Source organism: Scomber japonicus, chromosome 6 (genome assembly GCF_027409825.1).
Source record: "Scomber japonicus isolate fScoJap1 chromosome 6, fScoJap1.pri, whole genome shotgun sequence".
NCBI classification, from domain to species: Eukaryota; Metazoa; Chordata; class Actinopteri; order Scombriformes; family Scombridae; genus Scomber; species Scomber japonicus.
This window is the reverse complement of record NC_070583.1, coordinates 22,743,355-22,799,818: the sequence shown is the minus strand read 5'-3', so window position 1 is coordinate 22,799,818 and position 56,464 is coordinate 22,743,355. Positions and strand designations below refer to the sequence as shown.

The 56,464-nt window shown below is 40.9% G+C and overlaps 6 protein-coding genes across 6 annotated transcripts; 1 reads left to right on the top strand and 5 right to left on the bottom strand.

Moving 5' to 3' along the window:
- Nucleotides 1-4,397: 4,397 nt before the first annotated feature.
- On the bottom strand, nucleotides 4,398-5,312 carry LOC128360687 (odorant receptor 131-2-like). Its single transcript, XM_053321175.1, has one exon. The coding sequence runs from the start codon at nucleotides 5,310-5,312 to the stop codon at nucleotides 4,398-4,400; it is 915 nt and encodes a 304-aa protein (XP_053177150.1).
- An 8,374-nt stretch (nucleotides 5,313-13,686) lies between these two features.
- Nucleotides 13,687-14,631, bottom strand: LOC128359882 (odorant receptor 131-2-like). Its single transcript, XM_053320200.1, has one exon. The coding sequence runs from the start codon at nucleotides 14,629-14,631 to the stop codon at nucleotides 13,687-13,689; it is 945 nt and encodes a 314-aa protein (XP_053176175.1).
- A 6,531-nt stretch (nucleotides 14,632-21,162) lies between these two features.
- Nucleotides 21,163-22,104, bottom strand: LOC128359881 (odorant receptor 131-2-like). The gene has a single exon (XM_053320199.1). The coding sequence runs from the start codon at nucleotides 22,102-22,104 to the stop codon at nucleotides 21,163-21,165; it is 942 nt and encodes a 313-aa protein (XP_053176174.1).
- Nucleotides 22,105-26,606: 4,502 nt separating this feature from the next.
- On the bottom strand, nucleotides 26,607-27,545 carry LOC128359880 (odorant receptor 131-2-like). The gene has a single exon (XM_053320198.1). It carries the CDS (start codon nucleotides 27,543-27,545, stop codon nucleotides 26,607-26,609), a length of 939 nt encoding a protein of 312 aa, XP_053176173.1.
- Nucleotides 27,546-33,046: 5,501 nt separating this feature from the next.
- On the bottom strand, nucleotides 33,047-34,020 carry LOC128359878 (odorant receptor 131-2-like). The gene has a single exon (XM_053320197.1). It carries the CDS (start codon nucleotides 33,974-33,976, stop codon nucleotides 33,047-33,049), a length of 930 nt encoding a protein of 309 aa, XP_053176172.1. The 5' UTR covers nucleotides 33,977-34,020.
- A 6,250-nt stretch (nucleotides 34,021-40,270) lies between these two features.
- Nucleotides 40,271-43,986, top strand: LOC128360690 (diablo IAP-binding mitochondrial protein-like). Its single transcript, XM_053321178.1, has 6 exons — nucleotides 40,271-40,359; nucleotides 41,013-41,145; nucleotides 41,238-41,360; nucleotides 42,302-42,412; nucleotides 42,572-42,668; nucleotides 43,053-43,986. Exons 1-6 carry the CDS (start codon nucleotides 40,316-40,318, stop codon nucleotides 43,256-43,258), a joined length of 714 nt encoding a protein of 237 aa, XP_053177153.1. The 5' UTR covers nucleotides 40,271-40,315; the 3' UTR covers nucleotides 43,259-43,986.
- The last annotated feature ends 12,478 nt before the right edge of the window (nucleotides 43,987-56,464 follow it).

The window sequence follows — 56,464 nt, the reverse complement described above, 5'->3', positions numbered from 1 at the left end:
GACTCTCATCCATTACCACAGGTCGATGATACACTCGACGCACTGGCGGGCGCCACCTGGTTCAGCACCCTGGACTTTTCAGGTGGCTACTGGCAGGTGGAGGTAGCACCGGAGGACCGTGAGAAGACCGCCTTCACCACCGGCCAGGGTCTATATCAGTGCGTGCTTTCCTGGGGCTCTGCTCCTATTATAGGAGGTTTGTGAGGAATTTTGCACAACGAGCCGCCCCCCTCAGCCACCTGACAGGTAAAGAAGTTCCATTTCAGTGGACCACAGATTGCCAGGAGGCGTTTGAGTTCCTGCGAGACGCTCTCTGTGCTGAGCCCATAATGAGACACCCTGACTTCACCCATCAGTTCACTCTCTACACTGACGCTTCGCAAGTGGCCATTGGGGCAGTGTTGGCGCAAGATGCTGATGATCAAGAGAAGGTGGTGGCTTATGCAAGCCGCTCCCTCACAGCAGCTGAACGTCGATGGTCAACATACGACAGGGAGTTGTGGGCAGTAGTGTGGGCGGTTCGCCACTTCAGACACTATTTGGGTCTTCGCCCATTCACAATCATCACAGACCACCAACCCCTGTTGGGCCTGCGGCGGCTCCCCATTGACAATGACAGGACAGGGCGTCGCAGTCGCTGGGCCCTGGAATTGGACCCGTATGACTGGGTTATCATGCATAACAGTGGGGCACAACACACCAACGCGGATGCCCTGTCGCGCAGACCCGACCCCGGGGTGGAACTAACTGTCGGTGTTGACCCTGATGTTAAACACTCTCTGATGCATGCATGTACCCAAACAACGGCGGACGAGGACCCCGGCACTGTGTGCACCATAGAAGCCCCTGTGTCCACCATAGCTCCTACTGAGAGTCCCGCCTCTGCCCCCAGCGTCTGTCCCCCCCCTGACCCCCAGGTTGCCGCGGACCAGGCTGTATTCTACACCCTGTCACACAACGGCTCTCGTATCAGGGAGCTTCAAAAGGGTGATTCGGATTTTGCACAGGTCTGGGGCTGGCTGGTGGTTGGGCAGAGACCCCCTAGATGGAGGTTGAGGGATGCTGGTCGTGGTTTGAGGAGACTGTGGCACGAGTTTCCCCGGCTAACCTTCGTTGATGGACTGCTGTGCAGGGTTGTGTGGTTGTCTGATGAGGGGCAGACTACACAGATCGTGGTACCTACTGTCTTGGTTCCTGAGATACTGGGACACCTGCATGGTACACCACTGACTGCTCACCTTGCCTATGAACGTGTGTTGAGCCGTGCCAGGAGTGTATGTTACTGGCCCACGATGTACAGTGACATTAAAAAGTGGTGCGAACAGTGTTATGCATGTCAGAGGAGGAAGTCCCCCGTTCCCAAGCAGCATGCCCCGATGAGAACTTCACAGACTGTCAGGCCTTTCCAGCGTGTTGCAGCCGACATACTTGAGTTGCCAGTCACCTCCAAGGGCAACCGGTATGTTTTGGTTGTGGAGGACTATTTCACTAAGTTTGTTAACCTCTATGCCATCCCCAATCAAACAGCCACTACAGTTGCCGAATGCCTCTTTGAGTGTTATGTTTTGGAGCATGGGGTGATGGAGACGCTGCACACAGACATGGGGAGGCAGTTCGAGTCGGATGTGGTGAGACACTTATGCAAGATGTTGGGGGTGAAGAAAACACATACCACGCCATACAACCCAAAATCAGACGGTATGGTAGAGAGGTTTAACAGGACGCTTGTCGACCAGCTGGCTAAGGTGCTCCTGTCATGCGAGGGAGAATGGGATTCTTTCTTACAACAGGTTGCTTTTGCCTATAACACCAGTGTGCACTCCAGTACTGGGTTTACGCCCTACTTCCTTACACACGGCAGGGAGGCCCATACACCAGTGGATGTGATGCTGGGGCCACTGATGCAAAGCAATTCAATGGGGAGGTCCACAGAGGACTTTGCTAGCTCCCTCCTCAGGCGCTTGGACGTTGCTTTTAGCCGGACTGTGGATAACTACACTGTGGCAAGCCAGAGACAGAAGACCTTCTATGACACCAAGTTGAGGCATGAACCTTACGAGGTTGGGGACCTGGTGTGGCTAAACGACCCCACACAGAGCCGTCGTAAATTGGCTCACCACTGGAAGAGGCCTTACTTGGTGCAACGGCGAATGGACAGGGATGACGAGGTGGGCGTCACTTACGAGATTTGTAGCCCATTTGAGGAGGAGCCCCCTCTTCAGACCGTCCACTATGACAGATTACGGCGCTACAGTTTGCCGGTGGCTTTTCCCTTGGAGGGCCCGTCTAGAATCACCCCCCCCCTCCACCCTCAGTGGTGCTGGATGATGCAGCAGCACCTAGTAGCCCTGTTGGCGGGTTCTCTTATGCTGAGGGCTTGGACTGTGTTCATGGACTGGGTTCTGGTCCTGCTGATGTTCCCCTACAGGCGCCTGCCCCCCATGGACAGTCCCGGGTGGGTAGGTTGTCGCGGCCCCCGGTCCGCTTTGGAGATTATGTGATGGGGCGACTGTTTTATGTTCATGCTTGGGTATCCATGTTTGGCTGGGGGATAACATGTATGTGGGGCATTAGCTGCTATGCTGTTTTATTGCTGCAGCGGGTTATAACTGTTACTGTTTAATGACATGCACTTTTTTTCTTTTTTTTATATTTCCCCCTGAGTATTATATTGGCGTGAGTGCCTTAATCCTCGTTTAATATTGTGTTTTTTTGTTATGTTGTTTTTTTAATACTTAGAAATGTGGACATTTCTTACTGTAAGGGGGGACGCATGTAAGAGTTGAATGCAGCTTATGTTTTAAAAGGTATGCATAGAGAGTTGGATGCTTAGCTGACGTCATCTGGTGGCGACTTTGTTGTGGTCACGTGTGTTGTCTCTGATAATTGATTAAACGGAGTGTGTCGTTCCTCTCCAAAAGAGTACAAGTTTCTGCGTCTTTGTCAAGACAAGAGTGCTTTAGAGCCCCTACACCTCGGACGCTACAGTAGGACTAAATGTGTGTTTGCATTTGTGTGTTCCCGGGAGCTGAGCAGGCGTCCATCACGGTGAGGACAAACATTCAGGTGGCCCAGAGGCACGGAAAATGTCAGCGGATGCAGTTAAGAAGTTGGCCGAGAATGAAGTAGAAGAGATCCAAAGAATGGCAGAATATGCTGCCTCCCTAGAGGGTAGTGAGGAGCTTGAGATACATGAGGCCTATCTACGGGAGGACTAAGACAAATAGACAGAGATATTGGCAAACCAGATAAAATAACCACATTTTTAAGTGCTGTTGATTTCATAGTGAAACGGATTCTCCTCCAAAAGTTCTGAGCTTCTACGTTTATTCACCTATTATGTCTCTTCTTTTTTGAGCCTGTAGGATATTTTACAAGAAAATCACATTTTGAGAAGGGAATCACAAAAATTGCTAATAATCTATAATTCTTTACTAGATCAATTATTATTTAAGACTATTTATTTGATTAGATGAAAGCAGCATTAATTGTATTATTAATTAATTGTAAAGCATAATTTGTGGCAAACTGGATCCAAAAATCAAATAATAAAACTATTTGAGTTCAGATATGGCTGACAGCAAGGATGGAGAATATTGTGAAGGATGACTAACTTGACCATATCAGTTTTTGTCCACATCTCTGTAGCCAAGTGCCATTCATCTTTGTAATAAGGAGTTTATTCATTGCAATCTTAATATCCCATCTGTACTGTGGACATATCGTTGTTGCTGATAGTCTGATCATGCAAAAAGTACCCAATATGTGTACCAATACAGAAACATGACTTGCTGGAAATCTGAGTATACTAAAAATCACAATGTTTTTTATTTTTAGATTTCAGCTCAATAATAAAATTGTATTATTACAAATAAAGTCAAAAACTTAATGGAGTACACAGTTTTGTGTGCCTTGTAACAGGTCAGTGACATCTATGGTTGTTTATAACTTAGTTCATGCAGTCTTTTTAATACAAAAATATTGGCCAGGATTGAAGTACTATGGCAAATGCAAATGGTGATGTTGCACAGCTCAGATTTATATGTGGATGAAATGTTAGACATGATCAATATAAAGCTATCAGATAGCAATGTACAGTAACAGCAAATAAGATGTAACGCATGGTTGTGTAGAAGACATCCTTCACAATGAACAAGTTGATGCAAAGGAAGATTGACACCAGAAGCTGCACTAAAATAACTTGGAAACTGATCTGACGCTGCAAGTATACACCACCAACTGATGAGTTATTAGTCATACTAAAATGTTTTAGGCATTACCAAAACTCAACTGATGTATTTTCTAAGATAAATATCACAGTCTCATTACTTGAAGAGAAAGTTTAAGTCCAGCAAAATATCATGACTTTAATTTGATGAGCAAACTAAATCAGATGATTATTTCTTATACAATCCACAGAGAGCGTAGTTTTTCAGTGCATGAAAAAACATTTCATCTCTGAGACCATAAATGAGAGGACTCAGACATCTCGGAGCAAGAAATAAAGTTATGTAATTAAAGTATCTGACATTTACAAACAACATGAAATCAATCTGAAGTACAGCAGATTCTATGAAAGGGCACCACAGCTGGATGAGACACAAGAGCAGTTGAAAAGCATGAAGAATCACTGTCCTGAGCCCTTTCCATGTTGATTTTTTATTCTCTCCTGATGCAGCTTTGGCCACTTTCATTATTTTAATATAAGAGTAAATAATGGTGATGCACATGATCAAGAAGTAGAACTGATTTATTGCTGACCTAACATGATCGTGCCATCTACGGAATATGAACATCTCCACAGAGCATATTCTGTCCTGGGTGTAGAACCTGTGGGAAGCAGATGCAAAGAAGATGGAGAGAATAACAATACAGCGTATAGCGCTGAGGCCATGAATGATGAGGATGCAGTGTAGAGCTCTGTGTGCAGAGCACAGCTCTGCATGCTGCAGGGGCATGCAAATGGCCACAAAGCGCTCCAGGGTCATTGCTGTCAGAGTAATCGGTGTGACAAAAATATAAAGAAGCAAAACAATAGACATAATGACACATATACCAACCTGCATTGTAAAACGGAAATAGCTCAAGATGAGCAAAACATTAGACATGATTAATATCAGGCTATCAGATAGCAGTGTAACAGCAAATAAGATGTAGCGCATGGTTAGGTAGAAGACATCCTTTGAAAAAAAGGTCACAATGAGCAACAAGTTGATGCAAAGGAAGATTGACACCAGAAGCTGCACTAACATAACCTGGAAATTGATTTGACGCCGCAAGTATGCTCCACCAATTGATGAGTTATTAGTCATACTAAAATGTTTTAGGCACTACCAACAGTGAACTGATGTGTCTTCAAATATCAATATCACAGTCACATTACATTACTGTACATAAATCCAAACTTTAAGTCCAGTGTTGTTTGAAGTCTTTAGATGCTGGTTCAAGTACAGACAAAAGAGAAAAATTAAACCTTCCCTGCAGTAACATGGCACTGTTCCCATACTTTGAACATGGGCCACATTCAAGGCGTCATGGCTTTAGGTGAACTCTGGTTAGGCAGTGCAGGAAGACTTTACTTTATAGGAACCAGAACATACCCCAAAAACACTTTACTCACCACAGTGTCGTCACTGCTCCTTACTACTACTGTCAATAATTGGCTAGAAACTAACAGTCTCAAGAGTGACCTCAGTAATTGGGCTTGGTATCATCCAAGAGTTTTGACTTTCATGCAAGAAATCAAAGTTTTTGTCCCTCACCAGATCTATGGGAAATGTGTTTTTTTTAAATTACGACTGATTAAGAATTTTTAATTTTTACTGTTAAATTAAATGCCTAAGTACAATGTAAAACACCTAGCTATACATTTTAAATGTGCACATCGCAGCAGGCATCTCAGTATCATTAATATTGAATTGTGCATTGAATATTTAGATCACAATATAGTGAGTAATGAATGCCTGCAAACAAAACCACGATGAAGGGTCCTCCAAAGAAGAAACACGTTTGCACACTGGAAGAAAAGCTGCAATATTCTACACTGATAATAGCTTAATAGACCCTTTGTTGTTGGAGGGACTTTTTCCTAATTTGGTGTCGGCCATGTGTCACTCTTAGATTTTGCAAAATGAAATTGCATTGTGAAGTTCATCTGATGTTAACATAAAGCTTCAGTAGCAGTCTGAGTTACCAAAATCTAGTAGGTTTGTGCTGGTAGTCATTCTTAAGTTTACTGTCTGTGTTGTTTCCTGGCACCAAACACAAGTATCATCTCCCAAAGCTTAAAGCTTAAACAATGTGTTAGTACCTTGAAGGACAATTCCACCTACAGCTGCTAAATACCAGCTCCAAAAAAATCCTGTCTACAATTGAGTCCCATTCAAAAAGCATCAACTCTTCTCTCGATACTAGCCAATACTAAATGTGACGTCAACAGACTGCCGGCCACTGATTGGTCAGAAGAATTGTCGCTGGAAAAGTCATGAGCCGTCCCACACAAGAATCAAACCCGGCATTTTTAAATACCGGCAACAGTGTTACAGCCATATGGCTCAATTTTCTTGCTTTGTGTGTGTGACAGAAAGCCACATACAGCAGCAAGTACACCATGTCCTCCATTGTTTATGTGTTTGTGTCGCGTATAAAAACAAAGTCACAGCAGTTTTGCAGAGCCGTGCTATGATGACCCCGCCCACGTTGAGTAGGTATTATAGTAATGGAAAAGGTCCTTCCTGGAACTGAGTCGAGTCGAGCCGAGTAGTGCTGGAACTGTGTAGTGGAAAAGCACCATAAGTGTGCTGAAGACTTCTAGTATGCTTTCATGTCTACTGTGTGGGCATTGTCGTTTGCTCATCTGCTGCTCTCCATGGCTGCAGGGCTCCAGTGCACTGCTCAGTGTTTGGTCTGAGGTAGTGGGGCGTGTTTCCATAATATGAAACGCAACTCCCTGCATCTCTTATTTTGAAGGTCCTGGCTCCAAACAAGAAAAGATTTTGCCAACCATAAGCAGCAACTGTGGTCTAGCTTGGTAACTTTGGGACTTCTTGTGTAGTTTAATCTTTACAGGTTGCTGTCATTCTGCAGCCGAGTGAAACCATTGGTCGAGAGTCATTTTAAATCCGTAGTAGTAATAAAAAGGTTGTGTGAGTATAGCTTCACCTCATTTACTCTATTGTGGGCCTGTGAGGTCCATGACGGATGGAAAAACCACCACCATAACGCCTGATGAAGCTCCGCCGCCCGGGCCCGCCTCAGCCTTTGGTCCCGGCCCGCCGCCACGAGGACAAGGATGATGAGCTCTCCCTCTCTGACGCCTCGGCTGTTTCCGGCACTGCTTCAATCAAGCTGGATTTCCCGAAAGTCATGATGGCGGCAGCAGAGTGTGCCCCGACCTGTGTTCATCTCCCCAGCGCTCCCCGACATTTGACAATGTGTGAGAGTGTCTTGGCAGGAGCCGCTGAAAACCAAAGCGACGGTCGTGGTTATGACGTTTTTCCTGCGTGTGCAGGGCCAAACGGAGGCTGTGTTCCCCGGTGTGCCCCCGCTGGAAGAGGCTCTTCCTGCGCTCATTATCCCGCAATCAGCTGGTTGGTCAGGGCACAGGAAGCTACCACCGCTGCCACAGGATACAGATACGCTGGAATATTTTGATAAAATATATTCCAGCTGGGCGTGCAACTTGCAGCAGCAGCAAACAATTTGGGCGTGCTGGGCGTCGCGCCAGCAGCTTCAGTGCCGCGTGACGCCCCCCTTTCCACTGACGCTGTGGATTATCTCGGCCGTACCGTCGGTCAGATCAACAACCTCATCCAGGGCATCGCTACTGCTGCTGGGCGTGTGATGTCGCTGTTGGTCGCCAGCTCTCGCCACGTCTGGCTTGGCCTCACCGCCCTCCCCAGAAGGGACCGAGAGGATCTCCTGGCCGCACCAGTTTCATCAGACTGCCTCTTTGGCTCTCTCACCACGGTGAAGCAGCGGCTAAAGAGGCTGGAGGAGGGAAAGGTGCAGCTGAGCCGCCATCTGCCGCTCGCTGTCGCCGCCAAGCAGAGAGAAAGGACGCTGCCGCGTCGCAACGTGACTGCGAGGAGGAGAGAGCGTCGCCAGTGGAGAGGCTTCTCCACAGCGACCCCCCCAGCTGACCAGCAGCCGGCTCCGCCGGCCCCACCCCAACAGCGGCACCAGCGTACAGAGGCCCCGGCCGAAGCTGTCCTGTTCCTGGGGCACACAGCAACCGAAGTGACAGCTAACGGGAGGAATTGCGCAAGCAGGTTGCTCTGCCACCCTCCCTCATGGTTCATGTTATGGTTCTGTATGTTCTGCTTGTGCAACTAAGCGTATTTGTGCTGAAAATGTTGAAACTGTTTTTATTAAAACACGTTACACCATTGAAAGAGCTAAATCCTCCCCTCCCGTAGGGCCTGAGGCCCCCCGGTCACGGTCACACAAGCACACACACAACACACACCCTCAGCCGCCTCCGTTGTGAGTAACGCGGCGCACCGGAACATTGTCTCTTTTAACCGGGAAAGATCCGCTGTTGTCCCTCCATATGAGCGCTACAACCGGCGGCGATGCATAAGAAAATATCGCTCCCCACCGGTTGTAGCGACCACACAGTTACCCTCGCGCAGGGCTAACCGGCACAGTGCTACTGTAACGGCCGGCCCAGTGCTACTGTAACGGCCGGCCCAGCGCAGCTCGTTCACCGGCCGACGGTCTACATTGCTCACAGCAGCACGACGAGGCTACACTTGCTAACAATGACACGGTTAGCTTGCTTACCACGCACTCAGACCATGACGTTACTCAGCTGCAGCACCGTTTGTTTAATCCGCGCCGCTACATCGAAGCGGCCGGGTTAACACGAGCCAGCCCTCCGCCAAACGGCAGCAGAACGGTCAAAGTCTCTGTCCAAGCATTCAAGGCCTCTGATGGCTTCGCGAGGCGGGCATTAGCAGCTAGCTGCTCGCTAACGGCGTCGCGGGCCCCTCGCTATCGCCGAGTGGAGCTCGCTGCCCCAGGGCAGAACGCTTCTCAGTCTGAAAGTAAAAGCATTTCTCCTTGGCACTCATATCGTGAAGCTGAGCTAAATAACCCTGCTTGTTCCCCTGTTATTATTTCCACGGAAGAAAATAACAGCAGCAGGGACAGTGTTTTTCCTGTGACTGTAAAATGTCGGACAGTGAGGGGGCGTTCAGGTGTTTCCTCACTGCCTCGGACATCAGAGTTGCGTTCACGGACGACCATGGCAGCTCGTAAACCGGGCCTGGTGCGTTCAGGAACGACTCAGCCCTTTCACAGAGGGCCCCCACAGCTGCCTGCGCGTCCCCTCACGTGGTTTTACGAGGTGTGGCAGAGCAGCTGTGTATTGACAAACTGGCTGGACAGGACCCTCAAACTAGGATATTCTCTCCAGTTCTGCGGGCTCCCACCAGCATTCAGAGGCATACAGGCGATAAATCTATCCTCTCAACAAGAGATAGATTTTCTCGAGAGGGAAATTCAGGACCTGATATCAAAACAGGCGGTGTCAATTGTCCCTCCCCACGACAGGGAACGAGGTTTTTACTCCCCATACTTTTTGGTCCCCAAAAAGACGGGGGATTACAGACCCATCCTGGACCTCCGTGCCCTGAACATGCGTATCGGTCGCAAAACGTTCCGCATGCTGACCACGAGGAAGCTGCTGGAGCTCGTCCAGCCAGGCGACTGGTTCACAACCATCAACCTGAAGGACGCTTATTTTCATGTCGAGGTGGCGCCAAAACACAGGAAGTTCCTGCGTTTCACCTTCCAGGGAACAGCCTACGAATACAACAGGCTCCCGTTCGGCTATTCCCTGGCCCCCCGCACGTTCAGCAAATGTGTGGACGCAGGGCTACAACCGTTGCGTGGCCGAGGCATGAGGGTCTTCTTTTATTTGGACGACCTCATTGTGATGGCCAGGTCCAAACAATGGGCAATTTTTCACACAGCTCAGTTGATACTGCACCTGACCATGTTGGGGTTTGCTATCAACTGGAAGAAGAGTACCCCCCCAACCAAGCCAGCAGGCCGAGTACTTGGGGATGGTGCTCGACTCCGTCAGTCTGGGGGCCGTTCTGTCGGAGTCCAGACGGACAGCCCTGCAGCAGGAGGTTCTTAAGCTGCGACGGGGCTCACGTGTTACAGCCTTGACAGTAATGCAGGCACTGGGGCACATGGTGGCAGCTCACCTGGTGGTTCCACTGGGACTACTGCACATGCACCGCCTGCAGAGATGGTTCGCCAGCCTACACTTAGACCTCTAGAGGCAAAAGTTTCGGCTGCTGACAGTCCCCTCAACATCTGTTAACCGGGACGCCGCTGGGACGGGTGACCTCGTACACAGCGGTGTTCACGGATGCCTCCCTGAAGGGGTGGGGAGGCACCTGCCTGGGGAATGCGATAGGTGGTGTGTGGCCTCCGGGGGAGGAACGCCACATCAACCTACTTGAGCTACAGGCAGTGTTCCTGGTTCTCCAACACTTCGGCCCCCTACTAAAGGGGAGACAGGTGCTGGTGAGGACCGACAACCGCACCACGGTCGCTTACATCAACAGACAGGGCTGTGAACACTCCGCAGCCCTGCTAGTGATGGCAGAGAACCTGTGGTCATGAGCTTCAGAGCACCTACAATCTCTGAGAGCCCTCCACATTCCAGGGCTCGAAAACAGGGGGGCCGACCTCATGTCAAGGGACGGTCCCCTGACGACGAGTGGAGGCTGCAACCAGAAGTGGTGCAGCAGATCTGGTCACGATTCAGGAGGGCAACGGTAGACCTGTTTGCCAACAGGTCGAACACCCACTGCCCTCTCTGGTTCTCCCTGAGGCAGCAGGACCGTCCACCCTTGGGGGTGGACGCGTTTGCACATGCGCCATGGCCAAGAAGGCTGCTTTATGCCTCCCCCCCCCCCCCTCCACCTCATCCCCCAGCTACTGGAGAGAGTGAGAGTGGAGCGGCTGAGGGTCATTCTGGTGGCCCCTGACCGGCGGTGCTGACCCTGATGGCGGTGACTCCACCATGGCCCATCCCCCAGTTCCGGGGGGGCGCTGTCGCAGGAGGCAGGTGCAATACAGGCACTGACCCTGGGCCAGCTGCTTCAGGCCTAGCTCCTGAGAGGGACAGGCTGATGCGGGCTGGGCTGGATCCACCATTTCCTGTTACAGTTCAAAACAGTTAGGTTTCTAGCGGTGGTGCAAGGAGAGGGGAGTGGACCCACTGACATATCCAGTGGGGGACACGCTTTCCTTTCTTCAGCTTTTGGTTGATAGAGGGCTGTCTCACGTGACTATCAAAGTTTACGCTGCAGCCATCTCATCATGCTACGAAGGGTTGGGCGGAGGTCCAGTCTTCGCCCATCTCTGGTGAAACGATTCCTGCAGGGGGTCAGAAGACAGCGGCCTGTGGCACGCACTTCTGTACCACAATGGGAATTGCCATTGGTGCTCGAGGCCCCCTATGAGCCCTTAGAACACTCCTCCCTAAAGGCGTTGTCGTTCAAGACAGCATTGCTTCTTGCTCTGATGTCAGCCAAAAGAGTGAGTGAATTGTGCGCCTTGTCGGTCCACCCGAGTTGTTTACTCCTACGTGAGGACCATCCTTAAACCGAACCCTTCTTTTGTTCCCAAGAACATAAGAAGTTCATTTCGGTCAAGAACTATTCAACTAGAGGCTTTTCACCCTCCTCCTCATGGGGATTCGAGGCAGACGAAACTGCATCTCCTGTGCAATGTACACGCGTTGACATGCTAATCAGTTCGGGCGCACTCCACACGAAGTGTGGCGACGTCTGCGGCCCTGTTCAGCTGTGCAAGTGTTGAGGACATATGTACGGCAGCATCGTGGTCTTCACCCTGCCCGTTCATAAGGTTCTATCTCTTGGACGTGTCATGCACCGGCATTGGGTCGTGCTCAACTAAGATGCGGGCAATGAGGTGCGGGGTTAGACCACAACCTCACCCAGTCAGATGCTGCTAACTGGGAGGAGGTTGGATCCGTTATCACTCTGCATGGCGGCTTAGATCAATAAAGTGATGGCTGGGTCTGGTACCTAACCTGTAGCTAGCCTGGTCAGTGGGCGGAGCCTCTCCCGCGGCAGGGAGTACATAAATCGGGCTTTGCCTACTGTACCCATAGAGTCCAGTAGAGGGCGAAGCCTGTGTGAGATATAACGAAGGTTACGATATTGTAACCCTAGTTATATTAGCCTTACACTGAAGTTTGGTGGAATGAGGGCAGCTGGCGATGCACCTGCTTATATACCCGCCGAAGGGGGCGGGTCAAGTAGGCACGCCCTAGGGGCCAGCTACGTACATGCAAATTTCAGTGGGCCATCGCACGTACACGATGGCTGGAGTATGGTACCCATAGAGTCCAGTACAGGGCTCCGCCTGTGCTAATATAACTAGGGTTACAATATTGTAACCTTCGTTTCATCACAAGTCTCCGGTGCTGGGTTCTGCCTATTAACCCTCTTCCCATATCTGTGGAAAGTGATTTATGATTTATGCTTCGGCTTTGCACCAAGAGAGTTCAAGGGATATGGCGAAGGGAGGACTACTGGTTGATTTAGCCGTAACCACCAGCCTCCTGCTTCTTGGTGTTGCTAATTAGCTGTCTGTTAGCCTGCTCCTGTCCACTGATTTGGGTCAATAGTAGAGTGGTTTCATTCCCATATTGACCATTTACCTCCACGTTGACTTCAAGTCGCTGAATTTTCGTCTCTAGTACTGCTATCTTCTGGAGAAGTTTGTGGTAATCATCTGTGGAAAAGGGAGGCATCTTGCTGCTAATTAGCTTAGCTTAGCTTCTCAATCCCAGTCACTACAGTGCAAGCTTGTGCTGCTGATAGGCCAAACTCACGAAGTAAAAGAGTTTAAATAATAGTGGTAGCCTTCAGATACTTTCATAAATTAAGCTCCCAATGATATAGAAGTATCCAGGACCAGCTTTCCATTCCTATACCGTAACACTTAAAAAAAGTAACACAAAAAGTACCCAATATGTTTACCAATACAGAAACATGACTTGCTGGAAATCTGAGTATACTAAAAATCACAGTGTTTTTTATCTTTAGATTTCAGCTCAATAATAAAATTGTATTATTACAAATGAAGTCAAAAACTTAACAGAATACACAGTTTTGTGTGCCTTGTAACAGGTCAGTAACATTTAGGGTTGTTGATAACTTAGTTCATGCAGTCTTTTTAATACAAAAATATTGGCCAGGATTGAAGAACTATGGCAAATGCAAATGGTGATGTTGCACAGCTCAGATTTATATGTGGATGAAATGTTAGACATGAGATGTCAGACATGATTAATATCAAGCTATCAGATAGCAGTGTAACAGCAAATAAGATGTAATGCATGGTTGTGTAGAAGACATCCTTCACAATGAACAAGTTGATGCAAAGGAAAATTGACACCAGAAGCTGCACTAAAATAACTTGGAAACTGATCTGACGCTGCAAGTATACACCACCAACTGATGAGTTATTAGTCATACTAAAATGTTTTAGGCATTACAAAAACTCAACTGATGTATTTTCTAAGATAAATATCACAGTCTCATTACATGAAGAGAAAGTTTAAGTCCAGTGTTCATCTAAATAAAGAAGCAAATGCAAAACATGTTATTTTAGTAGCAAAATATCATGACTTTAATTTGATGAGCAAACTAAATCAGATGATTGTTTCTTATACAATCCACAGAGAACGTAGTATTTCAGTGCATGAAAAAACATTTCATCCCTGAGGCCATAAATGAGAGGACTCAGACATCTCGGAGCAAGAATAAAAGTAATGTAATTAAAGTATCTGACATTGACAAACAACATGAAATCAATCTGAAGTACAGCAGATTCTATGAAAGGGCACCACAGCTGGATGAGACACAAGAGCAGCTGAAAAGCATGAAGAATCACTGTCCTGAGCCCTTTCCATGTTGATTTTTTATTCTCTCCTGATGCAGCTTTGGCCACTTTCATTATTTTAATATAAGAGTAAACAATGGTGATGCACATGATCAAGAAGTAGAACTGACTTATTGCTGACCTAAAATGATCGTGCCATCTATGCAAAATGAACATTTCCACAGAGCATATTCTGTCCTGGGTGTAGAACCTGTGGGAAGCAGACGCAAAGAAGATGGAGAGAATACCAATACAGCGTATAGCGCTGAGACCATGAATGATGAGGATGCAGTGTAGAGCTCTGTGTGCGGAGCACAGCTCTGCATGCTGCAGGGGCATGCAAATGGCCACAAAGCGCTCCAGGGTCATTGCTGTCAGAGTAATCGGTGTGACAAACATATAAAGAAGCAAAACAATAGACATAATGACACATATACCAACCTGCATTGTAAAATGGAAATAGGCCAAGATGAACACAACATCAGACATGATTAATATCAGGCTATCAGATAGCAGTGTAACAGCAAATAAGATGTAGCGCATGGTTAGGTAGAAGACATCCTTCGAAAAAAAGGTCACAATGAGCAACAAGTTGATGCAAAGGAAGATTGACACCAGAAGCTGCACTAAAATAACCTGGAAATTGATTTGACGCTGCATGTATGCTCCACCAACTGATGAGTTATTAGTCATACTAAAATGTTTTAGGCACTACCAACAGTGAACTGATGTGTCTTCAAATATCAATATCACGTCACATCATGTCACATTACTGTACATAAATCCAAACTTTAAGTCCAGTGTTGTTTGAAGTCTTTAGATACTGGTTCAAGTCCAGACAAAAGAGAAAAATTAAACCTTCCCTGCAGTAACATGGCACTGTTCCCACACTTCCACATTCAAGGCGTCATGGCTTTAGGCAGTGCAGGAAGACTTTACTTTATAGGAACCAGAACATACCCCAAAAACACCAAATGAAACGTTACTCACCACAGTGTCGTCACTGCTCCTTACTACTACTGTCAATAATTGGCTAGAAACTAATAGTCTCAAGAGTGACCTCAGTAATTGGGCTTTGTATTATCCAAGAGTTTTGACTTTCATGCAAGAAATCAAAGATTTTGTCCCTCACCAGATCTATGGGAAATGTGTTTTTTTTTTACTACAATCTAATTGAGAATGTTTAATGTTAAATTAAATGCCAAAGGACAATGTAAAACACCTAGCTATACATTTTAAATTTGCACATTGCAGCAGGCATCTCAGTATTATTAATATTATATAAAGAAGAAACACGTTTGCACACTGGAATAAAAGCTGCAATATTCTACACTGATAATAGCTTAATAGACCCTTATGAGGTAGTCAGTAACACTCTCATTGTCTGCCATGTGCAATTTGGTCAGCGACGTGTACAGGTTTATTATCCGTGGCTTACTTTTTCCAGAATAATGTTCTTTCAATATTTTCAGGGCCTTTCTGCCATCATCAGCTGCTTCATGCCTTATCAGTGACAGGCTTTTATCATCTATCAGTCTGATTAACTCAGCATAGCAGTCAGCATTTTTCTTTCTACCTTCAGTTTGCAGAGCTGGTGACTCAGACTTGCGACTCATACTCGAGTCGCACTTAAGTCGCACTACACATTGACTTCAGACTCGACTCGGACTCGACCTCAAAAGACTTCCGACTTGACTCGGACTCGAGGCTGGAGACTCACAAATTACCATTATTTTCATGTTATCATTTATATTCTCATTATTTATTATCTGTCATTCGTCTTCTCTGTTTGCGGGAAGTGATCTCTGGCTGTGACTGAGGATGACAGTAAACACCAACATCACGCACGCGCCGTGTGTATGCGCGCATTTCGAGCAGAGCCCGTCTACTACTGTATACTGTATTAGAAACTCTGATTTCAAGACAATGGCGCGTGAAAGAAGCCCAACAGGAGTCCCTTGGAACGTTACATTTGGCTACAATGCCTTCACGCAGTCAGCCAACAAACGGACAGCAGTGTGCATAGTGTGCAACAAAAAGATTCAAGATTTTGGTTCAACCACTTCAAACTTCATCCGGCATCTGAAAACGCACCCAGACCGGTCAGTCACTTGCTAATGTGAACGACGTTAAAATTAGCAATTAGCTCGCAAACAAATATTAACGTTACATTCTTGCTGCTGGCCATATAATGTGACAGGCTGAGTTAACATTTCATAACGGTGTGCCAGAAGATTATTCTGTGACATTGTCTTAAGTTAAGTTACAGTACAGTCACCCAGTGGCGTTTTATGTGTAAAAAATTAGTGGAGCACCTACACATTTAATGCTTTATAGGAGTCATACCCAAGCAGCCTATTCTAGATATCAAGAAGGATATTTGTCACATATCGGGAGAGAGAGAGAAAGAGAAAGAGAGAGAGGGGAGGGAGGGAGGGAGAGAGAGAGAGAGAGAGGAGTCATACTGTAATAACCATAACGGTTATTTCTTTTATTGTATTTTACAGCATTGTTAAAAAAAACTCTTGTTAAAGAAAAATACAGTTATGAAATTGAAACAATCCTTTGTATTTTTTCCACATCACATTGCTGTAGATTCTAGTGAAACAATCATCAATACTGTCTTATATAGAGGATTTTACAGAGCTTATAGAATTTGAATTTGATTTAGTGTTTGCGAGAGACTTGAAACTTGACTTGGACTCTTAACCAGAGACTTGAGACTTGACTCAGACTCTCACTCAAAGACTTGAGACTTGACTTGGACTTTCAAAAAATGACTTGTGAACACCTCTGTCAGTTTGCTGTTGGTCAGTACCGCCACTTGGCTCATTTAGAATAGTGTCTTTCAGCTTCAAAATATGTAAGTGACCTAGGAATCTTGTTTCCCAAAGGTCATACTAATCTTCAGATCCGTCGAAGAGAAGCTGTGGTACTAGGGCTCCTACTGCTCTGCTTGCCATGTTGTCGATACGCCAATTTTACTGTGGCCTTTGTCTTTGCTAAGCTAGCTCGTTATCTTCATTGACTTTCGCGTTACACATTGCGTAAAACTTCTTTCAAGATTATATTGTTCACTTATCTCCAAGCTGGTTCACTCACATAGTCCATAGAAGCTCAGTGTAATACTTCACGTTATACTTCTTCGTGTTATCTTGTGTCCAACTCTGCCTGGGCCCACAGTCCTTAGGTGTGTATGGAGAATAAGCAGAGGATGGTTGAATCATCTTTAGCCGAGTCTTGGCATGTTTATTTAACAAACAAAAGCGCGGACTGACATATGATCTCTCTTTATCATGGCTCATACAGAACAACTGACGCTAACCAGGAACGTGGGAACGTCATGTCCTTACGTACCGTAAACCTTGTACAATACAAGCAGTACAGTATATCCATCAACCATAACACAGGGCGTAAGGGCACCATCAAATTACAACACTTAACAGATACTTTCATAAATTAAGCTCCCAGTGATATAGAAGTGTCCAGGACCCGCTTTCCATAAATTTTGTAGCAAAAGGACAGGATTTTAATGGTCCAAAGAACGGCAGAATATGCTGCCTCCCTAGAGGGTAGTGAGGAGCTTGAGATACATGAGGCGTATCTACGGGAGGACTAAGACAAATTGACAGAGATATTGGCAAACCAGATAAAATAACTGCATTTTTAAGTGCTGTTGATTTCATAGTGAAACGGATTTTCCTCCAAAAGTTCTGAGCTTTTTACGTTTATTCACCTATTATGTCTCTTCTTTTTTGAGCCTGTTTTACACCAAGAAAATCACATTTTGAGAATGGAATCACAAAAATTGCTAATAATCTATAATTCTTTACTAGATCAATTATTATTTAAGATTTATTTGATTAGATGAAAGCAGCATTAATTGAATTATACATAAAGCATACTTTGTGGCAAACTGGATCCAAAAATCAAATAATAAAACTATTTGAGTTCAGATATGGCTGACAGCAAGAATGGAGAATATTGTGAAGGATGACTTACTTGACCATATCAGTTTTTTCCACATCTCTGTAGCCAAGTGCCATTCATCTTAGTAATGAGGATTTTATTCACTGCAATCTTAATATCCCATCTGTACTGTGGACATATCGTTCTTGCTGATAGTCTCATCATGTCCTACATTGACATTCTCAGTCACCTGAGGTAGAGTTACTTTTCTTGTCTTCTTCATGTAGCACAGGGGTGATAGCAGTCCGGCGCCGCGCCGGAAATCCGGCGTAGCGTGGCTCTGTTAAAAAAAAAAAAAAAGCTTTCCCCATCCCATCAAAGAACGCAGATCCACGTTACGAAAAGTCCCTTTCCCCGCTCCATTTGCTGTGTGCTGCAGACCATGTAAAGCGCATCGCAACCCTTCAATCCAATCAGAAATAGGACGGGGCGGGTCTTGGTTGTCTTGGCCAATAAGAGACGTTGGTTGCTCGAGTAGTACTCCTGGCATGTAGTTGGGGGAAAAAGCTGTTTGGGTCAGAGACAGTCCTGTTGCAGCTTAAAATTGCCTCACGGCTTTCTAATTGTAATACATTATTAAACATTGTTTATGAGTACCTTAACACACTTAAATGTCAGCAAGCAGACAAGTTATATGAAGAATGTCGTAAGTGTTAACCGATGTTTAGGAAAAAAAAATGAAACTCAGCACGCTATATCACCGCGCGTGATGCACCTTGCTATTGCTTTGGTAGTTTGCAATTGCTAGTTAGCGTGTCAAACCATCGCAAAGTTTTCCAGTATGACGGGGTTTATGAAGCCCGGAGAAGATGTTAAAGTCCTGGATAAAACCATAAAGAACAAATGGCGTTGGGCATGGATTGAGGATGTGGGGAGTGATGGAAAGCCCTTCTCGAGCTGGTGCCAAAAGCTTCGACAAGCAGGTGCGTGTTATTGTACGTTGTGCTCGAAGAAGCTGATGTATGGTACAAGCGGCAAGAAAATTCTCACTCGGCACGAGAAAGACCCCGCTCATAAAGCAGCTGCCAGAGCAGTGCAGCATACGACCCTTTTACCAGGAGCATCAGCTACGGCGGACATTCCGCCTTCGATGGCAGATCGAGTGACTAATTTAAAAGTTCGACTGTGCTCCTTCATTGCTGAGCATGATCTGTCTTTTACAATTGCACCGCTGCTCGTGGCTCTCTGTAAGAAGCTGGCACAAGACCTTGCCGCTCTGTCACACCTGGCAATTTCAAGGCAGCATACGAGCTATATGCTCACCCACGGCATTGCCCCAGAATTTAAACGCCAGCTGTCTGAGAAACTTAAGAATTGTATGTTTTCCCTTAATGTTGACGAGGCAACAGACAAAAACATGGACAAGATCATGAATGTCCTTGTCCGTTTTTTTGACGAGGATGCTGGGAGCGTGAAGACTCAGCATCTTGCCAGTAGGATAATTAACATCGCAAATGCAGAAGCGTTAACAGCAGAGTTAAATGACGTCCTGCGCACATACGGCCTCGACTGGAGACAAGTGACAAGTATGTTACTTGACAATTGTGCTGTGATGAGGGGGAAAAGGTTAGTTTATTATTTCTGTTCTTGTTATTAAATCATCAGTAACAATAATGATTCATAGTAGGCCTAATAATAACTTAACAAAAATATCGCATAATAACGTAGGATTATTATTATTATTATTATTATTAGTCTTTTTGTTCTAATTATTTTTATTAGGCCTATTGCATTTGTATAGCCTATAATAGCCTATAATTCACACAAGACTGCTGCTCAACGTGCTTCACAGTTAGATCAAAAACAACAATAGGCCATAACATTAAATATATATATATATATATATATATATATATATATATATATATATAATACAATGACTCATTTGATTGGAGGCTGTAGCCTATAGCCTTGTCTACTCTCTCTACTCTCTAAGGGCAGGGCTGGAAACTCGCGAGAAAGCAGAATCCAGATCTACTTTCAGGAATACATTCTAGTGTTGAATTGTTGAATTGGGGTTAAATTCCCACCTCAATTATAACTATACTGCAACAGCACAAGCCTAGGATGTATTTCTACATAGAACCCAACGTGTCCAGTTTGTTCCAGTCGATCTAAAGTGCTATACGAAGATGGAAATGATCTGTGTTTTTGTGAATAACACTATAGCCATTAAGCAAAAATGAAAACATATCTATAATGGTCATACAAAAACTATTAAATGTTTGAATAATTTGTCAAAATTAAACCTATGTTACATCATCGCCAGACCCCAACCGACCCCGCCCCCGCCCCTTGCCCCCGAAAAAAGTTCAGGCTCAGGATTTTTTTTCACTATCACCCCTGTGTAGCAGCTAAAAAAGCCAGATATTTTCTTCACAAGTTTATTGGGAACAAAAACAGCTAAAGGATAGTGAATATTGAATTTATATTCACCAGGTGGACAGGCACATGACTCTAAACAAATGATAATGTTGTTCCATAACTGCTGGATGTGTAAATAAGCAACTGTTTGGATGTGGATTTGAAGAATCAAAGCGCATATATGACCACTCTCTTTGTTCTCCTATGCATCTATACCGTAACACTTAAAAAAAAGTAACACAAAAAGTACCCAATATGTTTACCCAATATGTTTACCAATACAGAAACATGACTTGCTGGAAATCTGAGTATACTAAAAATCACAATGTTTTTTATTTTTAGATTTCAGCTCAATAATAACATTTTTATTTTTTACAAATGAAGTCAAAAACTGTGACATTTAGGGTTGTTTATAACTTAGTTCATGCAGTCTTTTTAATACAAACATATTGGCCAGGATTGAAGAACTATGGCAAATGCAAATGGTGATGTTGCACAGCTCAGATTTATATGTGGATGAAATGTTAGACATGAGATGTCAGACATGATTAATAACAAGCTATCAGATAGCAGTGTAACAGCAAATAAGATGTAATGCATGGTTGTGTAGAAGACATCCTTCACAATGAACAAGTTGATGCAAAGGAAGATTGACACCAGAAGCTGCACTAAAATAACTTGGAAACTGATCTGACCCTGCAAGTATACACCACCAACTGATGAGTTATTAGTCATACTAAAATGTTTTAGGCATTACAAAAACTCAACTGATGTATTTTCTAAGATAAATATCACAGTCTCATTACATGAAGAGAACGTTTAAGTCCAGCGTTCATCTAAATAAAGAAGCAAATGCAAAACATGTTATTTTAGTAGCAAAATATCATGACTTTAATTTGATGAGCAAACTAAATCAGATGATTGTTTCTTATACAATCCACAGAGAGCGTAGTATTTCAGTGCATGAAAAAACATTTCATCCCTGAGGCCATAAATGAGAGGACTCAGACATCTCGGAGCAAGAATAAAAGTAATGTAATTAAAGTTTATGACATTTATAAACAACATGAAATCAATCTGAAGTACAGCAGATTCTATGAAAGGGCACCACAGCTGGATGAGACACAAGAACAGCTGAAAAGCATGAAGAATCACTGTCCTGAGCCCTTTCCATGTTGATTTTTTATTCTCTCCTGATGCAGCTTTGGCCACTTTCATTATTTTAATATAAGAGTAAACAATGGTGATGCACATGATCAAGAAGTAGAACTGACTTATTGCTGACCTAACATGATCGTGCCATCTATGCAAAATGTTTTCCAAAGAGCATATTCTGTCCTGGGTGTAGAACCTGTGGGAAACAGATGCAAAGAAGATGGAGAGAATAACAATAGAAGGAATGGAGCTGAGGGCATGAATGATGAGGATGCAGTGTAGAGCTCTGTGTGCGGAGCACAGCTCTGCATGCTGCAGGGGCATGCAAATGGCCACAAAGCGCTCCAGGGTCATTGCTGTCAGAGTAATCGGTGTGACAAAAATATAAAGAAGCAAAACAATAGACATAATGACACATATACCAACCTGCATTGTAAAATGGAAATAGGCCAAGATGAACACAACATCAGACATGATTAATATCAGGCTATCAGATAGCAGTGTAACAGCAAATAAGATGTAGCGCATGGTTAGGTAGAAGACATCCTTCGAAAAAAAGGTCACAATGAGCAACAAGTTGATGCAAAGGAAGATTGACACCAGAAGCTGTACTAAAATAAACTGGAAATTGATTTGATGCTGCATGTATGCTCCACCAATTGATGAGTTATTAGTCATACTAAAATATTTTAGGCACTATCAACAGTGAACTGGTGTGCCTTCAAATATCAATATCACAGTCACTACATTACATAAATACAAACTTTAAGTCCAGTGTTTTTGAAGTCTTTAGATGCTGGTTCAAGTACAGACAAAAGAGAAAATTAAACCTTCCCTGCAGTAACATGGCACTATTCCTACACTTTGAACATGGGCCACATTCACGGCGTCATGGCTTTAGGTGAACTCTGGTTAGGCAGTGCAGGAAGACTTTACTTTATAGGAACCAGAACATACCCCAAAAACACCAAATGAAACTTTACTCACCACAGTGTCGTCACTGCTCCTTACTTCTACTGTCAATAATTGGCTAGAAACTAACAGTCTCAAGAGTGACCTCAGTAATTGGGCTTGGTATCATCCAAGAGTTTTGACTTTCATGCAAGAAATCAAAGTTTTTGTCCCTCACCAGATCTATGGGAAATGTGTTTTTTTTTACTACAATCTAATTAAGAATTTTTAATTTTTACTGTTAAATTAAATGCCTAAGTACAATGTAAAACACCTAGCTATACATTTTAAATGTGCACATCGCAGCAGGCATCTCAGTATTATTAATATTGAATTGTGGATTGAATATTTAGATCACAATATAGTGAGTAATGAATGCCTGCAAACAAAACCACGATGAAGGGTCCTCCAAAGAAGAAACACGTTTGCACACTGGAAGAAAAGCTGCAATATTCTACACTGATAATAGCTTAATAGACCCTTTGTTGTTGGAAGGACTTTTTCCTAATTTGGTGTCGGCCATGTGTCACTGTTAGGTTGTGCAAAATGAAATTGCATTGTGAAGTTCATCTGATGTTAACATAAAGCTTCAGTAGCAGTCAGAGTTACCAAAATCTAGTAGGTTTGTGCTGGTAGTCATTCTTAAGTTTACTGTCTGTGTTGTGTCCTGGCACCAAACACAAGTATCATCTCCCAAAGCTTAAAGCTTAAACAATGTGTTAGTACCTTGAAGGACAATTCCACCTACAGCTGCTAAATACCAGCTCCAAAAAAATCCTGTCTACAATTGAGTCCCATTCAAAAAGCATCAACTCTTCTCTCAATACTAGCCAATACCAAATGTGACGTCAACAGACTACCGGCCACTGATTGGTTATAGAAGAGTTGTCGCTGGAAAAGTCATGAGCCGTCCCACACAAGAATCAAACCCGGCATTTTTAAATACCGGCAACAGTGTTAAAGCCATATGGCTCAATTTTCTTGCTTTGTGTGTGACAGAAAGCCACATAAAGCAATGTTATGTCTTACGCAGACTGCAGATTACCACCTTAAATTTAACGATCGAGATGACGGGAGCACGCCAAGACTCCAGTTAGACTCCTCAGATTTACCAAAGACTGTCAGTCTTTAGTCTGGGACTGTGAAAATCGTTTGGTGTAAGCCCAGCATTAGTATGGGGTAAATGGACTGTACTTATTTAACGCCTTTCTAGTCTTTACAACCACTCAAAGCGCTTTACATTACCTCTCATTCACCCATTCACACACTGATGGCAGGGGCTACCACGGGCTACCAACCTGCTCATCAGGGGTAATTTAACCATTCATTCTAACTCATACACCGTTTGCGGTCAGTCAGTTCTCTGTACAATACTTTGTGTGTGCTGTATACTGAACTCATCTTGTACAAGATTTATGTAAATACTAATTTGTGATTTTGATTTTCTCTCTCACCATTGATTAAGGAAATCTCCATAACATGGCATAGATGCCTTTATTTATCAGTAGACCAACAGAAAACATGGGAGAGAGAGGGGTGTGTGACATACAGCAAAGGACCTCCAATCGGGATTTGAACCGGGATTGGCTGCGTATATTGCATGCACTCTAACCACTGGACCACCTGCAAGCCTTAAATTATTCTTTCTTTCAGAGGGTTTGAGACAGGATGACCTCTTGGTCTTTACAGGGGCTGGTGTTTACTGTTAACCCCTGCTGTCCTTGCAGAAAATGATGAGTGTAGGATTAACCAAACGGTTTCCCATATATTTGATGCCACTGTTGGGGGAGTAGGGGTCTTTAAATTAGCGATATTCCCATCCAGTGTCTTTGAGTCCTTTAAGATTGCGTATCTGATACTAATATTTGTAAAGCAGAAAAATATTATGCAATGTTGATTAGATGTATGTGGCACACTGAAATAACAGTTGTAGCCAACTAAATGTATTTTTCATGAGCAACGAACAAAGGTCCTGGTTCAAAACTAGTTGAACAATTAAAATGATTACTATGAAAGGTTAAGTAGGAGAATGCAACTTCATTGATAGGAGAGGCAATTTTTAGTTCACTTTAATAGAGAGGTTACTTCCCTCATAAATGATCTTTGGATTAATACAGAGACAGGCTCGGAGAGAGCACATAAACCTCTAAAAACAATGTCGGCAGGCCACATCAGCTGTAGTTAATTAACATTAATTCTGTGAGAAAACAATTAATAACAACCAAGCTTAACTTTGTTCTGGCAGGTTACTCACAGAATAAACATCAACAGCAACAGTTGATGTGGCGTACAGTCACTGGCTCTCTGTCCTGAGAATTGTCCTGAGATATGTAAACTCTTCAGGAGTTGAGTATAATCAAAATAGTATACATTAAACCAGGGGTTCTCAACCTTTTGCAAGCTGGCCCCCCCCAAAGCTGGTTCATTGCAGTTGGGGCCCCCCCTCCTCTCGGTGTCACCCTCCCTCGCGGCCCCAACCCCACTACACCACCTTGCATAGATAGATAGATAGATAGATAGATATATAAAATAATAGATTTGTTATTTTTAGGCCCACACTATTATTATTATTATTAGCCTATTATTATTATTATTATTATTATTATCATTATTATTATCATAATCATAGGCCTATTATCATTACTAGGCTATTGTTATAACTGGCAGTAGCACCAGACTTCTAATGTGAGCTTGCAGGCATTATTATTATTATTATTATTATTATTATTATTATGAGTAGTGATATCCCTATTATCATTACTAGGCTAGCTATATAATTATAGTTACATGCTTTGCTGTTATTATTATCATTATTATTATTAGTAGTAGTAGTAGTAGTAGTAGTAGTATTACTATTATTATTATTATTATTATTATTATTATCATAGGCCTATTATCATTACTAGGCTATTGTTATAACCGGGAGGTAGGCGATGTTAATGTGAGACCTGAGCCTGCTTTGCCTTGCAAAGATCCTCAATTCTTGGTGCAATGTCTGATAAACATAGCCTAAAATCATCCTCAATTTGTGCACGATTCCGGTATTTCGTTTTGAGTGCAGTCATTTTCGAGAAGCCTGCCTCACACAAATATGTCGACGCGAAAGGGAGGAGAATCTTCAATGCGACGTCACAGAGTTGAGGGTATTCCTGCATCAATGCTGCCCAGAATGACGAAAGAGGGCAGGAGGTGAAACGTTCCTTCAGCCTACTGTCACTCTTCAGCTCAATAAGCTGTTCCTGCATGTCAATTGACAGCTCGTTTGCTGTGCACACAAATGGATCTCGATCCCACGCGAAAGAGCGATAATCCTCTTTGAAATACGTCGCAAATTGTTGTCTCATTGCAGACAGGTGCTCAGACGCTGACTGAAATAAAGAGGTGAAATCGTGTGACGTGCCTGCATCAGTGATAAAGTCTGCAAGGCTGGGGAACATGTCGCAGTTCAAAATACATGAAACTGTCTGGTTGATTTGTTTCTGTGTTGTAGTAGTCCAACCACTTGCATTTTCGACATGGGGATTTTCGCGATTTGTTTTTAATTATTTTTTTTTTATTTTTATGATTTTTCCCTCCATCCTGTTGCCTACTCGCGCCCGCTCGCGCCCGCCCCCCCCCCCCCCCCCCCCCCCCCGGAGAGTGTTCGCGCCCCACCGGTTGAGAAACACTGCATTAAACCTATCAGTTATCTCTCTAAAAAAAAAAAGGTGCTGCACAAATACAAGAAAAGAGAATCAACTGTGGCTTAAATTTTAAACACCTGGATACATTTTTGCATTCAACTTTTAGTGAACCATATACAACAAGTAAACCATACGATTGAAAACAGACATTAAGAAACATTCAATTTTAAAACGTGACAAATGGCTGAATTAATAACAGGAATTTGTGTGAGTGACAGAGAGAAAGAAAATGGGGCATTGCAGAGCAAAACTAAAAATAAGATTAACCATTCATCAACAGTCAAAGTTGCAGTCATATATGCTGAAATATATATTTCTATGAATCAGGACACAAGCCGCATGATGTATAATTCAGTTTGAGCATAAGATTTAGATTATGTCATGCCAATATGAGCTGGTAATAGTTGAACATTGTATTCACAAACTGTGAGGACAAATTGTTAAGAGGGTACATTCACTGATAAAAAAAAATCAGTAAATACAATATTGTAAATGTAATAAACCATGTATTACACTGACATTATTTTTTATACACAGATTAAGGCTCTAATCTGTTAAATGAAAAGAGTTGTTCTTGTACAAGCCACAGAGAGCGTAGTATTTCAGTGCAATAAAAAACTTGTCATCTCTGAGGCCATAAATGAGAGGACTCAGACATCTCGGAGCAAGATAAAAACTAATGTAGGTGAAGTATCTGACATTAATGTATAACATGAAATCAATCTGAAGTACAGCGCCTTCTATGAAAGGGCACCACAGCTGGATGAGACACAAGAGCAGCTGAAAAGCATGAAGAATCACTGTCCTGAGCCCTTTCCATGTTGATTTTTTATTCTCTCCTGATGCAGCTTTGGCCACTTTCATTATTTTAACATAGGAAAACACAATGGTGATGCACATGATCAAGAAGTAGATCTGACTTATAGCTGATCTAAGATGACCTTGCCAACTGTGAAATGTGAACAGCTCCACAGAGCATATTCTGTCCTGGGTGTAGAAGTTTTGAGTAGCAGATGCAAAGAAGATGGAGAGATCCACAATACAAGGTATAGCACTAAGGCCGTGAATGATAAAGATGCAGGGGAGAGCCCTGTGTGTGGAGCAAAACTCTGCATGTTGCAGGGGCATGCAAATGGCCACATATCGCTCTAGGGTCATTGCTGTCAGAGTAATCGGTGTGACTAAAGTGCATACAGATAAGAAAGCACATAAAGAGAGACACAACCAAATTTGCAGAGTAGAACGAAAATAATCATAGATGAGCAGGACATTTGTTATAATCAAGATAAAACAATCAGACATTAAAGTAGTAGCAAATAAGATGTAGCGCATGGTTGTGTAGAAGAAATCCTTCATAAAAAAGGTTGTGATCAGCAGAAAGTTGATGCAAAGGAAAACCACTATCAAAACCTGAACCAAAATGACTCGGTAATTAATCGTTCGCATTAAGGATTGACCACCAACCAATGAGCTGTTTTTAGCCATATTTCTATCTTGTAAACAAATATGCAAGTTTTTCAAACCTGATACTTAGCTTTTCAGTGGTGAGAAGGTGCAATTTGCACTGACCAAAAACTAACACAATGCACACCAGTAGCATATTATATACACTATATCCACAATAAATGTGACAGAAACACATCAACAGTTCAAAAGGCTTAATATCCTTCAGTTTACTAAACCGTCCCTGAAGTAAGAAAAGGTTGAACGCCTCCTGCTAAGATCTCTGCAGTCCTCTTACAGAGGACTGTGGATGAATACTTAAAGGGCCAGCTGTGACACAAAGGGGGTCGAAACCACAATATCATTATTGCCAGTTGCTGCTGAATATGTAAATTGGAATCTAACTAAGTACACTTACTCAAGTACTGTACTGAAGTAAAACTTTGAGGTACTTGTACTTTACCTGGGTATTTCCATTTTATGCCACCTTGTATTTTCAGTCCACTACAGTTCAAACTGTTTCACAACTATAGTTACTAGCTTTATTTTAAATATGTTATATATTCAACACATATAATCAGTCTATAAAACAGCTATAGATGAGCTTTACCAACACAAAAATACTGTTTGCATGCACATGCATCTATGTATCTGTTTGTCTACATACACACACATATTTGAGCCCATATTGAGAGTCTTGCAAAGTTTTATTCACCACAAACATAATATACAGTTATCTGGAAAGGAGTAAATGAATGACCCAAATTGGGGTCTTGTTTGTTTAGTTGACCAGTGACTTTCCCAAGTACCAGTGATCACATTTTCTTTTTCTGATCACTTTCTTAATTAGGGTGAACAAATTAATTAGTACCCTTGAATTAATCATTAAAGGTTGAATATGTAGAATATTTATTAAAAGCTATATTTTTTTTAAAAATAATACAGCCACGGGGCGTTTTGAGGGGTACAGAATGAAAGTATTGCTTTTCCATAAAAAAATATTTAGTCTGAATTAATATTTTTAAAATTTTTTGACGGTTCGACAATGACGTTCTGACACGTTCTGTGTACATTGTACCAGCCAATTAGCGTCCGGAATTGCGGGTTGCCAGGGTTGTCTGTTGTTCCGGCGCAGCTACTGTAGGCTGGCACTGGGTGAAATGGAGTTGTAAACAAGTAGAACCGTGTTGGACTTACTAAAACCAGCGTTTTTTTGCTCTCAAGTACAACTTTTCATCACAAAACTTCGAAGGTAAGACAGAATATCTGTTAGTCGCTGTAAATAAGTGGTTGTTTAACTTTGTATTCTTTGGCTGCTGGTTCACTGAGTTTTAAGCGCAATAATAGTGGTACTGTTGAACTCGCCAGGGTCTTAGCTTTCATATGAGATGCTATTTGTTTGTGTACCATGAAGTATCAAAACGGTAGCAATGGAAATGTGGAGAGTGGGTTGACTTTCTGACGCTATTCGGATTTTGATATTTGATCATTAACCTCTTCAGGCACGCTGTTCCGTTCACGGGACAGGACGGATGTTAGGAGGTAGCCACGCGTTCTTCTGAATGTTTTAAACACCAACCCTTAAACATATATACTCATGCCGTACATTGTTGGAAAGCTTAGATTGTTCTGATTCATTCAAGACCACTCACGACTTATATGGTTGCTCACAGCCGTAATAGTATTAGCGATTAGCTTGGCTAGCCACTCAGCTAAGTGAGAAAAGCTATAATGCTACATACCTTCAATTGTCTTCCCTTTATCCACAACGTTCATCTTATGACTCAGCACTTTCTGTACAGCCCGCCAAGTATCCATTCTTGTGAAATATGAAATCCGTTTTCCATAAAACCGGAATACTTTCCTCAATGTCCATGTATTTAGTCCAACACGTAACGTAATAACACAAATAACAAACCATATACGGTCCGTTTACGTCATTTCCTGACCTGCGCGTCCATCTCAAAGTACACGTGACTAGATGTTTACGACCGTGAGCCTCTTCTGCTTCTGACGACACCACACACAAGCCAATCGGTGTTTAGGATTAGGCAGTACACGCAGAGACATTGCTGCTACTTCCACTGGCGTTACTATGTAATGTACCTCGGTGGTTTCAAGCAGAGACAACTTTGTTTCAAATCAGTTACAGCGAGGGTATGTTCGCTTCCTGTTTTCAAAATAAAAGCACCAACTCTATCGTTATGGTTTTCTTAATAATAAAAGGCAACGAATTCGCAGGAACAAAACTTTAAACAGATGTTATTTGGACAAATTAGCGTCACATTGTGGATCTAAATGGCTACTTTCTCGCCTAAAAAGGTTAGACATGTGGATAAAGTGGTATATTTACAGAGTTAGAGCTAAAATAAAATCCGGCACCGGACCTGGCAACCCGACTGCTGGAATTACCTTTTGGTTGTTGCGACTACGATCTCGAGACATTAGATGGCGTTGTTCTGCTCATTCTACATATTCTACCTTTAAATGTCAATTGCACGTCAACTAATTCAGCCACAACTGTATTTTATTATAGAAAATGTGTGTGTGCACAGCTACTTTAAGCTACAGTAAGAGTTGAACTCTTGAAGGCCATGCATGTGATGAAACTTCCTGGGGTTTTGGATAGTTCACAGTTTTGGATTGTTGTCTTTGTTTCACTGATTGTGTCAGTCTGAAGTCATGGTTTGATTTCCTCTGTGTGGATTTAGACTCCAAACATAACTACAATTAGCTCATCATCACTATTCTCCTGTGGTGAATAAACTCCTGTGAAACTCATTAAAGATGAGTTGTAATAGGCTCATTAATTATTTAAGCTACCCCCTGCGATTTGGGTCCCTGAATAAAAATGGGTGACACAACAGTTGGAAAAGTTTTGGTCCATGTTCATAGTTTCTGTAAGAATTCAGTATTATCAAAACCATTATTGACTTGTAATACATTTTTTGCACTTAATTGCAACTAGTGCCAAAACAACACGGAGTTCACAGTCTTTTTAATGAAATAAATCCCTCTGTAGCTCAACAGACACTGGGCCTTATACAGCAACATTCCCTTAAATTTCTCTTATATTTTCTCTTAAATTACTATTACGAGAAAAAAAAAGCTATATGAAAAGGAGGAATGAATACTGGCAGAAAATCAATTTATGATTAGAATTTGTCAGTATAACAGTGGCCATCAGTTTGTGAAGACTGAACAAAATGTTGTCTGACAGAGAGAGAGAGTGATCGCTTTCCAGTTATTGCTAATTCATACTAGAATCAATTTTTAAAATCCTACTCATCACTTACAAGACTTAACATGGTCAGGCACAATAGTATCAGTGAAGTCCTTACTGTTACAAATCTGCTGGATTAGTCAGTTTTTTTAAGTGCATGGATGATCTTTTATGTACCTGTCAAATATTTGTGATTCTCTTTTTATGCAGTCTCACTGCACTGGAAACAAAAAACACATGTGTGAAGTGTGAAGACCCTATTGTATCTGTAGGAAAAGCTGAGTTTTTTTCTTCCAAAATAAACACACTTTTGGCCTAAACGTGCATGAAAACTCATGAAAATGTGCACACGCGTCAGACCTGTGAAAAATGTCTTATTTTATGGGTCCCAGAATTGGGCATGACAAAATGGCTCTATGGCACCCCCTAGGACACCTTAAAATTAAATCTTCCATCCAGATTGACATAGAAAAACTAAATTTGGTATGCAAATGTATCATGTCCAGATGCACACAAAAGTTGGGGGGACCAAACTGTCTGTCCAACATGAAGTCGGCCATTTTGATTCAAAGTTGCGATTTTGGTGCTATTTTTGCCATTTCCAGGCCTCCTCCTCCCCACCGTCATCAAATTCGGTCTGTATCATCTGAAGACCTTGGAGATAAAAAGTTATCAAAATCTTTTGCCTGTGTTATACATGGTGGGCGTGGCAGTGTGGTCATTTCTGATATTTCGTGGTGAAATTTCAAAGCCTTATAACTTGACTCCACATTCCGTGATTTTTTCCAAATTGTTTATGCTTGTTAAGAGCCCCGGTGTGAAGACATGTACAGGCCTATATTCAGTGACAGTCATAGTGCCACCTACTGGCAACAGGAAGTAGTAAGTGTCATTCTTTGACTAATTACTCCTAGTAGGTCAGGCAGATACACCTGAAATTGACTTGCTGTACCGCCATACAGTTCCATATTGTTAGGGAATTTTCCATCATTAATATACACTGGGTCAAACTAGGCTTTGCGGTCATAGCAAGGCCTCACCAAATGATAGGTTTAGACACTGTCTCCCCTTGAGTTAGTGGTAAGCAGTGAGTCTGCTCCTTTGGGGGGAAAACAGGAGGCATTCTGATAGTGTTACTATAGCAGCCGAGGTCAGATATGTCTTTGACTGTTTTCCCTGAATGGGGTAGAGGCAACTGGAGTCAGAGGTTTGATATAGTGTTGGATGTAGGACAAAGGTCCTGAGTGAGGTCTAAGCAATGTTTTGTCTATAGACCAGTAGACTAAATTCTGTATATTGTAGATGTGTTGGATCTGCCCATATAGGGGTATGGCTCAACCTGTGGCATTATTTGTGTCGTTTAAAGTCTATCCCCGGAGGAGAGAAACTTCAGAATTGAAGGAAGCATTGAAGGATCATTCATTCACTTCTCCTTCATGAAGTAAATAAACCTTTTCAATACAGGACATCCTGAACTCCTGTCTACTCTCTCCATTGATGTATGGGCTACATAATTAAAATCTCTATCACATATCTTGCTTGCATAAACATTTGATAAGTGTACCACCCAAGTAACCCACTCACCCATTGCGGCCCTGATGCCCTCACCTCTACCTGTCATTTTAACACTCTGCCTGGAAATGAAAACTTATCAAAGTCTTTCGTCTCTGTTATACCTGACAGACGTGGCATTATGGCGAATTTCGGTAGGGAGGGGCTGCTTGCAGCTTCAATTATTATTGTTATTATTATTAATCAGTTGTGCACTTTTGGTGTTTAGGGAGAGAAAGCACAGACTATTTAAGTATCAAAACAAAGCTTCTTTCAAGAAATATGTAACCAGATGTTTAATTTCAAATCATTAGACTTCCTTTGTGATTAGCTTTTTATTGAACCATAACACAAATGACAAACAAACCACACCAGTCGTCCAAAGAAAGGAAAACAGCAGAATTACACATCTATTGACACTGAGGTCTCAGACATCAACTCACACATTTTGAAATCTCATTCCAGAAATGTACAAGAGGAAGCTTTATAGGACACAAACTACATGATGGATTAACCAGTTATGGACCACATGGTGTCAACAAAATCTGTAAAATGCAAAAATATTCAATTTGACATTAATATTTGAACAATGTGTCCATCACAGTAATGTAACACAGTTATGCTTATAATAAGAAACAGGCCATCGTGTGAACACATACAGAAACTGAACAAATAAGATACATTCATTAGATTGATTATGCAATGCAATAAACTGTACAACATAAACAATATTTCTCTGCAACATGGACAACATGCAACAATGGAGATTTTAATTTATCAAATGAGATTTGTACAATCCACAGACAGCATAATATTTCAGTGCATGAAAAAACATTTCATCTCTGAGGCCATAAATGAGAGGACTCAGACATCTCGGAGCAAGATTAAAAGTAATGTAATTAAAGTATCTGACATTAATGAACAACATGAAATTTATCTGAAGCACAGCAGATTCTATTAAAGGGCACCACAGCTGGATGAGACACAAGAGCAGCTGAAAAGCATGAAGAATCACTGTCCTGAGCCCTTTCCATGTTGATGTTTTATTCTCTCCTGATGCAGCTTTGGCCACTTTCATTATTTTAATATACGAGTAAACAATGGTGATGCACATGATCAAGAAGTAGAACTGGCTTACTGCTGACCTAACATGACCTTGCCATCTCTGCAAGATGAATATTTCCACAGAGCATATTCTGTCCTGGGTGAAGAAGTTGTTAGTAGCAGATGCAAAGAAGATGGAGAAATTTATAATACAGGGTATAGAGCTGAGGCCGTAAATCATGAGGATGCAGTGCAGAGTTCTGCGTGTGGAGCACAGCTCTGCATGCTGCAGGGGCATGCAAATGGCAACATATCGCTCCAGAGTCATTGCTGTCAGAGTAACTGGTGTGACAAAATTGTACAGAGATAATATAATACACATAATGACACACAACCATGTCGGTATGATAAAAGGAAAATAGTTCAAGATCAGCAAGATATTTGTCACAATTAAAATCAGACAATCAGACAGTAAAGTAGTAGCAAATAAGATGTAGCGCATGGTTGTGTAGAAGAAATGCTTCATAAAAAAGGTAATGATCAGCAAAAAGTTGATAGAAAGAAACATCATGACCAAAACCTGAACTAAAATGACTCGGTAATTGATCTTTCGCATTAAAGACTGACCACCAACCAGTGAGTTATTATCAGCCATATACTTCAATATTGATAGAGTGATTTTATTTTATTTTTGTGTCATGCACACACAGTGCCAAACCCTTGTGGGTTTACGAGACAAAAGTATGGTTGCAGTGGTTAGACTTTTCATCGCATTGCAAAATTACAGATTATTATACAGCTTGGTCTTAAACAAAATATTCTTCCTTCTCTCAAGCTTGGCAAATAAAATGCAAAAAAAAGTTCCCAATTCAAGTTTTTCATAATCATGGCTAATATGGCTTATATTAATATTGCTGAATGTAATTGTGCACATTGGCATCTTTGTCTTTTGTTTAAATTATACTTCACATAAGGTTCTACTCTGTAACTATTTTTTAGAGAGTCTGTAATTTTTGTATATATTGTATATCAACAGTATTTTAATTAAATGCAGAATACAGACCGTAGACTGTGCCACAATTCATTTGGAACTGAAGACAGAGCTAAAATAAAGACATTATATGTAATTATCTAAACTGTGTCTGTCAACATAATCTGAGACACTTGCACTAGTAAGATGAATAAAGCATCACAACTGCAGATGAAGATTACTTTGAACAGAAGAAACACAATACACATCTACACATATTTCACACACAGTCAAAGCAAGATACATCAGTGTGCCATACCTTCCCAGCAGTAATGAGGCATTGTGGCATGGTGAAGGAGACCTTATTTAGTGAGACAAGAATAACAACACGTACAGCTTTGCACCCCAGTGTCGTCATCACCAGTCACTCCTAATGCTTCTCATACTGGTGGCTACCTTCAATTAGACACACTGAATGCTGGAAAAAAGTTTTGGATAGTATCAGTGTGATGTAGGCCGACCAAATTGGTTTGGCGTTTAGTAGAAGGCAGAAGTCTTGATCAGATTTCCAAAGGTGGTTTATTTACAAGAAAAAGTGCCACCATGTTACACGTGTAACCAAAAATATTTACAAAACAAAAAGAAATAAAAATGAAACAGTTAACTGTACTCAACTAATCATAACTCAACTCATAAGCATAACTTAAATTAATTTCAAGTAACATGTTCACGACTACACTCTGACAACACACACACACAAAAAAAACCTGAACAGTCCCAAAGCCACTGGTTAATTATAACTATATATTATATTATATTATAACTATAAACTATACCACTCCTCAGGTAAGTCCTGAGCCTCTCCTTAAACAGGTAAGAAATGAAAAGATTAACATTTGCCAACCACCCAAAAAAAGTTTGCTGGGATGTAACTTACAACCAAATATAATTCAAAACAAGGATAGTAAGTGTCTGCAAGTGTCTAATTTATGGACCGTTAACAACAAACAAGTATAGTTGAATTAATAAGTTGTGGCACAAATGTACTTGGTGGCTAAATGGTGTGCTCTCACCCACTTTGTCACAATAAGTATCAGTAGTTGGGATCCTTTAATAAGTTGTCAGCCACTGTTCAGCAAAACAGTAAATAAAAGTTTTCTTTTAGTTTGACTCTGACAATTATTATTGTGCCACACTGACAAAAATGATTAAGAGTATAATGCAAATTTGCAGATAAGCACTATGACTTACGTATACACACGGGCAGTCTACAATGTCTCAAATAATCTGATAAAATACTCAGTAGTGCTTTATTTTACTTTTTTTTTTACAATGTTTTATAAATACTTTTTACAAAATACCGTATGATGTAGCGTTCTACACATTTCAGATGGGTGACAAATTTCAGGAAAGAGCAACACTATGTGCTGCCAGAATAGCTTCAACACTAATTGGCATTGATTCTACAAGTGTACTCTACTAGAGTGATGAACACCACTCTTCCAAAATATATTGTGTATATGTTGGTCCAAAATCTCCCATAGGCATATAGTTTGATTGAGATCCGTTACTTAGTACTGAAATATTTTTCTGATTTTAGTAATTACTTTATGTTGTCACAAACTGGCTCAACATATGTGACAAGGAGGGGAGACAAGTCAGGGTTTGAAGTGCCAAAAGAAAATGTTTTATTGTAACTAAAACAACATATATACATAAAGCATGAGGTGTGGAGAGTAGTGGCATCAGTGGTGAATGTAGTGTGTGGATGAGTGAGACATTTGTGTGCTGCTGTTGAGTGTAAAAGGAAAATGCCAAAACGAACCCAGAACCTGTAGCGGCGTGGAGCCTAGGAGAGAGAGGGAGAGAGAGGGAGAGAGAGGGAGAGGGAGGGAGAGGGAGAGGGAGAGAGAGAGAGAGAGAGAGAGAGAGAGAGAGAGAGAGAGAGAGAGAGAGAGAGAGAGAGAGAGAGAGGGAGAGGGAGAGTGAGAGAGAGGGAGAGTGAGAGGGAGAGGGAGGGAGGGAGAGGGAGAGAGAGAGAGAGAGAGAGAGAGAGAGAGAGAGTATGAGACCAGACTGGCATTTATCACCTTGGTAGAGGCCTAGCCAGGTGTCAGCACCTTGCCCTAACAACCCTCCCTGACTGCTCCTGCAGGAAGTAATCAACTGCATGATGGCAAACAGAAAGGGAGGGGTCGTAACAATGTCTACATCCTTTTCAAAGATCTTGTTGCTCCTGATTTACTGTGAGCCACTAAAGTGCTCAAAGTATGATGTAAACAGTAAAATTATGCCTTTAATGTTACTCTACCTGGATGTAGACTGCAACAATTAAACAATTAAATGATTAGTCGATTGACAGAAAATTAGTCAATTGAGTCATTTTAAAGACAAATTCTCTGATTCTTCTCTATCTTCTCAGATGTGAATATTTTCTGGCTTATTTAGTCTTTTATGGCAGTAAACTAAAGATCTTAGGGTATAGACTTCTGGACTGGACAGTGAAAGACATTTGAAAAGATAATTTTGTGCTTGGGGACACTGACATTTAAAAAAAAACAATTTTCTGACATTTCTTGGACCAAAAGACTAATTAATTAATTGTGGAAGGAAGCGACAGATGATGAAAATAATCGTTAATTGCAGCCCTACCTGGAGGTACCTGCATGAGTTTGACCAGCCAGCGTGGTCAGATAAAGTTGCATTGCACTATGATGCCTCTATTTGTGCAGTGTGGCAACTATCTTTATTTTAAAGAGAATTGGGGAGTTTTAAAAGATGTAGACCAGTATAGCATAGATTTATTTTATTTGGCAGGGACAGGACACATCAATCAACAGTTCACACCGCAATGTAAACGTGTCAGAGTTAGCCAAGAGGCTAGTTTCCATCTGTAGTCCGTGGGCAGGTTAACAACTTAGCCAAGCACAAAAAAAGGGGAAAGACACAAACAATATTCAAATAAACAACAACCTTATGATTCACTGTATCAAAGGCCTTTTTAGGTCTAAAATGACAGCACCACCTATGCCCTCTTTGTCCATTTTTGATTTTATACACTAGAGGAGATAGCAATTACCTGTATCTGATTAGACCTGAAACCAAATTGCATAGGATGCAAAGGGTTATGATCCTGACTCAGATGTCCTGTCAGATGCTCTGTCACCTATTTCTCTGCCACTTTGGATAAGATTGGTAGGATACTGATGGCCCTGTAATTGCCAGCATCAGTTGGGTGGATGATGGTGTTCTTGTGCTTTTTACAGAAATGCAGTATCTGCAGTATATACATCCTTTGTTTTTGAATTTTTCGATGAGTTGATAATTCTCTCCACTGCAATATCAGATATATCTGGGGTTGCATGTCTGTATATGTTACTATTTAATGTGTTTGTAATGCAAATGTAGCCTGCACAGTCAACAACTTTGGATAGTTAACTTTCAAATATCATGAGGGTTTATTGTTTGTCCAAAGCCTTGGCTTGTTTTTCTTCATGTTATCATGGTTTCTTGAATGTAATGATGATGTTAATTAGCCAGCTATGTGTGTTCTAGCGTGCAATAATAAGCTCCAGTGAAACTAATTACAAGTGACCGTTAATGGCATCGTTAATTATTTAAAGCCTGCTCTGTTGATGTTAGCCCTTAATGAATACACTGCCTAAAAGTTAAAAAAACAAAACAACAATCTTACAGTTGATAACTACTATGGCAATGTTTGAATTGAATGTTTATTCATTTAATTTATTAAAACTATGTTTCAGTTCCTGATAAGAAACTATACTATTTGATAGTCTGTTTTGGTAGTGCAGTTGTAACTCCCTAAAACATCTTTATTTGACCTGTGGCAAAAATAACGTAATTGCAATTCAGAATAATGATGCATTTAGTTAATATAATAAATATGAACTAGATACTATATGGGTTAAAAAAGTGATGTTACTTTATCTACATGCAGTAGGTGGTTCAGTATACAGCCTGCTCACATACATATTAAACAGTAGCGGATGTTATGTATGTTACTGCAGATTTTAAATGTACAGTGCTTATTGTTGTGACTGAGTTAACTGTTGATCAGAGGGGTGTGTGGGAAGAAATTGTTCCTGTGTTAGGCAGTTTCGGTGTACAGTGCTCTGTAGCACCTACCAGGAAGCAGAAGGTTATGTCCAGGGTATGAGGGGTGTGCAGCGATTTTCCCTGCCCGTTTTCTGACCCTATACTGTAGGTCTGACTACTGTCTTGTTTGGTGGTAAAACTATATCAGCAGCCCCAGAGGCAGGTTAAATTTTCTGAGCTGACACAGGAAGTACATCCTCTGATGAGTCTTTTAAATAATAATGTTGATTTTGGACTCCAACTTCAGGTCCTGTCGGGATTGTAGATCCCAGAAACCTGAAGGTTCCTGCAGCCAACAGAGTGCCTCCTTACAGTATATCTTGTGATCTTGTAATATGACTGAGAGAAATATTATTTTACTAGTAACACACACAAGCTCACATTTGCCTCTTCAGACATCAGCAGTCACTTCCCGTCTTCTGATATCATTTCAACTCTCAGTTTGTGGCCACAGTGAGATTGTAATTGTTTTATCCTTCAATGATTGGAATGTGAAATGAAAATAAAGCATGACATGCACCTCCATTTGTCTTTGAAGTTGAATGTCCTGAACACACAACTACACAGTGAAAGCAAAAGAGAGAAAGAACAGATTCTGCATCTGGATATGACATCTGTGTTTCTCTCTGTAGAAAACACTAAATGTACACAATGAGCACATTGAAATGTTGCCAGGTCCCTACAAAAAAAAAAGAAACCCTGCAGCTTCGCTTGATAGCAATATATTTCACCACAAGAGGGCAATAGTGTCTAGTCTGAGCCAGTTAATACAGTAAAGGTACCTTTTTATTATTATAATTTTGTATTGTACAAAATTCAAGTACAAACCTTAATGGAATATTTCAACAATACCAAATGTACATTGTAGTTGACAAAGCACCAAAGACAAAAAACAAAACAAAAAAAAATCCAGTTTAATAAGAGCAAGGATCCTATTCAAGCAGCATAAATGAAGAGTTTTTGCAAATAGCTTGAGCTCATGCTTCCATCCACTGACGAGGGGCTTAATCTTTAATATTTACATCTGTGAATAAGTTGTTTACCAGAAGAAGAAAAAATTGCTTCTTAAGTACTCCAGCAAAATAGTGGAGGAAATAGAATAATGACCAGACTAAGAATAGGGCACAGTAACCTGAACATTACACTATGAACTCAACATTATAGAGAAGCATTGAACTGGACTTTGTGAACATTGTCAGTTATAAGAAACAGTATAACATGTACTTGTTAATTGCAGTAAATACACCTCAGAAAGAAAGGACATGATGGAGGGAGTGAAAAGATCAGAGCTGACAGGAGCAGGTTTAAAGTTTATACTGGAGTGTATATATTTTTTATATTTTGTAAATAAATCATAACATGGGCTTATTTGGTGCACACATGGGCTTAAATGGTGTCACGTCACCAACTAAGCTCCATGACAGACTTTTGACTTTTTTCATAAAAATATCTTTATTTTATATTACAAAATCTACATTAACTATTAAATACATTTTCAAATGAGAGATAAATCTTACTTTAGAAGAAATTATCTCCCTTATAAATAATGTCAGTATCCATGAAAAACAGCTTAACTTAGATTTTGATGCTAAACAACTGAACACATTGGTTAGAAAATTCAAAAAATAAAAAATAATCAAAAAGTAATGAAATGTAATACATTACATTACTTTGATTAAGTAATTTGAATTGTTATTGTTACCTATTATACCTATAGAGTAACTGGTAATCTGTAACCTATTACACTTCCAAAGTAACCTTCCCAAACCTGTTTATTAACAGGATGAATCTGCTAAACCACTGTAGGAATGAATAAACTCCACAAGGTGGCAGCAAGGATGCAATCTGCCGTTTAAACACTGAAGAAGAAGTAGCAGGAGGAAGTAACAGTTTACTGTGCGGACCAACATGGCCGCGCTCCGTAAGGGGGCAGCTTACCTCAGTTTCCTAAGGTAGGACGTGTATTACAGTAAGGCTATGTTATACTGGTAACGTCTATTTTACACACGGTATACTACACTATATGTGTAGTAAAAATGAAATGTTCTAGTCGACTTTAACATGTATGACTGACAATGTTTTGATATCAGTGTTAGCAACGATACCCGGAAGTTGTTAGGTGCAGACCTTTAGAGAGCTGTAATGTTTTTGTTGATTGACAGCTAGTAAAAAAAAAAGAAAGAAAAAAAACGCATTAAACTTGAATTAACAAAAAGGGTCATATATACATAAAATGCTGATTTTACGCTTTGGAAATATATATATAGGCGCATACCTGACAATGAATGTCCTGATACAGATATATCTGTGATAATCAGCTGACCAGTATATGGGTCAGGCTAAATGTTGATTGACACATAAACTACACACTAATAACTTAAGTAATTTCTGTCTGTTAAAGACTTGTTACAAATCTGACTTATTAAGATTAAATGTAAACTAAGAACTTGTAGAACCCAAATATGAGTTTATACTTACGAACTTAACCAACTTAATATTTCTTTTCCATTTGTTTCTTTTTATTTCTACCAAATTGCACCACAGTTTGTATAAAATTTATTGGTAAATTACTGTAAAATAAAGTTGAACCTCTTTATTTTCACAGGAGTTCTTCTCGTATCCTGTTCAGCAGCAGGAAACCTGTGGTCCACAAACTGGGAAAATGGACAAATATTCTGTACACTGGTATAGCATCTCTAACTGTAGGCGCTGGGCTCTGTGCTGTCCCTTTCACACAGGTTATGCATATAATAAATTACAGCAGCTTTCTGTATAACTAATCTAATCCTTCAATTAAACTGCTTACTCATACATTCTGTTTCTTTTGCAGGTGGAAGACCTCTCTCATGACTCCTTGATCAGACGAGCAGCCTCTCTGGTTACAGGCAGTTCAAGCACTTTTCTCTCTCAGACCACCTTGGCACTCATAGATGCCATCACAGACTATTCAAAGGTAACAGTTTCCCTAGGTAGATATTAGGAGTACTGTATGTTTGCCAAGCACAGCGTGTATACAGTGAATATGCTAAAATGTACACAATATGATGTGATGACATTAAGCTGTACACAGCAAGAAATAGTGGATGATGTCTTGAATGTAATTCGATTAAATATGGGCATGTGGTGCTTGTGGAAACTTGATTTTTTTTTTTTTGAAGTAAATGAGCTGTCATGGCTTCTTGACAAATATGGTGATTTTTCTTGTTTTTATAAGAATAAATACACTCAAATAAATTACACAGGAGGGATATTTGCTGTTTGAAATTTTGAAAGTTCTGTCTTTAAACCATAGGGCCCCATAATGGTCCATAAACTGTTTATAATAGGGAACCTAAATACATGTCAGAAACTAATACTCTCAAAGTCATGTAAACACTTTGAGTTCCTTGAAGGCGTCAACACTTCCTGAGCATTTCCTTTCTCCTGATTATGTTTATAAGAAAGAGCAGGAGTCTTTCCATCATGTCCTGGTGCCGCAAGATGTAGTGTGGTGACATGCTGATGGAAGTGTTGGGACTGTATGCAAACCATAGTAGAGGCTGTCACAGTCAAGCCTTTTTAAAGGCCCAAGTCACACAGAACATGTCATTTTGTTCCCACTTATCTCTAGTGATAGACATGCAGGTATGAGTTTATTGAGCATGGCTTTAAAATCCCCATTTCTCAGCATTTTAGTGCATTTAATTTGTGGTAATAAGAAACATTTCTCTCCAGTATTATCAGGGATAATCAACAGACTTCACTGAACACTTTACAATGGCAGCTTTTTTTCTCTGCAGTTTCATTATTATGCTTTGAAAAGTGTCCATCCTTTAGAAAATCATTCTGTGTGTTGCTCTGCTCACAATTTTAAATGTTAATGACTGTGTATGTTCTTCTTCTGTTTGCTAACAGGCTGTGCACACACTGGTTGCCCTCCAAAAACGCTATGCGGCCTCAATAGGAAAACTGACCCCAGCAGAAGAGGATTCCATCTGGCAGGTGATCATAGGCCAGCGAGCACAGGTTAGTTTGTGCTGTCAAGTTCGGAGAAAGGTTCTTCAAAACAAACCTGAGTTTAGCATTCAATTTTTGTACTCCTATGCTTATCACCGCACCATAAGAATGACAGTGGACCTGCAGCAGAGCTGTTTGAGTTTTATTTTATTCTCTCTGTCCTGACAGGTTAATGACAAACTAGATGAATACAAGCGTTTCGAGTCATCCTGGGTCAGCGCAGTCAAGTTGTGTGAAACGGCAGCTGAGGCGGCGTATACATCAGGTGTATAAAAGAAAATGTCTGCATGTTACACGGCTTTGTGATTGAATGGTTGTGGATGTCATGGTTGAAGGGTGGAGGCAGGTTTTCTCATGGCTCTTGTTATGATGAATGAAAGCATGTAGCTGTGTATCACCTCTCCAAAGCTTTGTGCACTACTGCTTGTGTCTGTTCCTATTCAGCTGCTGTCAGTGTCACACTTTAGACAGTGTACGGATCATTTGCTGTCACTCGGTACAGCTTTGTGTAAAACAAAACTGAGATGATGGACTGGAGTACCTGCTTTGTGACCATGGCTAACGTCTGAACTTGAGGTGGTGTTATGTCACACGTTAAACTTTCTCAACAGTTTGACAAAAATGTGTGTTTGCATGTGTGTGTTCCCAGGAGCTGAGCAGGCGTCCATCACGGTGCATACAAACATTCAGGTGGCCCAATTCCAGGTGGAAGAAGCACGGAAACTTTCACAAGACGCAGATAAGAAGTTAGCTGAGACTAAAGTGATGGAGATTGAACGGATGGCTCAACATGCTGTCTCCTTAGAGAGTAATGATGAGGAAGATGTGCCTGATGCATATCTCCGAGAGGACTGAAACAAAGAGATGTATCAGAAAGGAGGAAAGCACAAAAATTGACCACCATAACCACAACAGCCATGACATCTGAATATGTTTTTATCACCTCTGCAATGTCTGCTACATGTCTCATTCTTAGTGAACATTGTTCAAATGTGCTCACATCAAATAATGCACACTCATTACTTTAATTCAGCACTTTGTTTGGTTTTTGATGTTTTGATTTGATTATCATCTCTCTGCCGCATAGAAGAGTGTGCTGTATGTGTATTGTTTTGTGACTTGACCAGCATCAAACTTTATTTTATGTTTTGTGATATTTTGTCAAAATTGGTTATAATAAAGGCAATGCACTGAACAAATGCACAAAACTTTGGTTGTGGATCTAAATGACTGAAAAATATATAACCAATGCTAAAAATAGAAGCAAAACATTTTTTCTGTTGCAGAAGGTTGACAGAGGATGAGTTGAAACAGCAATTCTGATTTGTTCTGACTTAATTGTTGTTGTGATTGGATATCGTACGTGAGAGGTGTTTGTGCCAACTATGTGAACAGAATGTCCTTTGTGGTCATCTTGAAAAATGCTCTGTTTACTGATGTGACCAGAGGCCGCTTTGTAAAAAAACATAAAATCCAGAGATACCACACAGTTGGCAAAATAACTCTATAATTGGGAAATCAATCATTCAGCTGGAGGTAACAAATTATTTTTGCACGTTGGTGTTATTAAATAAAATTCTACTATGTTCACCACTCATATCTTCTCCTGAGAATATCTTTGAAGGTGGTGTTGCTTTACTTGTTATTTGTTTCTGTCTGTTTCACTCAACAACTCTGCCTTCACTGCAAATTATCCATGGCTTGACTGTCTTCTGGAGAGCTCTTAGGCTGTTTCTCACTTCCACTGTCAACACATCATCTACAGTGCCACCTCTTTCCACACCCTGTGACAGAACAGAAAACAAAACTGTCTTCTGTTTGCAAAAAAAAAAAAAAAGTCGGGTTGGGGTGTGAGAATTTGTTAAAAAGGGGAAACTAATATTTTTTTAGAATCTGCATAGGACTTAAAGCTCTTCTGCTATAACTCACCTGGCTATGTGTAATCTAGTCCAGCAGATGGCGATCAAAATACACTAAATCACATTTTTAATGTGTATCACTTTGTTTGGATTCCTGACATTTGCAGTTTCATATCTAAACTGAATCTTTGTCCTTCTCTTTTTTTTTATTCCAACAGATCCAACACTATTTGAAATGAAAAATGAAATGGAAAAAAACTTGGATTGGACATTCTTGGAGATATTTTCATGTTTATTCACATTAACATGCAGCATTTTGCCTCTAAACCGGCCTGTGCACATATAGTACAATATGATTTCACCTGAATTTGAATAAGTTTGAACCCCAAAAACTGTAGTCTACTAGTCAATTTTTACTCTCACGTGTATGCCTTCCTTCACAGTATATTCTACACTCTGATAAAGTATTTGATAAAATTAAACATATACAAGTCTATTCCAAATCTACTCTGTGTGGAGTATTCTCCTTTAGTAGTGTGAATATGCAAGTTAATAGGTAAGCCACTTTAATTGTCTTCATGTATGCCTTTCAAAGGTCACCGTGTACTGCAGAGGGTCATTTCAGACAGAGCTCATTATGGGGAAGACCTGTGTGGAGCTGAGAACACAATAGTGTAGTGTCAGCAGCCAGGTGACCTCTCCTTGCTCTAGATGGTCAAGTCTTGGCAGGAGATGGGACCATGAGTGTGGCTACGGGAGGGGTGGGGGGGGGGGGGGGTTGAGGTGTGCAAAGACTGGCTCACCAGTGTGACTAGTGAGGAATGTTGTGTTTAACAAAGGCTGTTTTCACAGACTGTAAAACCAAATGTCCCAGACAGTCTGTGTGGATGTGCACCCACTGGTCACAGGGGAGGTGGTGCCAGTGCAGCATTGCCTGCCTGGAAGAAAAAGTAATAGCATTTACAGAGAAGTATTTTTGCACAGTGCTTCTGAGGAGGTTTGAGTATTTATGCAGCATTAATGCAGCTCAACTGTGGCAGTGGTGTGAATAACCTGAAATGTTGTTTCACTCAAATTGGTGATATTATAAACACATTAAATGTTTTGTGGAAGAAAATAAGATGTGATTTATCATCTCATAAATACATGAGCCTCCTTGTTGTACTGACTTTTCTGTTCTGATGCAAAGTGCCCAGGAGGGGAGATTGATTGGTGAAAAGGGCAGTACTTTCACCTGGGGATTTATAGCTCTTTGAGGCTATAAATAAACCACCAGAGGGTATAAAGGCAGGGGGTATAGTGTGGTGACACATCATGGGTCATGCTTTAATCACAGTGAAGCTGGGCTGTAGCGCTGGAAAGGGAGCAGGTTCAATTTTGCAGGAGATGGAGGAGCCCTGCAGAGTTCATGTCCCCTGATGAGGACTCAGAGCTAATATGGGCTATGAAGACATCACAGCAGAATGAACTAGGTATCTCAGCATGAGTGAATCACATTGAAATGAGCATTTTTTTTGCTTATCTTCAGTGAATAAATATGATGTCTAAAACCGCTGAGGGAGCAACTTTATCAGTTGAAGCTACAGTACAGTGCATGATAATAACACTGTGCTTCACGCAACGCTGGATTCTTGAACGTGTCATGCTAAAAGCTGTAATTAACTCAAGAAAGAGGAACAATGCAAGAAATTGTTTCATTGCCACATTGTTTTAGGATGGAGGATAGTTTCTGTGTCTAAGCTGGTGACAACAGTTTTTTTTCAGAAAGGGGAATCAGTGACCGTTTGGTTGCATGCGACTGCTTTGTCCTTCAGTAGCAGATCTCATGGGGTTTATATTAACTTTCAGTTTCACTTCCTTGTTTTCTCAACCAAAAGTTAAAATCATCACTAACTATCATCATCTGCTCATTTAGTTAGAATTACATCTGGTTAGTGGTTTCTTCTCATTGACAATAAGTATCCCTGTTATGTCTTAATAGGCTCAAAAATATGTATAATTCCATATTATTTTATTATCCATGACATGATACAAATGCGTAAACAACAGCTCAACGAACAGAAAACTGCATATGAAACATTATGAGGTAGGATGTTTTTAGTACTTTGAGATACCACAGTGTAACCAAGTCTCCTCACAAACACCCAAGAGGACTGCCAAAAACAGATAACGGTCCAGCAGCTCTCTCAGGGAGACTTTATCTGCTCAGTCGCTGTTGTGAAGAAGATAACCATGATTAAAATGTTTATTTGTATAACTAATTGTTTCACTGCAGTTGAAGTGTGTTCCAGATCTGAAATGAGTGTCCTGGGAATAAAGAGATCCCCTACTGATCCACACAATATTTCACTTTTCTATAATCCCCATGTAAATAATTAACAGTTATCTCCTTATGTGCTCAGTCCTCTCAAGGGTCAGGTAAACCCTGTAGGGGCCCTGGGGCAAAAATGAGCTGTACTAACCCTTTATTTCTCCCACTTTCTGCATATTGTGTCTGTATAACTAGTAATTAATTAGCAGTAATGTGATTAAGCACACTTTTATTTAGGGATATGAATAATATATTGTCAGTGCAATATAAACTGAAATAATAAAAGTATACACTGATCAGCTTCACCATTAAAACCACCTCCCTTACACTGTGAAGGTCCCCCTTGTGCTGCCAGAACAGCTCTGACCCATTGAAGCATGGACTCCGCAGGATCTTTGAAGGTGTCCTCTGGTATCTGGCACCAAGACGTTAACAGCAAATCCTTCAAGGTGGTGCCTCCATGGATCAGACTTGTTTTACCAGCACATCCCACAGATGCTCAATCAGATTGAGATCTGGAGATTTTGGAGGCCCTTGAACTCTTTGTCAAGTTGCTCAAACCTTGAACAGTTTTTTTTTCAGTTTGGCAGGGTCACTGCTGACAGAAAAGCCTTTGCTTCCCATACACATCAATGAGATTGGATCACTTTTGATAGGTACTGACCACTGCCTACTGGGAACAGAGCAGCCAGCCCTTGTCAAAGTTACTTAGATCCGTACACTTGCCAATTTTTTAACTTCAAGAACTGACTGTTCACTTGCTGCCTAATATATCCCACTCTTTGACAGGTGCCACTATAATGACATAATCAACGTTAACTCAAGAATAATGTAATAATACAGGTGTCAACTTCAAACTGTAAACATGTCAGCTTATGTTGTACTTTGGTGATACGCACAGCATTACCGAACAGGTTTGCAAATTACCACACAATGAACCTGGAGCTTTTGGAGTCCCTGAATGTTTAGGGCTCCAGAGCAGTTACCCACTTTGCTCAGTTGATAATCCAGTATTGTAACAGCAAAACTCTTCTCAAATGTTTTTCGGAAACCTTACGAATGAGGACCCAGTATGTGAATCTAATTACTCAAAATGTATTTCTTAACTTCCTCTACTATACTGTCCTATTTTTACCACTTCATGTAGCATCACTACTGACTCCAAGGAGCCAGAGGAAGAAGTATTCAGGTACTTTAGTAAAAGTACCAATGCAGCAATGTTAAATTACTCCATTACAACTAAAAGTCCTGGATGAAAAATCCTACCTAAGTGAAAGTAAATAAGTACAGCAAAGTGTACGTGAAGTATTCGAGTAAAAGTACTTCTTTATATTATCATATGACATCATTAGATTATTAATTCCAAAGCACCAGGGTGTAAACAGCATGTTAATGTTGGGTTTGAACTATTTCATATATAGTTATTGCTATATATAGTTATAGCTAGTTTACTCCGGTGGTTCCCATCCAACCTTATGGGTTGGGCCCTTCCACAGGGTCAGCATATAAATCTGAGGGGGTGTGAAAAGATTAATGGGAGAGGAAAGAAGAAAAAAGAAAGAGAAAGAAAAATCTGTTTTCAGTTTTTGGAGTTTTCGCTCTAATATTTGATTTTTGATGAAACATCAAATCATTGAAGATCTATTGAAATGAAAACACGTGTCAAATCTGACACAATCATCTGAAAAGTAACTAAAGCTGCCAAATAAATGTTGTGGAGTAGAAAGTACTACTATGTTCCCCTCTGAAATTCTGTGGAGTGGAAGCACAAAACAAAGTAAAGCACAAGTACAAAGTTGTACGTTAATAATAACACAAAATCAAATCAGGGGGGGGGGGGTTATAGGGACCCCATGCGTGCGTGAGTGTGTGCGTGCGTAGGCTGCGTGCGTTTCTGTTTGTTGTCTCGCAGGAGTGGTACAGCCCACGCGGATCGGTCGCTATGGAGAGCAGCTCTCCCCAGAAGCACGAGCCAACAGCAGCAGCAGCAGCAGCAGAGAGAGCAGGGACTGACCGGAGAGAGCCACAGCGCTCACACAGAGAGAGAGAGAAAGAGAGAGAGAGAGAGAGAGGGGAATCATGGAGAAAAGATCACTATTCAGGAGGACTTTGCCATCAAACGGACTGCGACTTTTAACATCACTTCTCACCTTATACGGACTTACCTGTGAGTTAACAGTTTTTGGTCATTTTACACACACTCCTTCTTCTTCTCTTTGAGGCCATTGAAAGAAGTTGCGGCGGAGCTACTCGCAGTGTTGTCCGTTATCCACCGATACAATAAGGGCCATACCCGGTTAGTCCTTGTTGTGTTAAGGAGGTGATGTTTCCAATCAAAGCCAGCTAGCTTTGAGATAGCTAACTACTCTTGCCTTTTTGGATAGTTATCCTAACATGACGTCGGTAGGAAAGTAGCTGCTGGCGTCGCTTCACCGTTAGCTAAACCTCGCTTTCTTTTCCCATTTGAGTTCAACTCCTTTAACGTCACCAGCAGTAGTTAATGTTAACCTCTAAGATACCCCCTGAGAGAAACTGCTCATTATTACACAGAAGCTCATTCAATGAAATGTGTTAAACACCAAATGACTTCTCACTCGGGACAGGAGATCACTTTAAGCGCGGCACTGATTTGGCTTCAATTATGCGCAATTTTTTTTTAGCTAACGTTATTTTCAATGTGTCACATCATGACTCAGGGAGGGAAAGGAGGAAATACCAGTTTGTCTTGTACCACTCATATGGCCAGACACTCACTGAGAGGCAGCAGTGGGTCCAAAATAGAAACGAGAAAGCTCCTTCTGGTTGTCACTTTATGGTTCTTTTGTGGAAAAGTTTGCCAAGTGGTTGGATGCAGAATGTGGGGGGCATAAACGACATGTGATACAGGAGAGGAGAGGGAGCAGACTCCTGTGCTTTTGGGCGTGAGGGGTGGCGGGGGGAAATGAAGACATATTTCGAGAGAGCCACTGCAGTCGCAGAGTCTCTGGAAGTATTGACCTGCATTTTGGGCTACACGCCAGCTGAAGCCCCTTGCAGTCTCTTCACCGACCCGAGTGGTGCAGCTGGAGAGCCTTACTGTGTCCCAGTACTGAGCTGAGATTACAATCCATGTGAGAGGGGACAAACACAAATGGATAGATAAGTAAATACTGCTGAGGAATGCACCTTTTTTTATCTGAAGGTCAATGAAAACTTTTCAGATTTGCAGGAGCATTACATTTTCCCATATAACAAAACTCTGTCTGAATAGGGCTGAAATTAATGGTTAATTCTATAATCTTATAATCTTGAATCAATTGATTCATTGCCTGGTCCATAAAACACAAGAACAATGTTTCCTGCAATGATGATGCCTATTAGATGACTTATTTGTCTGTTGAAGATATGCAGTCCATTATCATCAAGACTAAAAACTAATTTACCTAGTAAACATTCATATCTGAGAAGCTAGAAGTATTTTTTATACAAGAATGACTCAACAATAAATTGTTTATCTACATTTTTGCTGGTTAATTCTTGATGATCAAACAGATTACACCATTTTTTCAGCACTACTTTAGAATTCAGTGTTGCTCAGTGTCAATACTTGGCAGTCTAGCAACAATATATCATCTGATATTTATCTTTTTTGTACACATAATCATTTGTTGTACTATACATTTCTTGCTTTGCTATTCCCTGTTACTATCAGTTAACAAACAGTATACGCCCATAATATCTCTGATATATTGAGCAGGCCAATTTGAGATTGTTGTTGCTACCATTGATCACACTCATGCACGCATACTTTTGCAATGGCTTTTTTTCTGTGTAACCACAAAAAGCTGGTTCATAAATCACCACGGAGACCTGATAAACAACGCACTCTTGTAAATGAAAGTTGATTAACCTCCAAACATGTGCTGTTGGGTGCCACCATGTGTATGGAGGGTCTCATTTCAATCAATCGACTTAAAAAAATCAAATACACTGGTTATTAATGCAGAGGACGAACTAAGAAAAATCTCCTGGTGTATGCAGGTTTACGTTTACTGCCAGTACCATATGGTTTGAGCCCATGTGGCCTGCTCTGTTGTTTGTTTAGCATAACGAAAATGTGCAGGAAGACTTAGCGATGTCACTTTTCTTGACTGTGTCATTTTGTGATGCCCCGCAGTGTAGACAGGGGGTTGTAATGGGGAGGGGATTTATTCAAGGCGTGGTTATGGACCGTGAGGTCTGTAATTGAAGAGTATAGTTTTGTGGTTTCTTCTCTTGGGGCTGCATGATTCACAATCTAAATAAATAATGTAGTAATGGGAGCCACCGAAATTACAGACTCAAAACAGAAATAGATTTGAAAAAGCAGCGCACTGACTGAGCAAAATTTGGTCTGTATTGAGGTTAATGTGCCTCAGTGGTTATTAATTATTAGCAAGATGTAGTTAAAAAAAAAAAAGGTACATTTGTTGCTGAAAATCTAATTACAGCTTTGACAAAGGGTAGATCAGGTCAGGCTACTTTTTGGGACCTTTTGTATAGAGGAGGCGATAATTTAATGTAACTGTCAATTGCATAATCAGTAGACTGGCTTGTAATCCAATGGCAAAGTACAACAACATTATCCACCTCTGGTTATTGCCTATTAGAATTTAATGCAAGCATGGACTCAAAAGTCAGTTTTTAGCATTTGGACGCACATCTGTGGGTTGCAGCTGTGGCATTCATCTGATCCTGTCATTTGATCTCAAATCTCAGTTGTGAAGGCAGCGGGCTGAAAAAGTCGTCCACATTAAATGCTCGCAGTGTTTTCTTTTTGAAGGCGAGCCATAAGCAGATGAGTGTGCAGCTTTATTGTGGGGGGCTTGGTGGCAGCGTGTGGGGTTCAGAGAGCAGGCTGTGGTCACCAGCTTCTGTTGACTCCACTCTTTGCTTCCTCTTCTCCGACAGATGTGACTGTCAGGCTGCTTTGGGGTGGTCCATTAGTGATCTCTGTGAGCTCTGGACATGGCTGTAACTGCAATAAATAAGAGGTCAATAATGTGTGTGACACTGCAGTCAGTTGTAGATCACTGTCAGTCCACTGCTATCAGTAGGAATGAACATCAGTGACCTGCAGTACCATGATTTAATTGTCTAGTTGCATTCAAGCTAATAAACAAAGATTTCTGAATGTGTTTATTGCTGTTTATAATATGTGATAAATACAATCTATTAAATAAGTGAAATGCATCATACTTCATAACTGGGGGGGTTCTTATGTGAGCTTCAAGCTGCGTCTCAGATCAATATAATGAAACAGATCGGTAAAGTGAGCTATGTGAGTTATGCCCTTTCAGTGAAGCTCATGTTTTAATAGAAAAAAAAAGCTTTCCAACTCCATGTGTGTAGACAATGTGTAGCTGACTAAATTTCATTCTTATGAGTCCCGCTGGATTAATGGACAGAGGGGGAAGTTTCAAAAATATTCTCACAAGAAACTGAAAGCTTCACCTAATCTAACCCCAGTCAGCTGTAATCTCAACTAGAGCTGCAATGATTCATTGAATACCAGAAAATTAACTGTTCTGATACTTGCAGGGTGATTGTTGTCATTTCTTTAAGCAAAAAATGCCAAATATTTGCTGGTCGTAGCTTCTTAAATGTGAAGATTTGATACTTCTGTGTCATATGATAATAAACTGAATATCTTTGGATTTTGAACTGTTCATTAGACAAAACAAAAACACACACCATTTTTTGAACAAAACTAGAAAATATCAGGCAGCTTGATTGACAATGAAAACAATCATTAGCTGCAGCCCAACTCTAAACTCAAATAAAGTTCAATTTTATACCTAAACGCTTTTTACTGTACCCGAAACTGAAAAAAAAGAAAGTGCGAGAAACCAAGTGGCAGAAAAGTGACGGTGAATGCAAGTGGAACAGTAAATGTAAAGCACAGGTACAGTGTGTCAGCTTCTCAAAACCAAGAAAAGTCCCGTCTTTTCGTTTCCCCAACTGCTGGAAAAGTGAAGCCTAAGTTAGCGACAATAGGTTATCCTAACCTGACCTGACCAGGGCCACACCTGCTATTCTCGTTTCAGTGAAAGCAGTCAACCTGATGGGGAAACACTCGATTGTTGCCCAGAAACTATTAAACACATCAATGGGCCACACTGTTGTACTGTAACCTGCTGTTTTAGGAAATATTTAGCTTTTTTTAGGAACAAAACACAAATGAACTTTATATTTGTGTCTACGCTCACTACGCTGAGGGCCACAGACGGGGTCAGGAAGTCAAAACGTTTTAAGAGACAAATTAATGTGTGTTGGTTTGGCTTTGGCTTTTTGTGTTTAACCCAACCCAATCACAGCGTTTCTATTAGGATCAATTATTATTTCCTCCTTAGGCCCACATTGGGAGTAAGCAGTCATTAGGACCACAGTGCATGGGTTATTAACTATTCAAAATTGGGAGGAAAGGCAGAAATATGCAAAGAAAATGCTAATATTAGCTATTTTTTCAATGTGCTTTAAGCTTGTATGTCTTGTCTACTGAATAAATCTAGCATAGACAGGAACTCACTGTTTTAATCACTGAGTCATAGGAAACTGCGGCGTATAAATGGCTTCCAGATATTTCCATGGTTAATTACCTACTGTGAATGAACAGAGAGAAACTTTTAAATCCCCCTTTTTAGCCTGCTGTTTTCCTGCATTCAAGGTTTTTCCCCTAAAAGAGCAAGATCACTGTGTGCCTGAGGTTAGGGTCACTTGGATATTGTGGCTTCACAGTCCATATTGAAGAGGTATACATGCAGGATGTGCACAGTCAGCAGTTAAATCTCTACCCCCCCCCTCACCACCTCCACCCCCAGGAGAGGTGCACAGGGGTTATGGGAAACAGGTGTGGTTGCTTTTTTACCCTCCAAGCCTTATTTGTTTCACTCATTCAGCTGTCAGGTGGTTATAATGTTTGAGATGAGCACACAGTCAGTTGTATGCATTGACACACCCCCCTACCACCCAAGTGGGAGATTATTTACACCCACCAGTCAAATACTGGGCCATGCTGAGTGCAGTGTGTAAAGCTATCAGAGGTGTTGTCTCATTTACCAGCGATATGCAGTATGCTGTCAGTGATGGAGCGAATCTCTCATTGCTTTTGTCACGCTCGCGATTTGGGATACTTCAGCTGCTCTCTGTGTCCAGCCCGGATGTAAAGTTATCTGCATTCAGTGGCGAGCTGTCAGTATTACACACAAACCCACATCCTACTTCTCAGCACTGTTTTTTATCTAGTCTCCAAATGTGTGATATGTGGAAAAAAAAGCGAAAAGAGAACAAAAAGAACAGTCACTCTGCCACAGTACTGGCATTAGTTAATAACGATTTTAATCTCTTCCTGGAAAGTTAATCAACTGATCGCTATTTGAAAGGAAACCTCTATCAACAAATAACCATTTGTACAATTTAACTGAATCAAAGCAGTGGAAAAACTGAAAGCAATAGCACTTTACTACTCCAAGATCACAAGTCCAAAAACCATAAGTGAGCAGGAAATGTTCACTGCATGCATTATTTACGATAATGGACTCGCTCACGAGCGGCGGTCCAAGCGGTCGAATTGGCCCGGCCAATCTCGTTAGTCAGCGTACAGTTTTAAAATTGCTGTATTTCAGTCAGAAAGACTTACATCACTAAATGCAGACTGTTTGTGAAAAATATACAAAGTACAGAAAAATAGAAAGAGAGAAAGAAAATAAAAAGCTAAAATAGAGCATGAAATATAAGAGTGCAGCATAAAATAATGATTTCCATTAAAATCGTTAAAAGAATATATAGTACAAATGAAAGATTAAAATTTAAAGTGCTTTAAAAGAGCTCAATCATAAGCACAGGAAAAGAGTGTTTTTAACTTGGATTTAAAAATGTTAAAAATGTTAAAAGTATCGAAATATTGGCCAATAATCTTATATATACAGAATATTTAACATAAATGCACTTTTTTTTTTGCAATGATCCCTCAAATGTGATTATCACACAGCACTTGTGACAAACATATGTAATGGATATTGATATATTACAGTTACAATAAACAGTTATACAATAAACTTTATTGTATAAACTTCACTGGGAATTTAATACTTATAATTATTAGCTACAAATAAATAAAACACAGAAAAAAACATGCATATATTAAACTTGAATTAAGATATATAAAATTCTGCCTATATAAAATATGTAAAAACAAATATCGGCACATATTGGACAACATATTTGCATTAACCAATGTATTTGTGATAGGCCAATATCGGCCTATAATATCGGCTGTCTGATATATCGGTCAGGCTCTAGTAAGCACCCTGATTTGGCTTGATAAGCTCTGCTCTTTGATGCACATTGCAGTAATATCTTGAATGGGGACTTTACACAATCCTTGCTGGTATTCTGCCATGTACCCCCCCCATACACACACACACACACACACACTTAAGTTTCCATTCTCCTGTTTTAGTTGCTCCCTTTTATTTTGAAACACTAGTTGTTATGGACTACAAATAGACTACATGCTTAGTTACTGTTTAGCACTGATTAAAGAAGATAAAATATACAGTATATTATCTTTTTTTTAACAGTTTAGCTTCACTATCACACAGTAGAAGAGTCATAGATTACTGCACACCGCTGACAAACATGATAGTTCAATGTGGTTGCTATTTTTGCCTCTACTTGGATTGCAAAAAGGCTCATAACAAAACAAGTGGCCAGTTCTATTTAGGGCTGGAAAACAATGTTGGAATATCAGATATTGCATGGATTGCATTGCATCTTAAGGTGGAGAGCTGTTACAGCAACAGTAAATGTGGGAGGAAGCCTTTTTATGTTCTCAAAATATTGTTATATATTGCAAAATCCAAGTGAGCCTCGTATTATGAGAAGACTTTGTCAAATCAGACATGTAACATAAGTCTTCAGAAAAATACACTTGGATGTTTTTTTATTTGCTTTTTTTGGGGTATTTTTAACTAATTGAATCTTTGTGGATATTGTAAATTCAGGAAGGTGTGGACCTCTCTCATTTCAAGCCAATATTTATCTGTAATACAGATCTGACTTCCTTTTGAATAAAGAGATACAAAAGTTGCACAGGGTGTAGGGAGTACAATTTCATCATAGCCAGAGGAGTGGGCGAAAGGTTCCTCCTGATATGCTGTGAAATATGCTGCATGTATCTTGTGGCTTTCTATGAGGTCACTACATGTCAGCTGTGATTTTTTTTTTGTTAATACTTTGTGTCCCATGTGACCTTTGCACCAAATCTCCCACTGCTCCCACTGTTCAAAGTGGGTGGTAAGTGTAAATCTGGAGTGCCACTTTAATCTGTTGCAGAGACAGGGTGAGAGTAGGTGCCGGGAAAAGTGGGTGTGCCGGGAAAATGAACTTCCCTCTGACCATGATAATGTTGGTGGAATGCCACACTAACCCAAACTACTGTTTTTATTGACCGCTGGATACACACAACTCAGAGGGTTTTTTGTTGGGCTGTTGCACTTCCTCCTCTGTAGTCGAGTGGGGATTGCTGACATGTGCAGTGATGTTGATTGCTTGAGAAAGCCCAAAGCACATTCCTCGATCGATCAATATCACATCCATATTGTATAGACTATTAAAGAAGCTAGATTAATTGATAGATAGATAAAAAACAAAATATTAATAAAACAGCAAAGCCAAAAACAGACTCATTCAAGTAGTCTATCTACTGTATAACCTATAGCAAAATGTGGAACTCCCTACCTTAACTCTATATTGCTGCTTGTGTTTTTTACAGGTGATGTAGTCTGTATTTACCAAATAGAATCGAAAGCTTTATTGTCATTATATTTTATTTATTTTATTATTTTCATTAGTATCAAGGTGCTACTGATT

Bases quoted from the DNA above. Each gene is read 5' to 3' on its own strand.
- LOC128360687 (XM_053321175.1), bottom strand. From the start codon at position 5,312: ATGACTAATAACTCATCAATTGGTGGAGCATACTTGCGGCGTCAAATC.
- LOC128359882 (XM_053320200.1), bottom strand. From the start codon at position 14,631: ATGACTAATAACTCATCAGTTGGTGGAGCATACATGCAGCGTCAAATC.
- LOC128359881 (XM_053320199.1), bottom strand. From the start codon at position 22,104: ATGACTAATAACTCATCAATTGGTGGAGCATACATGCAGCATCAAATC.
- LOC128359880 (XM_053320198.1), bottom strand. From the start codon at position 27,545: ATGGCTAAAAACAGCTCATTGGTTGGTGGTCAATCCTTAATGCGAACG.
- LOC128359878 (XM_053320197.1), bottom strand. From the start codon at position 33,976: ATGGCTGATAATAACTCACTGGTTGGTGGTCAGTCTTTAATGCGAAAG.
- LOC128360690 (XM_053321178.1), top strand. From the start codon at position 40,316: ATGGCCGCGCTCCGTAAGGGGGCAGCTTACCTCAGTTTCCTAAG. The intron at 40,360-41,012 runs GTAGGACGTGTA...TTATTTTCACAG, and splicing joins GCTTACCTCAGTTTCCTAAG to GAGTTCTTCTCGTATCCTGT. The intron at 42,413-42,571 runs GTTAGTTTGTGC...CTGTCCTGACAG, and splicing joins TCATAGGCCAGCGAGCACAG to GTTAATGACAAACTAGATGA.